Genomic DNA, 72,089 nt, shown 5'->3' on the forward strand with positions numbered 1-72,089 from the left:
TGCATCCCAGATATCCGGGTCAACAAGCTCTTCCGGGTCGGCTATTCTTTTGTAGGTACCCCCGGGGTACGACTCCATCGGCTCGGGGCTTCCATACGTAACCGCAGCAATAGACACCTGGTTACACTGTCCTTATTAAATGAGGTACCATTCTGTTAGTAGTCAAAATGGATACATGGAGTGAGACAGTGGTCATTGAAGGTGCTCTGAAATTTCTGGCATCCTGTCTCTGGTTTAAAAATAAATCCTTCACCTGGGACTTTGAATTGTTGTCAATCTCATTTGGGTGAGGGTAAAAATATGGGGTTTCACGGTCAAAAAAAGCCTGCTTGATGTGGGCTAGCCAAGGAATCAGATCCATGTTATCCTGGATTAGGCATTCCTCAGTACCAATCAGAAAAGCTTGGCCTCTGGTGTATGCCCTATCTTTATCCATAAAGATAATGCTGCGATTCTCACTGAATCTTCCAAGAGCCCTAGTTTTAAGTCAACAGTATAACTCATGGTGCTCTTGGAGATTTCTAAAATTATGCACATAAATTTGTTTTGTTTTGATTGCAGTTTTCCTGGGGCATATAGCCCTACACTTGTGGCCCATATATGCCAAAAGGGAGACATTTGCTTTTATATAATGATATATTTTCCTTGATGGACTTGTGGCCTAATTTATTTGCAAATAGAAAAATGGAATCAATTCCCCTGCAAAATGTTGTGCTGTTTGAGTCAGTAACTTTTCCCATTTTAGGTTGGATTCAAATATAATGCCAAGGTGGTCAAAATTCTGTATCTTCAATATAACAGTCCCGCCAATATGGTATTCTGCTGAACTAAAATCACATCATGAGCATAAAGTAAAACTGATACTGGGCGGCTCCCTATCTTGCGTAAATCCTTTCCTTTTGGCACCCTGCACTGAGACCAGGTCATTGATATAGAAAATAAATAAAAATGGTGCTAAAATGCATCCCTGCCTGACCCCTCGATTGGTTCTAATGAACGGGGTACATTTACCATCTTGGCAATACTGAATTTAAGTGACTGTGCCCCTGTAGGAATTTGAGAACATCTAACAGGGAGTCATCAATGCCCACCCCTCCCATCAAGTCCCTTAATTTAATTCTATGCGCCATATCAAAAGCACTGGAGAGGCCCATGAATGCCATGTGAAGAGAACCTCTACTGGCTTTGACGTATTCCCTGGCTAGTAAAATAAGGTTCAAAGATTTTTCTACCATTCCTAAACCTGGGAGGAAACCATACTGCATGTTTGAAAAAAAGTTATTTCATTCTGCCAAATCTTCCAATTTTCGAAGAATAACCTTGCCTAGGATTTTTACATACGAGTCCGAGAGCGAAACTTGCCAGTAACAGGTTGGAAGATTTATGTCCCCTTTTAAAAAATTGGGACAATAGTAGATTTGCTTTATGAGCGTGGTAACTCCCCCTTGATAGACATTTGAAATGCATTAGTTAATAATGATGCCCAAAACTCTGGATTTGGTTTGAAAATATCAGTTGAGACACCATCTAGGCCTGATGCTTTGTCTGCGTGGCATCTAAAAATGGCTTTAGATATGTAATTATTTATGGGTTCTCTCAAAATAGGTGCTCTATTTAAATTAAAATTTAGTGGACCTTTTAAATTCACTTGGGAGTGGGGGTTATTCTCTTTGCTTAAATTTTTAGAAAAATGAAGCACCCTTTGGTCATCAGGGATATGACGTTCTGTTCTGGGATTATTGTGGCTGAAAAAAAGGATGGTTAGCAATTTTTCAGATGGCCCCATTATCTTAGAACATTGAGACGGCTTCTAGATCTTCCTAAGCCCTCCTTACTTATCTCTTCACTCGGCCAGAGTCATTTTATATAAAAGTCTAGCTGCTCTAATATCCTTGATACTTCATGGAGTGGTGTTAGTTACAAGGTTGAGGTTATTTAAAGCAGCTGTACAAGTGGGACTGAACCATTACTGGGTGGGAGATTTCTTGCTGAACGGTTTAAGAATCGCATAAGGACATCGTTCTGCAGATGTCTTCAAAGGTCTTTAACATTTCTTGTGGATTTGCCTCCTCAGAGAGACAACAATTTATCTCCTCTTTATTCCTAGCAATTAGTTCATTAAAAAAGTTGGTGGTATCTTTATTATCTCATTTAGCCTGTGATCCCTTATTTGGAAAATATTGTAAATCTTTACTACTTCCTGTCTTTTTGTTCTTTAATACATGACATTCAAGGCTTCCTACTACAGGGTTATGATCACTAACCCTGGACGATAAAATGTGAAAGTCAATCACAAATGGTGCAAGATCTGATGATAACAAAATAAGATCACTGTCACTTTCCCTGCTTTTACCAATAAAGGTAGGAGGGTATGCCACTCCATTTTAAAGACTTCTGTTCTAAAATGTAGATTGTTTTTGATAATGATTTAATTTAGTGCCTTGCTCTGTGGTGTATGTAATAAATGTGTCATATTCCCTCCTTGCTGATCAGTGACTCCACCGACGTGAACTCCCCCCTTCTCAGGGGACACCTAGAAATATTAAAATTGCTCGCCGAGATTATAACTACTTGATCAAAACTTTTTTGGACATGACCTAAGATAAGAAAATCCAAATCTTCTATGATAGTGACAGGTTGTATAGTGAAAAAGTAAAATAAAAATTATTTGGCAAAATATCATAGAAGTCTAACAAAGACAATTTCAAGATCTGGAAGCAGGCAGTACATATTATTTCCTCATCTTTGGTATTGGAGTATTTAAGCAAAATCATTTCAACAAGACCCCACTTCACTCTGTTTTATGTAGAAGGTGATCTTGGAGTACAAAATTATTGAAATCCATCTATTTGAAAATGTTCTGTGACCCAAGTCTCTTAGCAACATAACATGTCAAAGTTAGATATTCTCCAACCAGTCCTCATTAGTCAGCTTCTGGTGAATACCCACAATGTTCATGAAAGGAAATGAAGGCCCTTCTCCTCCTTAGTGGCTATGCAAATAGGGTCTGATGTCAACATTTCACTCTGTCTGTTGTTATGTTGAAGTACAGGGATATAGGATGGTAGAGTTTGAGTCCAGGCTAATTGGGAAACCAATCCCACCGCCTTTGCAACCATGCGGTCAGAGCCTTCATTCACCATCTCCCTCCAACAGTTATTACTTTTGGGTGTGGGAGAAAGGGTTTTTGGGATTTGGATCTGATAAAGTAATCAGTCACTTTATGTCTGACAGCCTAAATAAAGGTGTAATGCGATTTTGTATGGTGACAGAAACAACAGGCTGTTTGACTAGTTTTGGACCAGAACTAGACTTGGTAATTCCCTTGCCTAAGGAGATTGACAAAGAGGGAGGTTGATAATAGAACCTCCAAAGGAGGGCACACATTCTATCTTGTTGGGTAGTTATGTAATCTAAACAATGTACAAAAGAACATAACAGCCTGTGATTTTGAAAACTGGCCACTATGCAGTCTCCCCTTAATGATTTGGATAAATATCTTATACATTCCACTCTCCAGGCCAATAGTTCATCAACGACCAAGTAATTTGGCCAGCCCATATTTTTCTTACACCAGTGGGTGTCTTTAAATCTCAGGTCCTGCGCAACTTCATGAGTCTCTTCTCCAAGTGTAGGAACCCACGCTAACACTATAATGTATGGGGTACATTCTGGGGGGAGCTGTAAATGATGTGAACAGCCCTTGGATCTAGGTGTATTTAACTGGCAACTCAAGAGATAATGAGGGTGAGTGCTGCCCAATGTATGGTTGTGCGATAAGTGGGTTGTTGTTGCTGATGAAGGGGGCTGAAGAAGAAAGGGAGATTTATATATGGTTATCAGGCAAAGGGGCTACATTTATGACATTTGATTCAGACTGATTTTGAAGCTGGGGCTGTAAAAGCTTATGTTGGTTCTCCATCAAGGCTTGAACTTTATTACCCAAAGCTTTGATTTGGTCTGAGACATCTTGTTAAAAATCCTTCACTAGTGCCTCCATACTGCTGAAAAAGGGTTTGCAGAGCTTCGTTAGCTCCACCTTAAAATCAGGCTTTTCCTGTGCAATGGTATTCCTTGCTGGAGAATCAGGTTTCGGCCTTTTGCATCCCTTGACAATGTTAGTTAGGTCCATGGCACTCGGTTTAGGCACAGACGTTCCTGGGTTTTCCCATCCCTCTCTTCAATTTTGAAGGTGGCTGCTTGTGTTCACTCAGCTGATAAACGTAGGGCTTACTAAGATAGTATTGACAGTTTGCTCATAGGAGATACAAGGATTATTAATATTAGCCATGCCATTCAAAGAACATTTTCCCCGGGCCATCGTCAAGACCCTTATGCCAATGTGAGGCTTCCCAGGTGGTACCTTAGTAGAAGGAGGAGAAATTAAAGCTTTTGGTAGATTTGCAGGGACTTTAATCAATCTTTGTACTACATCAATACAATCCTCCACCAGCTACAGCTCAGTATTGATAGCATTCATTGCTGGAGACAAATTGGAGGATATTAAAGGAGTGAAAACGGTTCCCTTGCCCTTGTCTCCTTCATTGTTGTGCTAAGTGGGCCTCTTCTTCCCCATTTCTAAATGTACCAAATAGAAGGATTTGAGGGGAAGCTATCTTGATCAATAAAAGTTAAAATTAATCCTACCTCAGTCAGCCAGTTCAAGGATTTCACACAAGCATGCTGTCTGTCCCAGGTGCATGGGGTGCCACGCCCTGCCTCATCTGGCTGGAAACAGGCGCAGATGGTCCAACTCTTGGCCCGGTCTTCACCCAGGCACAATCCCAGGCATGTCCCACGATGCAGGAAGTGGTATGGTTTTTTATAACGCATGTCAGTGCTTTACTGCTCCTTAATGCCTCCAGTGATGCTGGGACTTTAAGTCCTGGCCCCCTGGAGTCCTGTTTGAGCATCCCTGGGTCAGCAAAATAAGAAACAGCTATAGTGCAGGGAAGGGTTATATGATACATCCTACCTGCTCCCAAAAAAGCAGAGATATTGCAGGTTGTCGCGATACAGTTCTGAAAACACAAAAACCTGTTCACGTGCATACAGTTAGCACCAGTAGTTTGCAGACAGCTAGGACCAAACTTTATTGTGGATTCATTGAATGAATAAAAATAATAACAGAAGCAGTTTTTAAAAAGCAACATAGAAAGCTCCCAAAATGCAAACTAACATGTCCTGGGGCTGACCGTTATAGGCTCAGCCCTCCAAGAAAATGACTCTAAGGGTCGTAATGTTTATTGGGAGCACTACATTCGATTCAAACTCATTCCCTGATAATTATGTAAAATATGAGGTGGCTGATTTCATTGTTTAAAAAGTGTAAGTGATTATAAATGATGAGATAACTGTAAGCACTGCATTGTTCTGTATTCCCCAAAGAGGAACAACTGCTAGTTGAAATCATACACATTATAGATTTTATATAAGCTAGCAACAATAACCAACAAGTCACAGGTTGCTTGCCTATCATTAATCTACTAGTGAAGCTCTAAAGTTGCCCAGATAACCATCTTCCATAAAACTAGTTTTGGCCTTATCTTGCCTTTCTTCCTTTAAACAACACACTGTTATACGTATCTATACAATTATTACCATGCAGAAAGTCGGATTTGCCCCAATTTGCCTTGGATTGAGAGCCTTCAATGTAATCATTAGGTCACAACCACTATTCTCCTAAAAAACCCTCTGAAGTGCAAGATGCAAACCCAAGCCTCAGCAGCAGCTGACATAGAAATGCAGAGCCCATGACTGCCAAGCCAGAATTAATTGTTCAGTCCCACACTTGTGACAATAGACAGAATGTCAAGCCATCATGGCATGCATAAAAACAGCATTCCAGCTGGACATGACCAGAAATAAACAGTGATATTCTACTGCTTTTCTTCACATGCCCATGCAAAAATGGAGAGGGCTACCTCTGCAAATCATGGACACTAGGATGCCTTACTGATGAGACAGGGCCATTAGATCGAGCAAGGGGGTGAACAGAAGGGGCTCAATAGCATAGTGCAGCTGACACCCCTTAAAAAATTAAATAAAAAAGAGGAATCACAGGGTAAATGCTTGCCTTGTTGCTGTTGTCTTTTATGTTGAGGCTTTGAATAATTTGCAGTTGTTAAATCTGTCAGCCTTAGGGTGGACTTCCCCCAAACGTTTTGCCTTCTCCTATATTTTGGCTTATCTCATTTTTGCTGGCCATAGGACTTGGTGCACTTTACTGCTGCCTACCACTGCGAAAGTGCATATGCTCCCTCCTTAAAGCATGGTAACATTGGCTTATCCCCAATTGACATATTTAATTTATTTTAAGTCCCTAGTAAAGCAGCACTACCTGTCCCCAAGGCCTGTAAATTACATGCAACTAGTGGTCCTGCAGCACTGATTGTGCAACCCACTCAAGTAGCTCTTTAAACATGTCTCAGGCCAGCCATTGCAGCCTGTGTGTGCAGTTAAAAGACGAGGGCCTACGCCAAGGATGAGGTGATGGGCTGTGATGTGACGCAAGTCTTTGCAGTATTTCTGAATCATGCAGCAGTGGTGATGCATCAGTTCTGCTCGGGATTGCGCCGTGCAGCAGATGCAATGCATCAGTCCTGCTGGCTCCCCAGAGGCTGGCACAGCACTTTAGGCCCAGGGTCCAGGGCTGGACTGAAACCACTTGGCAGGGTATATTCACAGATGGCAGAGTCCACATGCAAGTAAAAGGTTGTTGGAATCCTATTGTGTCCCTGAGGCTTCAGATCAGGAGGCGTGCCAACTAGCCCTTAGAGTTACTCTAGGGTTCTGGGTTTAAGGGATGTAGTTTTATTCCTTCTCATCCAGGCAAGAAGGCAGCAGGTCAGCAAAGCAAGACAGTAAAACAGCAAAGCAGGAGTCCAGCAGAGTAGCAGTCCATCAGAGTGGCAGTCCTTGTAGCACAACTGCAGTCCTTCTTTCCGGCTTAGTATCCATAGGTTCCGAAGTGTACTGAAGTGGTGGTGTCATCCTAAGGCTGTCAGGTCTAGCACGTGTACTGCAGTTGTAAAGTGCCAGAGTCTTAAATCAAGTAAAAGTGAGGTCAGAAAAATAGAGAAGGTAGGCAAAAGTTGGGAGACTGTCAGGTTTATCTCAGGCAACATGCCTTATGGTGCACAGAGGTTCAAACATCAATGTACAACAAGGAGCTTCAAGCACTAGCAGCCAGTAAGCAGTGCATTGTGCCCTGCTCTCTGGGCTTATCCAGGGCCTACACTAGGGGTGACTTTTATGTAAAAAAAGGGAAGGTTTGGGCCCGGAAAAAGGGTTATTTTGCCAGATCAATGTGGCAGTGTAGCCTGCACATACTGGCTCTGCAGTGGCAGGCCAGAGAATCCTTGAGGGAATTAAGGGCCTTCTGACAGGCCACTGTCCAGATCACTAATCTAGACTGCTTCTTCAAAGTCACTTTGGTTAAGGGGGTAACAATGGTGCCATAACCCTTAACAAACTTTCTGTAGTAGATTGTGAGGCCTAGGAAGGCTCTCATTTCTCTTTGGGCTTTAGGTGGTTTCCAGGCCATAATAGTTTTGATCTTGGCCTGGAGGGGCTGTACCCTTCCCCTAACTACCATGTGTCTCAAATACTCCACGGAACCCTGCCCAAACTGACCCTTACTGGCCTCGTGGAGGTGGTGTAGATGTTCCTTACAGCTGAAACTATAGACAGCAATGTGATCAAGGTAGGTGGCACAAAAGGCCTCCGTAATTCTGAGGTGGTGCCCCTTGGGGCAGTCTTTGGTACCAACACAACAGGGCCGGACAAGGGACTTTTGAAAGGCTCAATCACTCCTAATGCTAACATAATAGAAAATCCTCCTTAATGCTGGATATCACCTTGTCTGACAACCTGTAAATGTTTTCTCTTTAAAGGTGGACTGTTTCCAGTGTCAATATCATGGACTCACAGATGAGTGAGTCCAGGGGTGGGTGAGAACAGGGAGGCAAACTGTTCAAGCAACTGGTAACCGTCACCCTGCTGTTCTGGCATCAGGGTGGTAGAAAGGGTTGACACCCTCCACTGACTCATCATGTTCCTCTGCAGAGAGGAGATCACTGAGAGTTTCACTCTTGTCTTCCACTCCCACATTTGTTATGACCAGTATGCTCACTTCAGACCCCTCGAAGTGAGGCTTAGGTCGGTTTCCATTGAGCACCCTTAGGGAGTTCTTAGGAGTCTGGAGGTCCACCAGGTAGGTGCCTGCCCCTTGTTCCGGAAGGGGTGCATCTGGTTGCGAAGTGCCAGCATGTAGCTCACTACATCTTGGGGAGGTACCTAGGAGCTTGCTCCTACCCTTCCTTGACAAGGCTTAGAGTTCTCCTAACAGGATTACCATAGATGAGTTTGAAGGGACTAAACCCTTTCCCTTTCTGTATCACCTCCCTGTAGGCAAAGAGAAGGCATGGCAAGAGGGTGTCCCACTTATGCCCCATGAGTTCAGGTAAACCCAAAGTCTTGCCCTTCAAGGTCTTGCTGAATCTCTCCACAAGACCATTGGTTTGGAGGTGAGATTGTGTAGTGAACTTGTAGTTTACACTACACTCATCCCACATAGACTTCATGTACGCAGACATGAAGTTACTGCTTTTGTCAGATACTACGTCCTTGGGGAATCCAACACTGATAAAGATCCCCATCCACCATGGGTGCAGCCAGTGACTTCAGAGGGATTGCCTCAGGGTTGTGGGTGGCATGGTCCACCACGACCAGGGGAAACCTGTTGTCTAAGTCTGTCTTTGAGTCCAAAGGTCCAATGATGTTGATGCAACCCTTTCAAAGGGGGTTATCCAGGGCCCACATTAAGTGTGACTTATATGTTTATTAAGGGAAGCTTTGGGCCTGACAAAATTGTAATTTTGCCAGGTCGACATGGCAATGTAAGCTGAATAGCCATGCTTAGAGGGTTACTTAAGTAGGTGGTGCAATGAGTGATGCAGGCCCACTAGTAGCATGCATTTAATGTACAAGGCCTGGGGACATGTTGTACACTTTAATAGGGACTTACAAGTAAATTAAATGTGCCAATTGGAGATGAGCCAAAATCACTATGTTTAGGGGAGAAAGCACACACACGTTAGCACTGGTTAGCAGTGGTAAAGTGCACAGAGCCCTAAAGCCAGCAAAAACGAGGTCAGAAGAATGGAGGAGGTAGGCAACAGTTGTGGGGCTGTCCGGTCTAACACAGGCAACAGGCATTATGGTGCACAGAGGTTCACACATCAATGCATGAACAAGTAGCTTCAAGCAGTGGCAGCTGGTAAGCAGTACCTGGCAGCAACAAGCCCAGGATGAAGCCATGTAACTGGGATGCACAAGACTAATCACAGGTGTGTGCAATTCTGTTCTTTCACACATCCTGGTGGAGAGAATCCAGTGCGGAAAAGCAGCTGGTCTAGTGTCACTGAAAGCATTGTATAGTAGATGTCATGTCTTTGTGAAATTGTTGAAGTGAATTATGGGGTCTGAAGTCCTTGAAAGTAAATGTGGATTTCCAGACTTTGTGTGAGTTCTGGTGGAGATTAACAGGCTGCTTACATTGACCCTCAGATTGTGGTGTAATTGAATTATAACATCTCAATGCACTTTGGAAGATATATAAAAGTAGAACTAAATGTCCTTTCTGTCTCATCTCTGGATTTGCTTATCTTTGCATAAATTCATGGAATATGTGTGAAAGATATAAAAAGCAATGTCCGGTAGATCTCATATTTTATTTGTCAGTTGCAATATTTTACACTCACACTAACATTTATATATAAATACAGCACATATACAAAGAGTTGTTAGGACAATAGACCAGTCTAAGAAATGTCACTTGCCAATGGTGAATTCCTTGCTGACCCAGTTAATCTTTTGTGGGGTCTGAAGCCTGTTGGAGAGTTCTGAGCCACTATACTGTCTTTAAAATGATGTTCCCTTCTCCACCAGGACAGGCTTTATTCATATGTGACAGGTTTGACACTTTGACAGGTCAGTAGCCTAATGTTGATATTTGCCAAACATTAATAACCAGGGCACCGTAATTTGACTAAAGGCGCACAGTGTCACCCTAGTGAGATCATATCTAAACATAAGTTATGTGTGTAAGATTATCCATTTTTTAAGATTGAGAGGTTCACATGAAATGCTTTTATTCCACTAGTTGTTATTGAGGGCTTAACTATACCTCTGATCTTGAGGAAAAACAGCTGTTTATAGATTTCAGAATAGTTTTCCTGTTGACAATTTGCTTCTCATATCTTGAGTAGAAGATATGTGGTTAGAAGAGTACGTTCCCACTCTGCATTTGTCCTCTGTGAAGTTTTCTGAACATAATGGATACATGATTCACAGAGGGCTGTGTGAATGCTGACATACGAGGGCTTGCAGAATTTCTTTGAAGTAACTTGAAAATGGTCTTATCTGAAAGAGAGAACCTTAGCAACTTGGCTTGGACAGAATATGGTCATTGAAATTGTTGTCTTCATTAGGCAATATTAAAGGCATATGTTTAGATCACTGAATGGTAAAATGGAGAGCTGAGCCTATTAGGACTAGGCTAGAGGCAACTCCTCATTGGCATCACTGGCATATAGGCATGCAATTTCACACATATTGATGAATCTCCAAACCTCTGAACCAGCTTAAGAGAGACAAGAAACAAAATATCTGCTTTACCTGCTGAGTCTGATTCTAACATATGTAGGAATATCTTTTTGGAAGGATTTTATACCAGATCTAAGAAAGATAACCTCAAGTTGTCTTGGCCAGCAGGCTCTGCGGTCCACTCCTAAATCCTACTCTTGAACCTGCTGTCGGACCATGTAAATGCCTAGAATCTGAAGCATGCTCCAGATGAGAATGTAGTCACCTGAAAATAATTCATGTTGTTTTCCATGTTCTAAATGAAGATTAAACTGGGTCAATTTGGACTATAAACACTAGCCTCATACAGGCAGTGAACTGGATTCTTTTTGTCACTGTCTTACTGAGCAGGGGAGTGACGTTACTCTGCTATTACAGAGAAGCCGCCCCTGCATACTGATTGTGTGTCATGTATGAGGTGGAGCACAATTAGTATGGCCCCTGTGTGGCTGTTGTTGGTGCATGGGATACTAGGGACACTTGAATCATCTTGAACAGCACGTACACTCAGACTATCCACTATTCACCCACCAGTGGTGGGGGACTCACCCTCTAGAGTGTGTGACTGGCTCCACCAATAAATGGCAGAGCCATAGTTTCAAACCCCAGCTCCGTCTTTCAGAGATTAGTGCGCCCCATCACAGGTGTTTAGTTCTCACCTATGCTATACATTTCCACAATTGGTCATGTTGTCTCTGATCTTACCAAACCTACATAACTGAGAGCTTACCACTGCACAGACAGGGACAGTGAAATCAATATATAGGAGCAAGCCTAGTGGGGTTTACACACTGAAATACAATTAGTTAAGTGATGAATACGACATGAGAAATGTTTTTGTTCCTACAATACTTGCCTAACAGTGAACATTACACACTGTTCTCATGACTGCATTTTTAACAAGCCAAAGGCTAAGAATATGAGCAGGCGAAAGGTATGATTGGTGGAGTTTCAGCTGTCTCAAGAATGTACCTTATCATTAAAACTGATGCATGCGTGTACTCTTGCCAGATTAATACATTTGCACAATCTGTCAAAAAGACAGCTTAGTGTCTAGTTATCTATGATTAATGTCTCACAATCCTATTTTGTCTGTCTGAAGCAGTTATTTTTCCATGAAGTAGAAAAATTGATTTAGTTATCAATAATAGCATAAATAAGAAAGAAAACATACATTTTAGATACAGTATAGAGGTATTTACCAAACTAAAGTTGCACAAGACTATCAAAACAGTACGCAATTTAGCCCAAAAAATCCTCTCACTCCCCACAAAAAATAAGTAGAATGAACACATAGTAAGCACAACAGGGGCAGCTACCACCAATCAAGGGTGGTGGGATGAGGGGGAGGACTGTCAGAGGGGTTAAGAGGGGTTTAAGAATAATGAAAAAAAACCTTACCTTTCTGGAGCTCCTGCTGCCAGCCCCTTCCATGACGCTCCTCTCGTCCAAGCTCCAAGGCACAAAGCCCAGGCTCCCAATCCAGACGCTGCTCTCAGGCTAACACAAGCATGAGAGCAGCACCTGGATTGGCTTGAGCAGGCTGGTTTAAAGGCCGCTCAGGCACAGGAAGCTTGTGCCATTTCTCCAACTCAGCTGTGTAGCACAGCTGGGATGGAGAAATGTAAGTGCACATGTCATGTTGGCTGCCTTAAGATGGCCGGCCAAACCAACAGCCGCACTTACAAGTGCCCACCATTCCTCCTCCCTGCCATGGCTCTGCCCCTCCCTTAACTCCCATGGCTCTGTCAGGCAGTGACATATTTGTTGGTGTCTGACTGAGCGGGGGGGTGATGCTCCTCCTCTATTACAGAGGAGCCACCCCAGAAGCACAAACACAGTACCAATCTCTTTATAGGTTGAATCAATATTAGTCATAATACAATCACCAATTCAAGTTATTTCAGGTGTGCTTACATTTATATAATGTACTTTACATTTTTCAAATTATTTCTTAAAAGGAGCTCAGTGTGCTAATAAGAGTAAAGAATTTAGGTGATTTGGCAGACATTTTAGGGGGACCAGACATAGATTTGCCCATACATTTTCAGCATCTGTCCTCGTACAATACACTGCAATACAATACTTTCTGTCCAAGTAAATGTACATACATTCCACATGTCTCAGTTTTCAGAGGGGGGTGACTAAACAGACAAGGAGGCAAATTTTCATGTGCTTCAGTGCAGGATTAATTAGCCACTTTTTGTAAGAAATTGGGGTATTGGTTGAAGGGGTGGAAGACCCCAGTCAGGCAACAACCACACTCCTTGTCATGGTGAATGATGATTGTTAGTAAAGTAATCTGGTAGCTTAGCAAAAAAGCAGTCAGGCATAACTTAGAGGCAATGTGTAAAGTATTTATACAGCACACAAAATGTAACAAAATAAAAACACAACACAAGAAATCTCCCAAACCAATTTATTAAAAGTGTTCAATAAATAATGGAAGTGACACTGAAATGAATTTAAAAAAATCAGTAGAACTGGAGTTATGAAATTTTGAACATTTTAGTGCAAAATAGCTCCAAAAAGATCAAAGCATGTCTGATCTCATGGGACCAGGGCTTAATTAAAAAGTAAGGTCGACCGCGTCTGAGCAGGAGTTGTCATTGTTAGGGAGCCACTACACAGAATAGCAGTGAACATTTATACCTTTGAACTTTGTCACATTTTTGGAAGTTGAAAATCTACATTGAGATGAAGCTGCAGGCTCAGTGAGGTCAGATATGCTCATTAACAGGTCCTGCTGAGCAGGATTTACTACTGTTTAAGAAAGTAGCGGTGGCTACAACGGAGTAAGGCAGACTGGCAAAGCAACTTGGGCAGATGAGCGAGCAGCTTGGTCCCAGTCGTCTGTCACTTCTCAGGCCACTTTCCAAGTTCCATTTCCTTAGGGTTAGGAAGGAGCATCACCTTTAACACCACAACTCGGGGTCCATGGCTTGGGGTGCACCATTTGGGGGATTAGGAGACACTCCACCAGAGGCGATATGCAGGTTTCAAGGCCCTGGAACATGATATTTCCACGTAGCTCACAGCCAACAAGCCCTTGGAGACACTCTGGTAGTCTTGGGTTCAAGCAGCAAGACAGACCTCAAACAGTGCAGTTCTTTGGGGGGAAATCAAGCCCCAGGCAGTAGGGCAGTCCTCTGGTCACAGCAGGACAGTCCTCTGGGGTATAAAGCAGGCCTCAAGCAGCAGGGCAGTCCTCTGGGAGTCCAAGGAAGTCCTTCAGAAGTCTTTCACAGGTCTAGAGGGGTACCAAAGAAGGGTTAAGAAGGGTTCAGAAAGACCAATATTTATACCTGATGCCAGCCTTTGAACTGATAAAACCTTCTAGGACTACCCCACATCTGGTTTTGGAAAGTTGCTTCCTTGCCCTGCCAAGGCTCTAACGAGTCTAGGGTGACAACAGGGTAGTGTCATTTCTTTTGTGTCTGTGCTGGAGGTAGCCCTTTGAATGTAAGCGGGGCAGGCAACATCATCTTTTCTGGCCACTCCATAGGATGGCCCATCCTGCCTAGTCCCCTTTTCTCTCACTGTCTAGAGGAAATACACAAAGCCCAGCAAAAAAGTAATAGATTAAGGGGGTGATTCTAACATTGGCGGGCGGCGGAGGCCGCCCGCCAATGTTCCCCCGTCAAAATACCGCTCCGCGGTTGCAAGACCGCTGAGGGTATTTTGAGATTTGCCCTGGGCTGGCGGGCGGCCGCCAAAAGGCCGCCCACCAGCCCAGGGCAAATCTACCTTCCCACGAGGACGCCGGCTCAGAATTGAGCCGGCGTAGTGGGAAGGTGCGACGGGTGCGGTTGCACCCGTCGCGTATTTCAGTGTCTGCAGACACTGAAATACTTTGTGGGGCCCTCTTATGGGGGCCCCTGCAGTGCCCATGCCATTGGCATGGGCACTGCAGGGGCCCCCAGGGGCCCCGCGGCACCCCCTACTGCCATCCTGTTCCTGGCGGGAGACCCGCCAGGAACAGGATGGCGGTAGGGGGTGTCAGAATCCCCATGGCGGCGGAGCGCGCTCCGCCGCCATGGAGGATTCTGTAGGGCAGTGGTAAACCGGCGGGAGACAGCCGGTTTACCCATTCTGGCCGCGGCTGAACCGCCACGGTCAGAATGCCCTTGGGAGCACCGCCAGCCTGTTGGCGGTGCTCCCGTGGTCGGTGACCCTGGCGGTCACCAGTCGCCATGGTCAGAATGACCCCCTAAATGTTTGAATTAATCTGAGCCACTGATAATTACTTGGGGATGCATCCCAGTCCATCATTATTTTGCACACCATGGCTGTCATTGCAACATTGGCGGTAAAAGCCGCTTACCGTCGTGCAGGAGACCGCCAACACACCGCAGCGGCCGCGGAAATCCGCCACAGCTATTATGACCCACATTTCAGAGTCCGCCAAAAGTCAGACACCCACACAAGTCCGCCACACCAAAGGTCAGTGATAAACTGACGAAAACAAAACCTCCACCGTCACGCCAACAGAAATACGCCCACACTATCACGACACACGAATCCACGCGGCAGTCTTTCAACCGCGGTATTCCATTGGCGGTACACACCACCGCGCTCAAAATACACACACTCTTACAAAACACAACAACATTGGACAATTCAAAATACACACACCTGATACATATACACACACCACTCCCACACACCCAATACAATGTAAAACACACACCCACATCACCCACAAACCACCACGACAAAAAATTCTGAAAGAAGGACAGAGAGAGACACCACCAGCAATAACAACAGCATCCACAGGCACACAACACCATCACCCAAACAATTTTCACGCACCTCACACAACACACCACTACATATCATTACACTTATCACCACACACTCCACCCCACACATCACCTACACCACCCCATGGTACGGCAAAGACACCCCAGGTTCTCGGAGGAGGAGCTCAGGGTCATGGTGGAGGAAATCATACGGGTAGAGTCACAGCTATTCAGATCACAGGTGCAGCACACCTCAATTGCAAGGAAGATGGAGCAATGGCGAAGAATAGTGGACAGGGTGAACGCAGTGGGACAGCACCCAAGAAATCGGGAGGACATCAGGAAGAGGTGAAATGACCTACGGGAGAAGGTGCGTTCCGTGGTCTCAATACACCACCTGGCGGTTCAGCGGACTGGCAGCGGACCCCCATCTCCTCCCCCACAACTAACAACATGGGAGGAGCAGGTCTTGGCGATTCTGCATCCTGAGGGCCTCGCAGGAGTAGGTGGAGGAATGGACTCTGGTAAGTCAAAGCTTTACTATTACATCCCCCACCCTACCTGCATGCTATCACATACCCCCACCCTCACCCCCAGCACCCCAACTCCTCACATATGTCCCAACATCACAAACCACCCATCCCAACACCAAGCCCTGCATGCAACAACAAAGCATAGACACCCATCACCAAAGCATGCCCATTGCACATACCCATACAACCCCCTAAACCATCATCACACAAGCTCCCACACAGGAATTCAAGCACTGGGGTACACGGTCACCCACCCATTGCACACCATTACACACACAGATTTAATAAATATCCTTTTATACCCCTGCAGGACCCCTACCCAACGTCACTGGACAGGAGGGTCCACACATGTCCACACCACCAACAGAAGAGGCCCACAGTGATAACAGCACCTCTGTCCAACTGGATCTAGATGACCAGCCCGGACCATCGGCGACCTCTGTATAGTCGGTTCCCCTCACACAGGCACAGGCCACCACAGACCTTCCCCCCTCTGGAAACACCAGCACAGCACCCACCCAGCTGGCCCATACCTCCGTCCCCAGGACACGTCAATCAGCAATGTGTCCACCACTACAGGGAACCCAGGCTAACCCACCACCCCAACAACAACAGGGACCTGGGGGCAGTGGCAGTGGGCACACGGTCCAGGGGACGGAGGCCCAGGAACACAGGGGAACTGGGAGGGCTGCTGTGCGACAGGGGGCGGACAGGCCAAGGGAACCCACTCTCCAAGAGGCCCTCTCCTCCATCATGGGAGCCTACCACCACTCCCAGGAGACGATGGCAACGGTACTGGCCAAGTTTCAGGAGACCCAGCACATGCAGGAGGAACAGTATATGGCCTTCAAGGAAGAACTCAGAACCATCAGCTCCACCCTGGGCACCATCGTAGGGGTGCTGAAGGAACTACTCAACACCAGGAGGGACACTGTGGCACTACAAGGGGCCCCTGACACTAGCATGGACGATGAACTGCCCACCACCTCCGCCGGCGCTAGTGGACAGAACGCCCCTCCACAGGACCACCACACCAGCACCCCACCCCCTGCAGAGGGAGAACCACCCCGCAAACGGTCCCTGAAATCCAGGACAAAGACAGAGCACGATGCCAAGACCCCCGCCAAGAAATGAGACCACCCTGATTGTCATCCTACTGTCCCACTTTGTCACCCTGTCCATAATTAAACTGCCCCAGCTCCACTTCCTATACCCATATGGGCAATGCACCTGTGAGACTAATAGACTGGACTCTGCCATGGATACTCCTCCGCCATCACCCCTCACCATTTCTCTACCCCCTCCAATATTGAGCATTTAAATAAACACACCTAAAGCACAAAACGATCTGGAGTCTGTCTGTGATTTCAAAATAGTGTATTAGCAATTACAGTGCTAAAATGTTTTTAAAATAGTAATCTCAACATACCTATGTCACACAGCTCTAGTCCATGAGGAATCTAAGCAGTTGTCACACAGTGGGACCCACATCTGTGAAATCGTAAGGGAAAGTGACAACTCAATGACCATACACTGGGTGAAAATGACAGACAGGAGAGAGGTAGTAGTGTTAAAGTACATGTAGTAGGCAGGTTTGTATTCCTACCTGTGTCTCACTGGAAATATTGCAGGATCACTGAGTCCCTGTTGTGCATGTCTTCTTTCTCTCCTTCCTCCTCATCACTGTCCACAGGCTGCACAGCTGCCACAACAGCGCCATCTGGACCATCCTCCTTCAGAAAAGGCACCTGTCGTCGCAAAGCCAAGTTGTGAAGCATACAGCAGGCCACGATGATCTGGCACACCTTCTTTGGTGAGTAGAATAGGGATCCACCTGTCATATGGAGTCACCTGAATCTGGCCTTCAGGAGGCCGAAGGTCCGCTCGATCACCCTCCTAGTTCGCCCATGGGCCTCATTGTAGCGTTCCTCTGCCCTTGTCCTGGGATTCCTCACTGGGGTCAGTAGCTAGGTTGGGGTAACCAGAGTCACCTGCAAATGGCGAGGGACAACTGTTAGACCCACACTAACCTGTAGGGATAACCCCAGACCCAGACAACCATTCCCACCTAATAGCCACACACTGTGCCTCTGGAGTTGACCCATCAAATAAGGGATGCTGTTATTCCGCCGGATGTAGGCGTCATGCACTGAGCCAGGGAACATGGCATTCACATGGGAGATGTACTGGTCTGCCAAACATACCATCTGTACATTCATAGAATGATAACTCTTCCGGTTTCTGTACACCTGTTCACTCCTGTGGGGGGGAACCAAAGCCACATGGGTCCCATCAATGGCACCTATGATGTTGGGGATATGTCCCAGGGCATAGAAATCACTGTAGGCAAAGACTCCACCTGAGGGAAAACAATTCAGAAGGGCAGAAAACACTCTGGACAATACGTTGGAAAACATAGGCTGGGACATCCCTGATGCCATGGCCACAGTTGTTTGAAATGAGCCACTTGCAAGGAAATTAAGTACTGACAGCACCTGCACTTGAGGGGGATTCCTGTGGGATGGCGGATTTCTGACATCAGGTCTGGCTCCAACTGGGTACACAGTTCCTGGATTGTGGCACGGTCAAGCCTGTAGGTGATAATCAAATGTCACTCCTCCATTGTCGACAGGTCCACCAATGGTCGGTACACCGGAGGATGTCGCCATCTCCTCACATGTCCCAGTGGACGGTGCCTATGAAGGACAACAGCGAGCACAGAGTCAACCAACTCTGAGGTACGTACCCACTGTTTACACAGAACACCATCCATACACAAAAGGTGGCCTGTATGTGTGTTGAGTCTAGGCCTAGGTCTGTGGGACGCAGTTGAAAATGAAGCCATGTGGGCCCCTGAAATGGCGGCTGCCTGACCTCTAAAGTGGGTCAATGGGATGTGAGGTAACTGCGCTGGCGTTGTACACCGTCGCAGTAGGCGGTCGAAGACCGCGGCGCAATGCTGCATTGGTTAACATTGGACACTATGGGTCCCAGGAGCCAATGACTATGTACTCCGGCGGTGACTGTACACACCGCCACGGACGTGACCGCCATTTTCTATCTGTTTAATCACTCGATACCTGATCTTCGACAGGAGAGGACGTACACTGCAAGTGCTGCTGTGACCTCGGTCTGGAAGAGACAATGGCTTGTGCGTCTGGGGAAAGGGCCCCTGCCTTCACATCGGAGGAGTTGGAGAAACTCGTGGGCGGGGTCCTCACCCAGTACCAGCTACTCTACGGTCCTCCAGACAAACAGGTAAGTACACAGGGAGCATGTTGTATGGGCTATGCCTGTGTGGAGAGGGCTGGATGTAAGAAGGAAGGGGACAGCATGCTGCGTGCATGAAAGACGGTGAATGCATGTGCCACATGGCAATGGTAGGGATGGGGGCCAATCACTTTGACGGTGCAGTTGGTAATGACTTCTCTTTTTCCCCTATACATTTCATGAGGTCAGCGCCCACCAGAAGAAAGATATTTGGCGTGCCATCGCCAAGGACGTCCAGACCCTGGGGGTCTACCACAGATGGAGCACCCACTGCCGGAAAAGATGGGAGGACATTCGCCGCTGGAGCAAGAAGACGGCAAAGGCTCAGCTGGGGATTGCCTCCCAACGTGGGAGGGGTGCCCGTTGCACCATGACCCCCCTGATGTTCAGGATCCTGGCGGTGTCCTACCCGGAGTTGGATGGGCGCTTGTGGGCATCACAGCAGACACAAGGGGTGAGCACACTCTCATTCTGCTGATTTTGCGTGCAGTGGAGGTGTCTGGGGGGGGGAGGAGGGCTGTTGGTTTCCCTAGGCCAGGGCGAGTTCCGTAGGCAAGGCCCCTCCGTAAGGCAGGCCTTGTGGCACCCCACCCCACCTCTGTAGAGTGCCAAGTACAGCTATTCATGCCCCTGTGTCATCTATGTGTGCAGATGTCGTCCATAGCTCTTGTAGGCCATTTCCCAGGAATTGAACAGTGGAGCCCAACAGCACGGCGTAGTGCAGGGGGCTTCTGTGTCTGTCGTGTCCGCCAACGGTACCTGTAATCCATGCGCTCAACATGTCTTTCATCTGTTCCCCCCCCCTTTTTGTGGTCTCCCTGTTCTTGTGTGCATTAGCATCATCAGGCAGATGAGCAGTGGCACCGGAGCACAAGGGAGCTGCATCCCACATGGCCATGGAGGGCGACACTATGGAGTCTGAATTCACCTGTGGGTCGGAGGTCGAGGGGAGCTCCACGGCGGGGACAAGAGCTGAGACCAGCTACACGGACTCGTCCTCCGATTGTTGCTCCCTTGTGGTGATGTCAACATCTGTGCCCCCCGCATCTACAGGTACAGCCGCCACCCCCCCTACCAGCACCGCCCTCCCAGCAGCCCCTCAGGCTTTGCCCTGTGCCCGCTCACCCAGGAGGGTGGGCATCACCTTCGCCCCAGGCACCTCAGGCCCTGCCCCAGTCACCCCTGCTGCCCTAAGTGAGGAGGCCATTGACCTCCTCAGGTCCCTCACTGTTGGGAAGTCTACCATTTTGAATGCCATCCAGGGTGTAGAAAGGCAGTTGCAACAAACCAATGCATTCCTGGGGGCATTCATTCTGGTCAGGCGGCCCATCACCAAGCTTTTCAGACTCTGGCCTCAGCACTGATGGCAGCCATTGTCCCCGTCTCTAACCCCCCCCCTCCAACTTCCTCCACCCCGACTCAATCCCCTGTACCTCTGCCTATCCCAAGCACACCATCAGACCAGCCTGCACACACCTCAACACACAAGGGAAGCTCAGGCAAACGTAAGCACCACACATCCCACAGGCACTCACGCAAGCAACACACACATGCAGACACACCAACATCCACTGCCTCCACTGTGTTCCCCTCCTCATCGTCTCCCTCCTCCCTCCCAGTCTCGTCTACACTCACACCTGCATGCACTACCTCTACAGCCACTACGTCCCTCACCAGCACATCCACCAGCACACCCCGCTCACGTGCAGTCACCACCCCCACTACCATTCACACGTCCCCTGTGTAAACGCCCAGTGTGTCTGTGACGCTCCCTCCCAAGATACACAAAGGCAGGTACACACCCACCCAACAGCCATCCACATCACGACAGCCTCCAGCGCATACACCTTCACCCAAAGTCACCAAACGTACAACTCCTACTACCACCACCCCATCTCATAGATCCCGAAGTAGCACCTCAGCCACAACATCTCCGGGACCAGTGGTGCCTGTTGTCACCGGTATGTGGAGTGCACCGGCCACCAGGACAGCCAGTGTGGCACGGAGCCACAGCACAGACAGTCCCCCACCTCTGAAGCATCAGAAGTTTGCCAGTTCCAGGCGGGAGAGGGGGAAGACTCCAGCCACCAAAGCCGCTCCCAGTGATCTCGTTGGGAGTGTGGAGTCAGCTGTGACACCTTCCAAGGTGGGGAAGGGCCACAAGAAACCCGGCAAGTCTGGGAAGAGCAGCACGGTGGAGAAGACCGCCATTATCCCCGCTGCCCAGGAGGCCACCGCCAGCCCAGCTGCCCTGGAGGCCACCGCCAGCCCCAGCCCAGCTGCCCAGGAGGCCACCGCCAGCCCAGCTGCCCTGGAGGCCACCGCCAGCCCCAGCCCAGCTTCCCAGGAGGCCACCGCCAGCCCCAGCCCAGCTGCCCAGGAGGCCACCGCCAGCCCCAGCCCAGCTGCCCAGCAGGCCACCGCCAGCCCCAGCCCCGCTGGGCCATGAAGGACCGCCAGCAAAAGGCCCGCTGGGCCATGAAGGACCGCCAGCACAAGCCCCACTGGGCCATGAAGGACCGCCAGCAAAAGGCCCGCTGGGCCATGAAGGACCGCCAGCACAAGCCCCGCTGGGCCATGAAGGACCACCAGCACAAGTCCCACTGGGCCATGAAGGACCGCCAGCAAGAGGCCCGCTGAGCCATGAAGGACCGCCAGCACAAGCCCCGCTGGGCCATGAAGGACCGCCAGCACAAGCCCCGCTGGGCCATGAAGGACCGCCAGCAGCTGAGACCCTGCAATGTAGACCGCCATCTGAAGCACCGCTGAACAGGGCACCACCATCTGAGGCACCGCTGAACAGGGCACTGCCATCTCAAGCACCGCTGCACAGGGCACCGCCATCTCAAGCACTGCTGCACAGGGCACCGCCATCTCAAGCACTGCTAGCCCATGAGCAGCAGGGGCACTGACGCAACTGGGTCCGTCACGGGGTGAGTGATGCACTCTGCGCACCAGTCCCCCTCCAGAACCAGTGGAGACTGTCATCCACTTGAGAGACTGTGGCTTTTCACTCCCCAGGATTGAACAGTGGGCAAGCCACCCATTGTAGAGACTTGTGAGACTGTGGCTTTGCACTCCCCAGGATATGGCAGTTGGCAAGCCACCCACTGTAGAGACTTGAGAGACTGTGGCTTTGCACTCCCCAGGATTGAACAGTGGGCAAACCACCCACTGTAGAGGCTTGAGAGACTGTGGCTTTGCACTCCCCAGGATATGGCAGTGGACAAGCCACCCACTGTAGAGACTTGTGAGACTGTGGCTTTGCACTCCCCAGGATATGGCAGTGGGCAAGCCACCCACTGTAGAGACTTGAGAGACTGTGGCTTTGCACTCCCCAGGATTGAACAGTGGGCATGTGGCCCCCTAGTGGATTTGGCGCTGTGCACTCAAGCGGCTGAGGTGCCCCCCCTTTCCCTCCCCCTGAGGTGCCTGTTGTCTTGCTGTCTGATACCCCTGCAGTGTTCTCTCCGTCATGGTCGGGGATCTTGTGTGGGCCTCGCCCATACCGTGTGGTCCCAGTGTTCCACGGACTTTCTTTGTGCAGTACCTGGACTATTATGCCTGGTATTTATTTTGTACATTGTGTATATATATATTTCTGCCTACTTGTTTTTAATATATTCCGATGGTTACACTCATTTTCTTTGGTCTTTGCATTCTTCCAGGGGGGTTTGGGGGTGTAACTTTGATGTATTGATATGCATTAGTGTGTGTGTTGTGGTGGGTGAGGGTGGGGGTGTTGCGTGTGTGTGTCCCTGTTTTTTGCCTCCCCCCTCCCCTGTGTCGTACGTGCTGTACTCACTGTGGTCTTTGCCGCCGGCATTCGTGCTCCTGGTAGAGGAGCAGGAAGACTATTGTAGGGAGAATTTGGAGTTCCGGTTCCATGGTGTCCTCGTTCCTCGTGGAGTGTGTAGAGGTGAGCGTTTTCCCTTCGAAATTCCTGTTTCCGCTGTGTTTTTATCCGCGGTGAATCCGCCCCGGAAAAGGTGGCGGATTGGCCTGTCATAATAGTGTGGGCGGTACATTGTTTTCCGCCTGTCTGTTGGCGGTGACCGCCGCGCTGTTTGTTTGTACCACCGTGGCGATCTGAGTGTTAATGTGGCTGTCTTTGTTTGCGGTTTCCGCCACGGTTGTAATTGCAATTTTTTTACCGCCGCTTTAACACTGTCCGCCAGGGTTGTAATGACCACCCATGTCACCTCAGTTTGGACCCAGCCATATGCAAATCAGTCTTGACCAGCCTCGGATTAGCAAGACGGGCAACCGGGCACCAGCCGATGGGCCTGTGCCTGAGGCCAGTTAATGGGCCGGATTTATGGTCTATTAAGCAGTGCAACCTTCTTTGGCCCTCTCGTACGCCACCAAGTGCACAACGTGAAAGGCTGTTATAATAGCTTTTATGTATATATCTATATATAAAGTGAACCTGTCTCCATGCAAATGAAGTCAGGGCAGCCGGCTAATTGTCAGAGGCAGAATGACAATGAGGCTGCTGCATGTCACAACATGCACCCTCCGACTCTCTCCAGGTGTGACAGAGTTCCTGATGGGAATCAGTTGTCACCTGCTTTGCAGAGGACTGGGGCAGGGGAGAGGTCCGGAGAGTTGTGTGGTGGGGGTTGGTGAGAGTCAGAGGGAACTCTGCATTGCTTTTTGTCCCCTCCCTTCCATGGAACAAGGTGGGATAAATTAGTCTCTGCTGTTCCTCTTTGCTTGCCCCTATCCATTCCTTCAGTCAACAGGGAGAGGTTGCGGCCTTAGCGGACCTTGAAACTGGGAAACGAGGTTTAAGTCCCAGCATCAGCTCAGCATCCTGTGGTCCTGGGCAAATCACATAATTCACCTGAACCTCCAAAGAAATTAATCTGACCTTCGATAATGTAATCTGTTTCTCTTGTAAAGCTCTCCAGCACTCCTGTGTCAAGTTTATGCTAAGTACAACTGCATGTGTGTGAGGAAAGTGACACTATGTATATTTATTTTTGCATTTACACACTAGTATCATTCCATTTGTTGGAACTTAGCGCATGATGCTTCCTGCAAGTAAAACAAAAATAACGATACGCCTTTCGCCAGTCTCTGAATACTACAGGTCTTCTCTTAAGTAGTGTAAAAGTACTGTGCATATCTAAAAAGCCATGGATGAATGTAAAAGGCCTATGGATGAAGAGGGATCTCAGGGGATCTTAGGGTGAGAAATATTCCAAGGGTACCCAAGAGAATAATGTTGAATAATTTTGTTTCCAGTCTTGACAAACGTTACTGGCCCTATAAGGTTTAAAATACTTTTAGCACTGCAAATGTTTACCAACATTAGGTCCATGCTCCTAACTAAACAGTGTTTTGCAATCTTTGAGTGTGAGCGACTTTTTTTTGACTGCCCAAGCCCAATTATGGCCCCAATCCAACCCTGGTCTTGACCCTGCTCCAGTTCAGGCAGTCAAGCCCAAACTGCCAAGCCAGGTCCTCCCTGAACTGGAATGCAACCCAGTACAGGTTTTGCCATAATTATGGCTCATCAGTCGGGTACAGCTTGGATTAGGATGCGGCCCGACTGATTGGCAGTGGCTGAGATTAGTTCAAGCATTCCATCCATCACCTTGCTGTTGTTGCAGTTGATGCATTAAGGTGACATGTATGCCCAGACATGGGTCCCGTGCTCACTGTGCCAATGGAATGAAGCTGTAGCTGTCTCATGAGCCCTTAATAAGATGAAATCAATTCTAGGTTGCTTGTATTCCGGTTTAGGGAGGACTTGGCTTGGCAGTTAGGGCTGAATTGTTCACATATGCAGCAGGGTCAAGGCTGATTTATATATTACTGGGTTAAAGCTGAGGTGGCATGGTGGGTGAACAAGATGGATTGTGATGCCACCCTGAGCAATTTCCAGTGGCTAAGATTAATTCAAGCGTTCCATCCATCACCTTGTTTTTGTACTTAAGCTTTTAAAAGTGGCATTTTTCAGAATTGTGATTTAAAACCTGACTTCACCTTTAGATAGGATTTTAAATTACCAATCATTTGAATTCAAAAATGACATTTCTACCTGTACAGTTCAATGGTTAGCACATATTAAATGTAATTAAGTGACCCAAAGGTAGACCTTACAATAGTGAAAAGCAAATTTAGGAGTTTTTTTACTACCAGGAGATGTAAAACTTAAACCCACATGTCTTACATTTTAAATTCAATGCACCCTGCCATATGTGCTGCATAGGACCTACATTCAGGATGACCTATATGTATAATAAAAAGGAAGATTTAGGCGTGGAAATGGTTTATTTTGCCAGGTCAGATTGGCAGTTTGCAACTGCACTGCAGGCTGCAATGGCATGTTTTAAAGGGCCACTGTAATGAGTGGCACAATGAGTGCTGCAGGCCCACTAGTAGCAGTTAATTTACTGTTGTGGGTACGTGTAGTACTATATACTAGGGTCTTAAACGTACATTTAATAATGTGCTAATCAGATGTAAGCCAATGTTAATATGCTTTAGGGAGAGAACACCAGTACTTTAACAGTGGTTAGTAGGGGTAAAGTGCACAGTCTCAATGCCAACAAAAATAAATTTCGGGAATGCAGGAAAACAAGTTCAGAGAAGATCATATATAAATATAGGGGTAATACTGTATGCTAAAGTTGCACTTAATTACCTTTGGTACCTCGTTATCTGTGTTAGCTAATTTGGTGAGCACGGCCAATTAAGGCATTCTGTGATCTGCGGTGGATGCAAAATTGTAGTCCTACTACTAGGTCTCTGAAATGTTCCGATTTTGTTTTCACAAACTGGTTACCATAATAGATTGCTGATTGTGCCTTCTATCATGTTTGATATAAGAACAGAAGCTGCTAAAGTTGTTACAATATACCTATATTTACTAGTCTAGTTCGCCATATTTAAAATCTGCAACCACACAGACAGTCTGTAAAATGTCCTATATATTGAACAACCCGATTTGTTGCCATAATTAATTCAGTCATTTTATTTTTATACCAGTAATATAAATTAATTTATTTGCCCTTTTTTAATTTGCCTTTTCTGTGTGCAGCTTAAGACATTACTTTTTAAACTTCCCATTATCCCTTAGTAAGGCTGGGTTGACAACGTCACTCGGTAACCCCATCAAGTTTTTCTAACAGCTACACTGGCGTGGTGACTAACAAGACTTGAAAATCACTGCTCTAGAGCATATTTTAGAGTACTACAATTTTTCGACTGCTCAATATTTTGTTAATTTTAATGGTAGTAAATGAACAACTGGCGAACATTTCCAAATAATGACCTACTGAAAAATATATTATAAATGACAGTAGATGCATGTATTCTGTTCTTCCCAGTAAGTGGATTTAAACTTATCACAGCTGTTCTTGCAACATTGCTTGTCTTCAAGCAAATAGGTTGTCTGGAGTCTATTAAGAACACTTTAGCTTCATTGTTGTAGCATAATGGAAACGCATCATTCCTTCTCTTATCACCTCCTCGTCCCATTTCTCGTCTCAGTCCTTAAATTACATGTGTCTAACTCACCAGTCAGGTACCCTGTTTGTTACCTATGAGATCTGACAGCCTTAGGATGGTCCTAGCCCCAGCTTTCTGCCTACTTCCTGCATTTTCTGTCCTTGTTTTTGCTGGTATTACAACCGCTAACCAGTGCCAAAGTGCTTGTGCTCGCTCCACTAAACATGTTGACATTGGATTATCTACTACTGGCATATTTAATTTACTTATAAGTCCCTAGCAAAATGTGCTACATGTTCCCAGGGCCTTTAAATCAAATGCTACTTGTGGGCCTTTCTTATGCTGTATGGCGGTTATACAATTTTATTATTCGTGGTTTTCTTTGCTTGGGCTTGTAGGTTGAAGTCCCCTTGTGCGTTGCTACGGAGTCTATTTTTGCAACCTGTTGTAAGTAGCGGGATGTAGTTATTTTGGATAGGAGCCTGACACAGTGTATTATATGGTGCACATTTTCTACGTTTTTGAGGTACTTTTTGAACTTTCTTTGTCATATAAGTGGTGGCCTATACTAGTATCCACACCTGTGTTTTTGTTATTTTCTTGGGTTCAATGGGTGGTACAAGTGGTACAATTTGGCTGATTGCATGTACTGTTTTGTAATTAATTTACCTAATGTGTAGGAATTATTTTACAACATGACTCCTGATGATGGTCTGACAGACCTCTGACTGCCACCACAGACCGAAACGTCAACGTAACCTTCTCAATTGCAAGCTGAATTGAAAGACCATGATATTGCTTGAACTGAGACTGAAAACCAGGCAGTTATTGTGCAGTACTGTGTTAAGAGGAGGATTATAACCCCTTCCTGGATTTTCTGTTGGGATACAATTGTGTGATCTCGGGGGGTTATATTCAGTGTTGTTGCCTAGGGGGTGGACATTAGTTGTACATTTTTTGAACTTCCTGAATCCTATTAACATATTGGATTTGAACAGTATGGAGTTGTGTTATTCATTAATTGAAGACTGGATCTTATGTACACAAGTTTTATCTAAACAATTCCTCTAGGAGCATTTTTAAGTGAGACTTGTGGGCCTGTGGCACCGATTGTGCCACTCACGTAGAAGCCCTCTAACCATGTCTCAGGCCTCCCACTGCAGAGCCTTTGTATGCAGTTTTCCACTGCCATATAGACCTGGCAAACTAACCCTTTTGCAAGGCAAAAACCTTCCCTTTTTCTACATATGTCACCCCTAAGGTATACCCTGAACAACCCAGAGAGCAGGGTGCAGAGAATTTAAAAGGCAGGCCATGTACTTTTAAATTGTACATGTCATTGTAGCGAAAACTTCCCAAAGTAATTTTTCAATTCAGCAAGGTCTATCTCTTCCATAGGATAACATTGGGACACCTGTATTCCACCTTATAAGTGTAATTCACAATATGTAAGAGATAAACTTTTCAAGTTTGGTGTCTCTGGAACCACAATTTAAAATCACAAATTATGTAGAAGTTGAATTTTAAATTGTAATTCGGAAACTGGCACATTTAGAAAGTTGGAATTTTCTGATTTTAGCCAGTTGGTGCATGCTGCTTGTCTTTGATCAGTTGTCTGGGGTGAGTGGCATCTGGGCTTTGTGAAAGCCACACACAATGGGAGCTTAGGTGTGACTTGATGGGCCATCCTGGGAGGATGGGCGGGAGGAGCTTGGCCTTGACCTGCCAAGGCTGTGTCCTGTCCCCACCCTGGGCTGCATAAGCCCCTGTTGTGAGTCTGGAGCCAGGGTAGGAGGGGCAGGTCTTGTATACACTTCAAAGGCCTATCTTTGAAGTCTCTTTCATTTCAAAGGCCCAACTGCGCATAAGTACCAGACCTCTGACAAAACAAACTCAATGCACTTCTCGACCTGTGAAGACTGCCAGGAAGAAGAACTACTGAGCTGCTAAAAGACTGAAACTTTGCAGGACTGCTACTTTGCTGGACTCCTGCCTTGCTGTGCTGCCTTGCTGCCTTCTCTTCCTCTGCCTGGGTAAGAAGTATTGAACCTGCATCAATTGAATCCAGAGTGACTCCAAGGGCTATCTGGCTGGCCTCCTGATCTGAGGTCTCAGGGACATAAAAGACTTCCAACGACCATGCTCCTGCACCTGGACTCTACCATCCAGGAGCCTGTCCTACCAGTGCTGCCAACCCAGTCCTGGGCCCTTGAAAGTGGGATGAAGGGGTTTGCTGCAGCGGAACTGATGGATCCTCTTCTGCCGGAGCAGAACTGCCACATTGCCACTGCTGTGTGGATCAGAAACGGTGCATCACAATTACTGCGTGAGACAGACATGCATTGTTGCATCTTGGGACCAGTGCATCGCCCTTGTGCAATGCTTTCCCAGCACTAGTTTCTTGGATCCCTCATCAACAGCAGCCTCAACGACAAAGCTACAGCTTTGCATCGCAGCCTTTGCGCTCATCAGAAGTGACACATCGCCAAAGTCCCAGGCAAAAAGTTCAGACATTACTTCATGGCTTTACCTGGAGCATTTTGAGGTCTGGCCCCATCTGAGTATGCTTAATGAGAAGACTCTGAATGGTTTTGATGGCATTCTGCCAATGCAGTGTGCCCATATCCCAGTAAATCTGTAAGGAAATATTTTTTTCCTGAGTACCCATCATTTTTTGCTTTAGACATGATTTGTACTGCCCTCTGCAGCAGCTGTAGACTCATAAACAGGCACTGTCACATGTTATGTTGAACAAATTAGAAATTTGTATTTCTAGATTGCAGTGCCTGTCACTCCAGTAAGACAGCTGTGGTGTCCTGGCCTTCTTTACTGTTGCACTGTACCAGAATGTCATTGTCATAATATTGTTCACTTAATAATAGAAAACCTACACCCAATGGGACAATGTTTTACTAAATGATATTTAGGATACAATATTTATGTCAGGCAATATTTCTGTATACAATATTCTAGCTGCAACTAGCTACAGAGCATACAGATATGGGAAATAGGAGTGAAAGACATTTTGGGGGTCATTACGACCCTGGCGGAAGGCGGAGACGTGGCGGTAAGACCGCCAACAGGCTGGCGGCCTTTTTTTGGGAATTATGACCATGGGGGTTACCGCCATGGTCATCCGCCGCTTCTCCGTTCCACCCGCCAGGGCGAAGGCGACCGCTGGGCTGGAGACCGGGGTCTCCAGCCCAGCGGTCGTCACTATACCGCTGGCGGTATTTTGACCCGGCTGACCGCCATGGATTTCATGCAGTTTGGAACCGCCACGAAATCCATGGCGGTAAGCACTATCAGTGCCAGGGAATTCCTTCCCTGGCACTGATAGGGGTCTCCCCCACCCCCCACCTCCACCCCGAACCCCTCCCCTACACCCCCCACCACCTCTGCCACACCCCAAAGGTGGCAGGACCCCCCTCCCCACCCCGATCCCCAACATCACATCACTCATACACACATGACACGCACGCAGGCACCACCAACACACATACACACACACACCGACATACATGCCAACATCCACACACAGTCATACACGCACCCCCATTTTCAAACATACACGCACACAACCATATAGACATACCTGCAGTCATACACGCACTCATTCCCAATCTCACAACACCACCGCAAGCATACACGCACTCACACACCCCCACTACATACACACACGCACACCCCCATGCACCCACACAACACACAACATCCACCCACCCCCCTCTCCTTACGGCCGATCGACTTACATGGTCCGTCGATCCTCCGGGAGGGGACGGGATCCATGGGGGCTGCTCCGCCGACACCACACCGTCAACAGAACACCGCCACGCCGAATCACAGGACGTGATTCGGTGGGCAGTATTCTGTTGATGTGGCAGTGGAGGTGGAGCAACCTCCACTTCCCCGCCGCCCGCCAATATGGCTGTTGGCGGCTGTCCGTCCAAAAAAGGACGGAGAGCTGCCAACAGTCATAATACGCAGAGCGGCAAACCGCCACCACTGGCGGTCTTCCGCATGGCGGTCCCTTGGCGGTCTTGGCAAAAGACCGCCGAGGTCAAAATGACCCCCTTTGTCTTACTAACACACAATACACAGCATTTGAAGAACTCTGAAAAACGGAGTCAAGGACTCACCGTTTTGATTTTGGATTCCAGGGACGCCTTTATTTCTGGGAAATCTTGGTGTCACAAAGCATGTGTTAAGAATAAGAAAGGCAAAGGTTTGTTGCAAGATGCTACAAATGAGTGTGTGGGAATTGTAAATGTATTTAGAACTTTCTAAGATTCACCCTTAGTTCCCGATTGGTTAACCTGTAAAATGCCCTTCCTAATCCACTCAAAGAAAATACTCTAACTGGATATGTAGAGGATAGAAGATATGCATACCAGATTCAGTCACAAACTCTGGTCTTCCAATTAGAATTTTATGTCTCCTGTTCTCTTTTGAGATTTTGCATTCCCGCATTTTGCTCCAGGATTGGTGGCACCAGCGTCCTTTTGCCCCACAAGGATGACCTAAGGAAGTTAAAGTATTAATGAGACAAGCCAGTTACTTTCTTCTGGACAAAGTTTAAGAAGTCAGTCTTGAGGGTAGCATTGCTACCAGAATTTATGACAATACTTCAGAGTTCAAAAAGGCAATTCCTGAAGGAATGAGATAACATGTTAAGCTCCCCTACGAGGGATAAAATGTCAAAAGAGTCAGCGGTTCGGTGGGAAGCTTGAGACAATTCCACCACCGCTTCACATCATAGAAATCTTCTGGAGCCCTTTCGATGTTTTGGCTTGACAGCTCAGCTGTCACCAGACAATTATGTGAGCTACTCAAGAGAAGGGCTTTGCTCTTCCCACATATTAGGGAGCAAAGAGTACATGTTTTGATTGGGCAGAAGTTGTGTCCACAAAAAGGTGCTTGTTCGTCATGCAGCTGTGATCATTTTGTTTCTTCATGTAGCTGCCCAAGCTTGTACTTTCAGGGGCACGTACATGACATTGTAAAGGTACAAAAGTGTCTTAGATAATTAGAAAATGTATTTTGTTTTTCTCTGCCAGCAGCACAGATGTGAAGAAGGCAGTCATTACCCAACATGGATTTTTAGTTCTGGCTTGACAGTGTATCCATCACTTGACCATTTCATGTACACCAATATTATTGTACAATTTTTTGCTTCCTCACAAATACTTATCCATTCCAACACTATCTATTTGAAATGCTTCAAATGACCAGACAACATTCCTTTAAAGCCAGACCTATTGCATTGCCACTGCTTGTTTGAGCTGTAGCTTGCTGGTTCGGCTGACTATAGATCTTCAAGGTTAACTATTTTAGCTGTACCAACCATCGTCTTCAGTTCAACCATGTTCTCTTATGGATCAGTCAGAGAGGTTGCCTAGGTCCTGGTTAAATGCATGGAAGACACTTTACAATTTTCACAGTTTTGTTGCAATTTCTTTGGTATAATACTGAACGTTTTTTTCTGAAGCTTTCCTGTGGGTGAGTTTTTTCATTAAAATATTTGACCCCAGTGTCAGGTTTTCTTTATTTATGGCACACTTAAGTTAGTGAGAAAATGTAGGTTCTTTATATATCAATGGTTTAACTTGTTGTTTCACATAAGTGATGTGTATTTTCGATGAGGAAGGTCTTGCTGCTTGTGCCAAGCTTCAAGGGCTCAACCAGGGATTCCTCCAAAAAGGCTGAATATTTTCAAAAGTCAAACTTTTTGGCTTTGTGGGAGTTCATCATTGCTCACTTTGAGAATGTGTTGATGTCTTTCACTATAGTCTAATACCATGATTCCATTCTTGGCCACGTCTTGAACCCTGGCACTAAACTCATAAGCAAATTATGTGAGCAATGTTCACCGGCAAAGAACTGGAGAAAAAAGCTGTGTATCCACATTAAAAGGTGGATCACTCACCTACTTAGGTCACTTGAATACTGTGTGGACTGAGACTACTAGCAGGTAATACTAGGACTATATACAGCAGCAAAGGTTATGAATGATGTCTGTTACAACTTTTGTTTCAGGGACCAAAGAAATAAACAGATGTCGTCACAAGGTTGCTTTAAGTCACTGAAGCAGAAAAAGGCCAGTGGCCATGCCCAATGGGAAACTATTGGTGCAGTGCCCAGATGCATGGGTGTCCCAGAGCCCAAGAATCACGGTTGCACAGATGACGTTCACACTGTTCATCAATACGAAAATGACAGTCCACGTTGTGCAGCAACTTGAGGTAGTTTGAAAAGATATCTTTTCATGACCACGGGCCACGTATAGAGTTGCATCACAGGATGTCTGTCAAAAAATGGTGCATGCCACATCTCTTGTATTATTAGTGCGTTGGTGTGAGTAGCAGTCTGAATGCAAAGGAAAGGACATTTGCCACCTTTTAATAGATGTCTCATCCCATTACATTTGAAATAGGGGTCTTAGTGCTTGCTTTTTTAGATGCATTTTTGCTTAACTTACCAACATGATCAGAGGAAAACGCTGATTTTCAAAAATGCACCAACTGGACTCTCCTTTTTGCAGGTAAATGTAGAAGCAAAGATCTATCCTTGCTTTCTTTGCATACCAGAGGAGGGTCTATGGCCCTTGGTCTTTTGTAGCTCAGTCTTTTCTCGTCTCATTGATTGCTGCCAGAATATTTAAAGATCATTAAGGATCCAGACCGAAACCCCAAATCCTATGAGGAAGAAAGATATAACACATATTAATCCACAATATGGATGTATCTGGATCCTAATTTACACCGACCCAGAAATGTAAACCATCCATAGACATACGGGTGTCTGAAAAGTTGTTTTTAGTGTCACTTCCATCCTAATATTCCCATGCAGACATCAATCAGGGAGCTGCCAGCAAATTAAGAAACTAGTAGTTTTATCAGTGGACACCCTTGTCTCAGGCCTGCCATTGCAAGGCCTGTGTGTGCAGTTTCACTGCCAATTCAACTTGGCATTTAAAAGTACTTGCCAAGCCTAAAACTCCCCATTTTCTACATATAAGACAACCCTAAGGTATGCCCCGGGTAACCCATAGGGCAACATGCTGTGTAGGCAAAAGGCAGGACATGTACCTATGTAGTTTACATGTCCTGGTAGTGTAAAACTCCCTAATTTGTTTTTACACTGCTGTGAGGCCTGCTCCCTTCATGGGCTAACATTAGGGCTGTCCTCATATATTTTTTGAGTGGTAGCTGCTGATCTTAAAGGAGTAGGAAAGTCATATTTAGTATGGCCAGAATGGTGATATAAAATCCTGCTGACTGGTGAAGTTGGATTTAATATCGCTATTTTAGAAATGTCACTTTTAGAAAGTGAGCATTTCTCTGCACTTACATCTTTTTGTGCCTTACAATCCACTTCTGGCTGGGTTTAGTTGACAGCTCTTTGTGCATTCACTCAGACACACCCCAAACACAGGATACTCAGCCTCACTTGCATACATCCGCATTTTGAATGGGTCTTCCTGGGCTGGGAGGGTGGAGGGCCCGCTCTCACACAAAGGACTGCCACACCCCTTACTGGGACCCTGGCAGACAGGATTGAACTGAAAGGGAACCTGGTGCACTTCTAAGCCACTCTTTGAAGTCTCCCCCACTTCAAAAGCACATTTGGATATATAAACAAGGCCTCTGCCCCTTCCAACTCAGACACTGCCTGAAGAAGAAACTTGTAACCAGAGCCTGCATCCTGTCGAGAAGAACTGCCTGGCTGCTCACTTCCCCTCAAGTTTAGTACTGGAATTTCCTTCCTCCCTGCTATGGTCCGAGGATATCTGGAGTCACAAAAGGCTAGTGTGAAGTTCTTTGTGTGCTGATGCAGCTCCTTTGAAGTACAAATGTGGTAGCTGACAACTCTACTCCTTCCATCAAGTCTGAATGGTCAATTCTCCAAACATCCAGTCCTCCTGTGTGATACTGTCTAGGAGGAATACACAAAGGCCAACTGCCAACTAATCCTAGCCATGTGACCCAGGACACAGGATGCAGTCACCAAATAATTAGGATAAGAAAATGCCTAAATCCAACTTTACCATAAAAAGAGTTTTAGATTACAGTTCATTCAAGACCAAACATAAGATTTCTATATGTTCACATAGGTTAACACTTAATAAATATAAGAAGATAACTCAATGTTCTCATATGGGAGAGGTAGACTTCAAAATGGTGAAAAAAAAAGTTGAGAGTTTTTCAGTATCAGGACATGTAAAACAAACATATATTTCCAATTTTTTAAATACAATGCACCCTGCCCTATGGGCTATTTAGAGTCTTCCCCTGTGGTGACATATATTATTAGAAAGGGAGGTCTAGGCCTGGAAAAAAGTTTTATTTTGCCATGGGAACTTGGAAGTTTAAAACTGCACTCATTCTGCAATGGCAGACCTGAGATATGTTTTAAAATTCTGTTTAAGTGGGTCACATATCATCGTCGTCATCATTGCTATAACAAACACAGTTTAAATAAGGTGAATTAACCAATTTTGGGCAGCTAGACAATTAATTCAAAAGAAAAAATGGAAGGTATTACAAATCCCTCAACTCAATGACTGCAAGACACTCTAGGACCACACAAGAAACCTTTATGATCAATATTAACATGATCATGATTGTAAAGGATTATGTCTAATGTCTTTCTATAGCTAAGAGATGATCACTCAATACTCAGGGTAAAGTAGATTTTGATCCGAGTTATCAAAGAAGATACATCCTAACTTGGTTGCTAATATAAAACTATTTTTTCCAACAAGATAACATGATCGTCTCTAAAGTATGTGAGAGTCATCATTCTGTACTAATTTGTTAATTTACCTTACATTTACGTGGGTTTGGTTTACAATAATCGGTTGGACAGGACAACATTTCCAGTGACTTAATCAAATGATAAAAGTATAAGTAGTACCATATATCAGAATTTCAATCTCCTATAAACAATCTATAGCCCATTCAGCATGCATATTGCAATTCAAAATAACCTAATGATAAAATGGATGGGTTCCAGAATAGCCACAGATAAAATATGAAGATAACATGTGGAAAAAAACTCATTGGTTAGAGTAACACTAGATGATTTATATTCTTTCCAGGTTTGTCACTAATCTGCAGTGTTCTATCCTGAATAATCCATGAGTTCAACATGCTGTGAAGGCAGGAATTCTGGATGTGGCGTTCAAAAAGAATGATCTTATTTGTTTTCAGGAGACTTGTTTCACAAGCAGCCCTTGATAGAAGGTTTGGTGACTATTTAATTACATGTTACTGAGAATTATATTGGTTGCCCCTCCAGTGGTTTGTTCACTGTAATATTGACTAATGTAGGTGAATTGCAGCTAAAACTGACACCCAGTGTCCTTGTATCTTAGCGCATAAAGGAACTTGTGCTACACGCAGCATACATTAGGATTTTAATCTTGATCAATGTATATACTGTTAACAGCTGTTGATAGGCAATGGCCCGTGATTTACAATCCATCTGCCATCAATTTATTATTGTAATGTTGCTGTGGCAGGAGGCCATAATCTTCAGCTAACACACATCATTCATTGTTCTGAACAAGAGAAGATTTTACTTTTATACCGGGTACCAACAGCTGTTACCCTACATGTTACTATCACTGTAAGCTAATGAGAACAATTTAATCTGTTTACATCTTTTGAATTCAACTGTTTAAAAGTTTGGCTTCAATCCAACACTCTAGCAGTAAAACTTTGGGGATCAACTGATCCAAATAACTATATCTTTGTTCAAGTCTGGAATATCCTGATCGCCTCACAGCAGATTGGAAGGAAAGCAACAACATGTAAAACTATTTCAGTTTCAAAGTTATATAGAGAGAATCACTGACTGTGTGACAGTTAAATGGTATAATTATGTGATAAAGTAAGTGGTAGCCTGTCTAAGAATCAAGAGGAAAAAATATGACCACCAACCTTATATTCCTCAGAATAAAAAATCTGATAAGAGAAGCTAGTTTGACAAAGACATGTGTTCTGCTTCAGACTGAGAGGAAACACAGTGAAAGAAATGCAAAGAATGCAGCACTCCTAGTCTGAGTAATTAATTTATTAAGGCACTTCCCAGGTTTCATACACAGAAAGAATAATGTAACACATGTGCCATTCTAAAAATAATCACAGCTGTAGAATAATAATGATCACAGAAACAAGGAAAATACAATACTTCAACAATTGATAAATATATATATATATATATATATATATATACACACATATTCATGCATGCATAACTCAAAGCTAAAAATAATAATTAAAAATGCATCACCATGGGGCTTGACACCGACATCATCCCTTTGTGGGCCAACTTCAGGTTGTGGAACCCAGACAACTGAAAAGAGGGTGAATGCCCGCAATGGAGTTATTTCCTGAGCAATGCGTCCCTTCTCAGATGAGTCCCTTCTTCGCAGCCATCAAGTTTCCCCCACCTTATATACTGTAAAAAAATTAAGAGGAAGGTTCTAGAAACACCCCTCCCAAACTTACAAGTTGTTGTTCAAATGCTCGCCGTACCAAGTCAGTGTGGAAAGAACACTCTAGAGACTGGCAGATCCCAAGATGCACTTACAAGACCGAGCCATACCCTGCGTAACCATAGACATTCTCTTCCTTTTACATCCTTATCTCTCTTACTCCCCCATGTTATGTTCCCATCCTTGGTGAGAAAGAGCAAAAACACCTTCACAAACTGTGTGCAGAAAAATACCTGTGCCACTAAAGTGACAGCATTTGAAGCTAAGCTAAGCACAAAATGGAGTCTGTGGTCAAGATGGAGCCTATAGTTAAAGACAGATAGCATAACAACCTGTCACAAAACTAAAAGAAGTTTAAGAAAAATGAAAGTACAACTAATGAAAGAGAAATACACACAAACATCTGAGAAATATAAATTGCTTCAATCACAATGTAAAAATCTAGTATCTGAAAATAAATACAAGTTCTTTACCAAATTTTGTGCTTTAATTGCAGATGTACACTAAGGTCCATATTTATACTTATTTAGCGTCGCATTTGTGTCATTTTCTTTTACGCAAAAGTGGCGCAAACTTGCAAAATACAATTGTATTTTGCAAGTTTGCGCCCTTTTTGCGTCAAAAAACGGTGGAAACGCAGCGCTAAAAAGGTATAAATATGGGCCTAAATATCCACAACAAATGGTAGCAATGATGGACCAGCAGGTCAATCCAATGCTAAGAAGGGTGTGATAGGAAAAACTAGGATATTCCAGCTAAACATGCCCCACCAAAGGAAATTATTTGTATGATGTATAAGGCTTGATTCTAACAAATCCACATACTTTCTTATTTGTTTGTTGAAACCTCTCACACCTTATTGGTGTCACGCTTTACTATCAGGTCTCATCATCTTGTCCTCTAAAACAAGGATGGGTTCAAACATATTCCAGGGAGCACTTTGAATATTCTTCTACTGGAGTCTTAGAATAAAAATACCTCATTACTCCTAGGTATCCCTTCATTCATGGTTTTCCTGGTATGATTAAAAAAAACAGAGGAAGGGGGTGCCTGTGGCGATAATGATCCTATACCATACAGAAAAGTTGACATGTTTCAGCTCTAAAGTACATTTATTAGTCAAGAGTTTGGCCTCTGCTTTATGGTTTAGTTTTGAGCAATTATGGCCCTCATTCTGACCTAGGCGGGCGGCGGAGGCCGCCCGCCAAAGTCCCGCCGTCAGGTTACCGTTCCGCGGTCGAAAGACCGCGGCGGTAATTCTGACTTTCCCGCTGGGCTGGCGGGCGGTCGCCTTCAGACCGCCAGCCAGCCCAGCGGGAAAGAGGCTTCCACGATGAAGCCGGCTCGGAATCGAGCCGGCGGAGTGGAAGCTGTGCGACGGGTGCAGTTGCACCCGTCGCGTATTTCACTGTCTGCGCAGCAGACAGTGAAATACATGTAGGGGCCCTCTTACGGGGGCCCCTGCAATGCCCATGCCAGTGGCATGGGCACTGCAGGGGCCCCCAGGGGCCCCGCGACCCCCCCTACCGCCATCCGGATCTCGGCGGTCCGACCGCCGGGATCTGGATGGCGGTAGGGGGGGTCGGAATCCCCGCGGCGGTGCAGCAAGCTGCGCCGCCGCGGAGGATTCAATGGGGCCGCGGTACACTGGCGGGACCCCGCCAGTGGTGCCGGTCCGACCGCGGCTTTACCGCCGCGGTCGGAATCCCCATTGGAGCACCGCCGGCCTGTCGGCGGTGCTCCCGCGGTCCTCCGCCCTGGCGGTCAAAGACCGCCAGGGTCAGAATGACCACCTATGTCTGTTGTTTAGGAAAAGCCCTATGGGTAGATTTTCTTTTAAAGATTTAAAGACTTGGGATGTGTTCTTTCAAAATTGAGGAGGCTGTTCTTGTCTGTTGGTTTTGTGTAATACTTGTTTTAAGGTTACCTTTGACTGGAGTAATTTCTATAACTAGAAAGGGCATCTGATTGGGATCAATGTTCATAGTAAAGTTTAAGAAGGTATTGCAAGATTTCAACCAGCACAGGAATGCATGGGCACTCTCTATGTTATCAAGCCAGACCTCTAAGACATTGTCGATGTAACTATGTTAGACAAATAATTGCATTATGAATGAGTTGCTTTTCCATTCTATTTTTAAAAATGGTGGACATGCAAACATGCAAGCGTTCATGTGTAGGTTGGCAATGATGGGGAGGCTTTCTTCCTGTGGTATACTTGTATATACTGCCTGCAGGTCCTGTGTCAGGAGTAGATTATTTTCAGGTTCAAAATCAATTTCTGAAAGTATGTTCATCAGAGTGCTTGGTGTCTTTCATATAAGACTACATTTTAATTATTAGTAGATGGAGTTACCAATCTACAAATTCTGGCTAAAGTTCAGGAATAGACCCTATGCCAGAGACATTTGTTCTTCCTGGTTCTGGGACATGTTTCTTGTAGATCGTAGGCAGTATATAGAAATATGGGGCCTTATTTACAAAAAATGATGCAACACTGCTGCAGGTCAGTGTTGCATCAAAAGTTTTAATGCTGTGTAACAACAAATCCTAACCCCATGCTTTTGCTATATTTACAAAATGGTGCTACATGGTGTTAGGATTGGGGCAGAATCAAAAAAAATATGCTAGCCTGTGTGCCTCATCGTAAACCAAAATGTGGGTCATCCTCTCCATCTGGAAAATCTGCTGCATGTGGAAGCGGACCTTCCGTACCACAGCTTCTGTGCCTCCTTCCCGAAGTCCAGGATTACACGCCCTCCATGGCCACCATATTAGGAGGTAGCAGGTGACCAGCCATATAAAGCCCTCCAACTCTCCCAATATTTGCTGACAGCAGGCTGTCAGGTAATGGGGTGGTGGAGTTATAGTCTCCAGTGCAGGCAAGTGTTGTGATAGCATGTACACACATGAAGGGCTATGTGAATGGGGCACTTTGCTCATGCTCCCCCCATCAAGAGGCCTGGCATCAGGGGACTCATTGCCACTTTGCCTCTGGAGATTGACTCTGCACCTGGCATCACATATTACATACAGCAGACTGTCACAACTTTCCTGCCCTATTATCCACTAAGGACGTATAGTTAGTTTAAATTTGGAGCTGTTTTTGTGCTGTGCTGCATCAAATTAAATGACACAGCAGTTTTACAAACTCCTTACATGCTCTATTATCTACTAGGGACTTACAGGAGTCTTTCATTGGCAGTTGTACTTGTACCCATTCTGCATATGCCTTTTATTCAGAATAGTTGCCCGAGGCCTGTTTAGCAGACCCAGGCTACAGTCAGGGTCAATCATCAACTTTTTCAGTAAGTCAAATTTGGTTGTGTTTGCAAACAGGATGACAGGGCAGGTAATTTTACTACACACTGGTTGTTACGATATGTGTTATCTTGCAGAGTAAAACGTTTTCCTGTAATCACACTCTTCTGACAATGTGTGAATTATTCATGCATGAACTACACACATGACTAGTATATGCTACCACAGCATTGTTGCTGCTATTGTTCCAGCTTATGCTTGCACCACATCTCCACTATACTCATTGTCCCATTCTTCATGATCCTCATTATCATTGGGCCATGGAAGATTATGCCCTGCACATCTGCTTTGCACTTTGCATCAGACTAGTATTGTTTTAGTTGCTCTTGGTGACAAGTAGGCTAATTGGCCTCAAACTTTTCTTGACTCCCAAAGTAATACTTGTGTACTGGAAGTCCCTTCCACAAAGGAGCAGGTCATGTTTGGGACATGATTATGTCTCTTCTGATTATACATATGGGTGTGCCTGTGAGGAGAACTCACACACAGCTGCAGTCTATGGTGGTCATTATGACCTCGGCGGTCTTTTGCCAAGACCGCCGAGGGACAGCCGTGCTGTGGTGGTTTGCCACTAAGCGTATTATGACCGTTGGCAGCTCTCTGTCCTTTTTCGGACGGAGAGCCGCCAACAGCCATACTGGCGGGCGGCGGGGAAGTGGAGGTTGCTCCACCTCCACCGCCACGTCAACAGAACACCGCCCACCGAATCACGTCCTGTGGTTCGGCGTGGCGGTGTTCTGTTGACGGTGTGGTGTAGCCGGAGCAGCCCCCATGGATCCCGTACCCTCCCGGGGGTGGGGGAGACCCCTATCAGTGCCAGGGAAGGAATTCCCTGGCACTGATAGTGCTTACCGCCATGGATTTCATGGCGGTTCCAAACCGCATGAAATCCATGGCGGTCAGCCGGGTCAAAATACCGCCGGGGGTATAGTGACGACCGCCGGGCTGAAGACCCTGGTCTCCAGCCCGGCGGTCGTCTCCGCCCTGGCAGGCGGAACGGAGAAGCGGCGGATGCCCATGGCGGTCATAATTCCAAAAAAAAGACCGAAAGCCTGTTGGCGGTCTTACCGCCGCTTCTCCGCCTTCCGCCAGGGTTGTAATGACCCCCTCTATTCTTTGGCAAGTGCACAGTGAATGGGGTGGATTGAGGAGATTGTAATTACAGCTAATGGTCCCACATACGCTGTCAAGTCATTCTGTATTCTGATGTATTCAGACATATTGGCACACGCATGGGACATGCTATGCCATTGATTGGATTCCGTGCAAAATTATCACAAATTTGTCAGACACTGTGCTTCACATACGGATGAACTGTCATCTGTGATTTACTTACTATTTCCCATACATGTGAATGCAAAAGATGTGGATGTTGTGAGTTGTCACAAGTGACTTGACTCTTTTACCCATTGAGTTGACACATATCTCACACTGATCCGCTGTTGCATTTTATGTCTACTATTTACATACCTTGCAATCCAGTTTGGCCCTAATGCATCAAATGATGATTTGTATCTATCCATTTTCCTTTAGTACTGACAATTCATTGTCGGATATGAGTATTTTCAGTCCTGACACAAATATTGTGCAGTATTGCACAGCCCAATATAATCTTGCAGACCAAGGAGGAGGAATACAGGAGTCTCCAACACGAAACATCCATGCAGCAAAGCCAGCAATTGAGTAGACCAACACTGGCTCAACAATGTTTCTCTTATGAATGTGCACCTGATTGTAAGCCTTTTGTGCTTCAGTTTGTGGGTTTCCAAACGGTGTCATGACCCAGGGTTGGATGCCATATCTTTGGTCAGTTGAAGAGTAAAACAAAAAGCAAGAACGTCTTTGGTTTAGATTACTGTATTTGCATACGTCCTGTCCATCTGTGTTATGTCTAATGGGTTTTTCATGCACTTCTCCAAATTCTGACCACATAATGTTGGTCATGCCAATATACTGCAGTTTGCAGGGGCCTGTTCACTGTTTGGTATGTCAAAAGCAGTGCATGGGCAGATACATCATACAATTCAACTTCCTGACCTGTCATATTTCTGCAGCAGATTTAGATTGTGGCTGATTCCCATTGCTCATGTCCACTCAATGTTTATGTCCACATTACGTGTGGTGAGTCATAATGTGGATGTTATTTTATTTTGGTAGGTACAGCCTCGGTTATTGGTGGCATGCCAGACATGGATGATACAAACATATGCATACGTACATTCTCATCCCCAGATGTTGGTGTTGCCATACATTACATATGTCCATGCCTTTGATTGTCCTGCATTGTCCATGACAGTTGACATGATGCCATCCACACAGTATACACTCAAACATCCCAGCTGAGTGACATGATGTGATAACTGCCCTTTCCCAATCCATGGTTGCATGTCACAGTGAGGGAACGTTGTGGACATCTGTGATGGCATTGTGCCCAATTTGCACACAGAATTCATGTATCCTCGTCATCTGCAGTCCAGCTACACAACTTTCTGCAATGTGCTACATCTCCAAAAAGGGGAACTGGTATACAATACGTGAGGCCTCCTGCAGATTTGGGGTCCATACATTTAGACGTATGAACAAGTTGGCTAGCAAGTACACATTCACAATTGCATCAGGGGTTGTAGTTGGTCTCAGGATAGAATTTGTGTATATGGGCCACCGACCAGCCAGGGCTACTGCCTCAGAAGCATGGTAAGTGATGTCTGTGGGTAGCGTTACACTTCACACAGGTAAGATGGGAGTTATTTTACATCCCATTGTACATTTGTACAGTTACATGTCAACTGCCCATGGGCCATGTTTTGTCATCGGCACCTAGGGCCTTATTTACAGGCCCCATGACACAAAACGGTGCAGCAAGTGCCTTGCTGTGCTGCCATGTGCCACCGGGAAAGAGCAGAAATGTATTATAGCTACATAATATGGTACCTTTCTGTCCTTTCTCCCTACAGTGGCACACAAATTGCTACCATGCAGCAATGCAGGATGCCTTGCACCATGGTGCATGGGTACCTGAATTGTGTCAATGATTGTTTTTGTGCAGAAAGCGGCACTTTCCTGGCCAAAAATAATCATAAGAGGTGTTTCCCTCTTTCTGTGTGTGCTGCAGAATGCAGCACACATAGTAAGAGGATGATACAGGGAGGAATCAATATATTTCTCCCTGTTGTATCACTCTTGGTCCACCCCTGAGTTGTCGTAAGAATCTGCTGCATTCCCAGCCTTGTAAATCTTTGAATGCATCAGCTACCTTCAACTACCATGGATGTTACATGGGAACACCCTGAGCAACAGCAATAAAAATGCCCCTTTCACATAGTGTTATGCATGAAAGCTGTCCATATTTACAAGGTCATAAAAAGCCAATCAAGGTGGCTCCGCATGGCCTTGTAAATATGAACTAGCATACTGTGCCACTGGAGCGTGAGTAAAATGTTGCTCCGGGGTTGCACTGTGCCAGCAGGGCATAGTATTTGAGGCCCCTAGTCCCTGATGTGTGAGCCATGACACATCTCATGGTCCATGTGTGTTGCATGTGCCCACCCCCCAGTGTACATGGTACACCTCCCTTACACACAGAGATGTAGGGCAGATTTCCTGGCTGACATGCATGGTTGTGTCCCATTACATCATGCAACGTGCAAAACTGGGTGGGATATGTTCACCCTTATGTCAGGGTGTTTTGCATTACATATGTGCACTGGAGCATTGTGCATATATGTGTAAGAGGCCTCATCCTGCAGTCCCTATCTGTGCAGACAGACAGTTATCCATGTATTTAGTCCCCCATATTTATTTGTTTATGTTTGTTAATGTGTCAGTTAAATACTTGCGGTTTGCTTACCTACAAGCAGGCCATTTCAATGTTGTTCATTCAAGAATCTCTGATTAAAGATGGACTGTCGGAAGATGTAGGCATCATGTACACTGCCTGTATATTTGGCCACCACATTCAGAATTAACCCGCGATGGCCAACAATGGCCTGCACATTCACTGAGTGGGTATGTTTCTGGTTCCTGAATAAGTGTTCAGTTGCAGCAGGAGGAACGAGTTGCACATGTTTGCAGTCCGTAGCACCCAGAAAATGCAGAAATACAGCAATGGTGTAGAATCCTTGTTTTATTTCCTGCTGCAGTTGCTGAGTGTTACAGAAGAGGATGTGGTGGAGTGTGAGGCAGAAGATGGGATCCAGGAGAGAGGGAAGGAATGCTGAGAAGGATGGCTGTGACACTCCTCCCACTGTGCTGCAGTGGTTAGGAAGGAGCCTGGTGCATGCATATGTAGTACGGCCAGGAGCTTGGTCAGTGGTGGTATGCTAGTGACCCTGTCGACCATAGCCTGCAGTCTGGGTGCAATGAGGTGGAACAATTGGATGATAGACTCCCTCCGTAGTCGGTAGAAGGTGATGACCTATTCCTCCCTGAGGGCAATCAGGGATGTCCGCTGGTGGTAGATGCGCTCCTTTCTCCTGCACTGTCTCTGTGGTGCGGGTGGTGGTGTGGGTGATGGTGATTGTGTTGGTGATAGTGGGGGTTGTGGTGGTCTTGAGTAAATCCATGTCATCCTCCAGGTTGCCAGAGTGTTTTGTGTGTGCTCTCCTTATGTACCTGTACCTGTACAAAAGAGTCATTTTAATGCCTGGTCTGACCAAGTGTTAAAATGTTGAAGCTAGTTAGAATTTGCATGACTTTTCCTAAACAGCGTAATTTTTTAAGAGGGAATAACTGCATAATATTGTCAGTATCAGACACAGTATGATCTGAAGCTATTGAAAACTGATGCTTTGGCTGAAAAAGTGACGCTAGAAGCCTCTTGCATCACTTTTTAAATTTGGAGCTGTTTTTGTGCCGCACTGCATCAAATTAAATGACACATCAGTTTTACAAACTCGTTACAAATAAGCCCCCTGGTGTCTTAGGGTTGATAGTGATCAAAAATTCACATTTGTGTGTGATCCACCCATTTTCTCTAGTAGTGGCTATAAGGATTTTGATCATCTTCCTTAACAAGAGTTTTGGATCTGAGGTTAGGTTTTATAGTTTCTTTCTTCCCTTAGTATGGTCACACATGCCTTTTGGTAATTTTCGTTTGTCTGAATCAAAATGTCATCACCTTTGTCTGACTCTTTTCTGACACAGTTTATTCTGATCGTCAGGAATTCCACGCCTGCCCAGTGAGGGTTTGGTAATTGACTCTTTTGGGATCTAATCTGCCAATATTGTAAATGATTGCCTTATTAAAAACAATGGCCCCCATTATGACCCTGGTGGTCACGTTTGAGGTCGGACCGCCACCAAAGTAGCGGTCCAACTGTGGCAGAGCCCCCACGGTCGGACCGCCGAACCCGCCAGGTTGCCACCAGAGGACAGCCTGGTGGTCTCGGCAGTTGAAATCTTCCAGTGCAGCGCTGCAGCAGCGCTGCCCTGGGGATTACAATTCCCGATTCCGCCAGCCTTTGCATGGCAGTAGCCCCGCCATGCGAAGGCTGGCTGAAAGGGTGTGCCGGGGCCCCATGGAGACCCCTGCACTGCCCATGCACTTGGCTTGGGCAGTGCAGGGGCCCCCATGGACAGCCCTGTTGCGCTTTCCACTGCCCGAATTACAGGCAGTGGAAGGTGCGACAGGTGCTGCTGCACCCGCCACACCACCACATTGGCAACGGCTCCATTAGGAGCCGTCGCCAATAATAAGGCCCTGGTCACCGCAGGGACCTTGGGCGGAAACGCAGTTTCTGCCCGCCGGCCCTAGAGTGAACTCTTTATAGTGCTGGTGATGTTCCGGCACCAGCCAAACTCGTAGTGAGGGCCAATGACTTTAGATGGGACAGATGCAGCTAGTGGAGTAAAAAAATATTTTCTTTTTAGTTCCGTGTATCCAACTTCACGGTCTCTCTGACGGAGGTCCTATAAAAATGTGTTCAGTCTTATTTTATAAAACAACTCTGCCATTTCACATTGTAACTTGAATTTATCTGTGTAGTTAGTGGGGACAAAACTTAAGCCTCTATTCAGTACTGTGGGCTGACCACTAGGTTGATGTCCCGCTTGTCCCTGGTTGTGGTTTTAATGTTGTGGTCCTCATTCTCACCCTGTCTGAGTCTGGTTAGCCCCATTGGACTTTCCTGTCTCCTCATTTCCTTCTCCAACCACCTTTCCCTAAAAAAAGGGTGGTTGCATTGAAAGAAAGGGGGGGCAGGTGAGCACATAGATGGTGTAGGGCCATATGAGTTGGGCCAGAAGTACTTATCATGAGGGGGTGTGGTTTGGAAGTACTGGTTACTTTGTTTCCCACCTCTGCGATTGTAAGATGTATTCTTTCCACTACTGTTTGAACCATCACTTGACCAACTATCCAAATCTGAATCAGACTACATACCTTTCTGTGTTATAGATGATTGTTGGTTTTCCACACAGTCATCCCTGATGTAGGGACAACCTTTCTCATGGGAGAATTTTTTGACATATGTATATAATTTTGAAATCTTACTTTGGGTGAGAAATTTCTTATAGTCATTTAGTTCTTTATTAGCTTCCTCCAAATTGTGGAAGCTGCTAATTTTGATCTATTTATTCATGGTGTTTCTGGTATGATTAAAAAATAAAGGAAGGGTGAGTCTATGGAGATAATTATCCTACACAGAAAACAACATGTTTCAGTCCTAAAGTGTAATGGCCAAAGGGCCCTGGGCTATAACTGGGACTGATTTAGCTACATGCCACAGAATAATGTCATTTAGAGATATCAGTTAACCGAACACTATTCTGTCAGGACAAATACTCAACACATGATAGAAATAAAATGCAAAGGCCAGAGTTGCACTTTCCCCACAAAGTTCTTATCCTGGGTCCTTCAAGAGATAAAATAACAATGGACTAGAGTTGGTTTCGAGCTTTGTAAGCACTTCAGTGGTGCACTGCCGTAAGCACTTCAATCAGTGACAAAAACAGCACTTTTAAGTTAAAAAGCTCGCTGTAAATCTTTGTGGAAGAAATCAAACAACACAAAACCTTCACAGACATAACATGCAAACGTGTTTCCTGTCATGCATAACCACTATTCTGTGAAACATGGAGGATGCAGTATCATGCACATACAATAATCACAAGCAAGTAACCTACCATGGCTTGTCAGGATAATATGCTACATGGGGGAAGTGGGGGACATGTCCCTGTGGTCACAGACTATATTGGTTATTTCAGGAGACACATAGAGGAGAAAAAGATAAGGAGGAATAATAGACAACCAGTACTCGTACCTACCATCATTCCTCTATCTAAGAATGTCATAGTATTACTGGATGGAGGTTAACTGAGTCCATGGTGTGTCATCGTTAAGGCCCTCATTACGACCCTGGGTGATAAAGTGGTAGTAATACCACCAACAGGATTGCGTTAAGTACCGCCAAATTATGACCATGGAGATGATAACTCCCATAGACAGCCAATGTACCACACCAACTGCCATGGCGGAAACAACAGCCACCACGGCGGTAGCCGCCAACAGCCAGGTGGAAGACAAAGTACTGCCCACCATATTTTGACCCAGCAAACCGCCACCTTTTCCGGGGTGGTACCAACAGCAATAAAAGCCTGGCAGGAACAGCTCAGAAGTGAAAGGACTCACCAATGGAGACACAGGGAAGAACCACACCACCATGGAACCCAAACTGCATGTTTTCCAGATGATCTTCTACGTTATGCTCCACCTGGAACACCAACGCCAATGAAGACGACGACGGTGAGTACAGCTGCCTACCACACAAGGGGGGGTGGGAGTCAAACAAGTGACACACACAAGCACAACACACACCCTCCTCACACACTCCATGCACACAACGATCTGCACACAAAAATAAATGTGTCCCTGAAAAACGGCAGAATAATGCAAGGACAACAGGAATTGACTAAAGTGATTGTAATCAGATCAACATCAAAATTAATAATTTGATTTGTCAATGAAACAGATGTGTACACATGTACACAAAGGGACACTGCCCAGTCCAATGTTCAACGGGCCCACATGGCCACAGGGCACAGTTTGAGGCCCACCTCGAGCCCTGACCACATCCAGATGGTACACTGCAGGGCATCAGTTTGCAAATAGGCAGGCACCTCAGGGAGGGGGGCACGTCAGTTGGATACGGGAACAAGCCCACTGGTTCTGGAGGGGGCAATATGCCCATTGCTTTGTCCTGGGGAGTGCAAGGCCACAGTCTCTGGAGTGGGTGACTTGCCCACTGGTTCTGGAGAGGGCAGCCTGCACAGTAGCCCCTGGAGGGTAGACTACATGGTGTCTGCCGGCGGTGATGGCTGCACAGTGGTAGTGGTTGGAGGAGGCTCCTGGGCAGCCCCTGCACTCACTGATGGCTGCATGTTGGTGGTTGTTGGAGGAGAGTCCTGGGCAGCCCCTGCACTCACTGATGGCTGTTCATCCACAGCTGGCAGTGGGGGACGCGTGATAGCTGATGGTGGTGGTGGCAGTGCTTAATCTGTGCTTGTTGTTTCTGGTGCTGAGCACCGGCACTTATTTTTGAGGGCCTGTGCTTATTCTTCTGCCTCAATCATTTGGTGGGAGCAAAAGACACATATGGGAAAGACGGAGGAAAGGAAAAACGAAAAAGTGTCACAAAGGGAGAAAGCAGAAAGCTGCAAGAGTGAGCAGAAGGGACAGGAAGTGGCTTTATATGGATTGAAGAGGCCCGAGCTGGCTTCAGGATTACGCTGCCTCAGTATTCTGTGTTCCCACTTTTATTTGCAGCAGCTGTGTGTTTAAGAGGAGGGCTTTGGGCACCAGCACATTTTTATTTACAAATTAAGCACTGGGTGGCGGTGTTTGCCTGACAGCTTCCGCTGGCGTAGAGTGCCTCATCTCCTCCTGTTCATGGGTCGGGATCCCTTACCCTTCCTGGCAGGGGTGGATGGGCTCTTCCCCTCTCTGCCTGGTGGTGCAGGCTCCTTCCCCTTCTTTATAGCTGGTGCTGGCTTTTTCCCTTTCGTCACATCTGGTGCTGGCTCCTTCCCCTTCCTCACAGCTGGTGCATGCCCCTTCCCCTCCCTCACATCTGCTACAGGACTCTTCTCTTTCATCCCTGGTGGTGCTGACTCCTTCCTCTTCAGTGTCATAGGTCTGGTATCCTTACCAGCATGAGTAGGTAGTGCTACTACTGTCCCCGTGGACTGTTTGGCTGAGGTGCTTGGCTGTGTCCTTGGAACCCTGCCCATATGTGCGGGACGGGGAGGTCAAGTTGGGCAAGGAAAAGCTTTTTAGGTATGATGGGGCGGGAGGAGGGAGGAGTAAAGGCAGTGGAGGATCAGGGAGTGGTTGGTGGTGGTGTATATCTGCTGGACTTCGGTGCATGTGCATGGGCTGTTGCTGATGTGAGGTGGATGGCTGTTAGGTGTCTGAATGCTTGCGTTTGTGTCCTTTAGGAGGGGGGACAGACAGGGTGGGAGAACACACAGGAGACGAGTGCATGGATGTTGTGGAGGTGTCTGCCAGTGTGGTGTGGGTTCTGTTTGGTGTGGTGATGCTGATAGTGGATGTAGATGTAGTGCATGCAGGTGTGACTGTGGACGTAACTGCGAGGGAGGTGGAGGAGGAGGAAGTGGAGACAGTTGAGGCTGTGGATGTTGTAGTGTCTGCAAAGATATGATGTTTGTGTGAGTGCATGTGGGATGAAGTGTGGTGCTTGTGTTTGCCTGTTCCACTCTTGTGTGTTGCCTTGTGTGCATGTTCATTTGTCTGTGTGCTTGGGATGGGTTGGGGTTGAGGAGAATGGGACTGAGAAGTGGAAGTTGGAGGGGGGATGGTAGAAACAAGGACAATGGCTGCCATCAGAGAGGGGGCAAAGGCCTGAATCGATCGCTGTTGGGCTGCCAAACCACTGTGAATGCCCTACAGGAATGCATTGCATTGCATTGCTGCATCTGGGATGCCAGCCCCTGGATGGCATTCATAATGGTTGACTGCCCTACAGAGATGGATCTCAGGAGGTCAATGGCCTCCTCACTGAGGGCAGCAGGGCTCACTGGGGCAGGGTCTGATGTGCCTGGGGTGAAAGAGATGCCCACCCTCCTGGGTGAGCGGGCACGGGAAACTCGCTGAGGGGCTACTGGGAGGGTGGTGCTAGTACAGGGGTGGTGGCTGTACCTGCAGCTGGGGTGGTCACAGAGGTGTCCCCCACCACCAGGGAGCTCCCAATCGGAGTAGGTATCAGAGTCTGTGCTGTCCTCTACAGTCTCCGCAGTGGTGCTCCTGTTGCCCTCTGTCCCACTTGTTTCCTCGGCGTCGGTGGACTCCGCCTCCAGGGTCCTGTGGGAAGCAGGTCCCTCTGTTGCCGGTGCCTCTGCTCCTCCGCCAGATGATGCTAATGCACACAAGGACAGGATGACAAAACAAGAAAGGGAGGGAGAGAGACAAAGGATATACTGGGTCAATGACAGCACCAACACCACCGCGGGCGTACACAGCACCCTCACACACAGGTAACAGATCTACGCACTATGCATTGCACCACCAGTGAAATGGCTAGTCACCAAGGCATGAGCAGGAGCACACACTGCCAACTGCAGCACACCTGGGACCCACGCAGCCTGCCTAGAAGTGAATACTAACAAGCTAGCTTACCTGTATTTGCCATGCAACCATTACCATTCTGAGGACCTATGCTGCTATGTCTAGTCTTGCCTTAGGGGCACCCACTAACACATAACCACTACCCAGATATCACCCCACCAGCCATCAGTTGTAATGATACTCACTGTACTCACCCACTTGTGCTTGCTGTGATTCCCTCAAGCACCCATCCAGCTCAGGGTAGGCCACCACCAGTAGGCAGGCCATCAGGGGGGTCAGGGTTTGATAGACACCCCTTCCTCGTTGGGAGGCCATCCCCAGCTGGGCCTTCGTGGTCTTCTGTGCCCAGCGTCTCAGGTCCTCCCACCGTTTCCAACAGTGGGTGCTCTGCCTTCCATAGACCCCCAGGGTCCTCACGTCCTTGGCGATGGCACGCCATAATCCCTTCCTTTGATGGGTGCTGTCCTGCAGAGGTGAGACATCCAGGAGAACTCCATTAAACAAACAGTCCAGCCTGTCACACACGTGGCCCACCATATCCGATCCCATCACCATTGCAACACACATAGGCCAGCTCACAACATGTACACCACCAACAGACAATCCCCCCGCCCCCCACCCACCCTTACACGATGTCTTCACACACATCTCCATGCATTCATGCCACATGCATCGTGCTCACAGTGTACTCACCTGTTGGTCTGGAGGCCCATACAGCAGTCCATACTGGGGTTGGACCCCATCCACCATTCCCTCCTACTCCTCCGAAGTGAAGGTTGGGCCCTTTCCCTGGATACACGGGCCATGGTAGGTTCCAGACACAGGTCACAGCAGTACATGCAGTGTAGGTCTTCTCCTGTGGAAGGTCAGGAAACAAGTGAGGATTGAGATAGAAAATGGCAGCCACGTCCGCAATGGTGTACACCGTCACTGCCGGCGTAGATCCCCATTGGCCACTGCACCCCTTAGGGCCCAAAATAATCCAATGAGGAATTACACAGCGTTTCACGACTGCCTATCACCACCGTGCACAACGTCGGTGGAATTACCTCACTTCCACCTGTCCCTCCACCCAGGAAAGGCAGTCGCCATTTCAGGGGGGGTGAACAGGCCTATCGATAATTTCCGTGTCACAGGATAAATCTGCACATACTTTTAAATTACACTGTCCCAAAACCTGATTGCATGATGCGGACTGCTGTTGTTGTATAGTTGTTCAAATTGTGAAAGCCTACTCCCTCTTGTGTCCCTTAGATTCCTACCACTGCGGATGAATAGGAGATGGAGACATACCCCTGTGTACAGACCCCTGGTGGACCTAGCTACACTGGAGGACAGGCACATAATACTCACCTATAGACTGGACAGGGCCACAATCACAGATCTGTGTGCCCAGTTGGAGCCTGACCGGATCTCAGCTATCCATCATCCGACTGGGATCCCTCCTCTTTTGCAGGTTCTATCAGTGCTCCATTTCCTCACAACAGGTTCTTTCCAAGTGACAGTGGGCTTGGCAGCAGGAATGTCACAGCCACTGTTCTCAATCGTGCTGGCAAGAGTCTTGTCCCCCCTAGGTAAAACACATGCGCAGCTACATTGCTTTCCCCCATGTGGAAGATTTGGCCACTGTGAAGACCGGATTTTATGCAATGGGACATATCCCAAATATTATTGGGGCGACTGATGGTACACATATTGCATTTGTCCCCCCGGCAGAATGAACAGATGTTCAGGAATCCACTCCATGAATGTGCAGATGGTGTGCCTGGTGGACCAATACATCTCTCACGTCAATGCTAAATATCCAGGGTCGGTGCATGATGCTTTTGTCCTGAGAAATTGCAGCATCCCAAATGTGATGTCCCAACTACAGAGACACATGGTGCGGCTTATAGGTGAGCCTTGGCCCCCACCCAGTGTATGTTGGTCTATGCCTCTGCTGTTAGCCAGATAGTGTGTGGCAAAATGTTGTCTCTCAATACTTGCAGGTGACTCTGGCTAACCAAACCTATTGTGGCTGCTGACCACTGTGAGGAATGCCAGGACAAGGGCTGAAGAACGTTATAATGAGGCACATGGGCAAACCAGAAGGATAATTGAGAGGACCTTCGGCCTCCTGAAGACCAGGTTCAGGTGCCTCCAACTGACAGGTGGATCCCTGTGCTCCTCATCCGAGAAGGTCTGCCAGATAGTAGTGGCATGCTGTATGTTCCACAACCCGGCCATCAGGCGCCATGTACCTTTTCTGCAGGAGGAGGAGACTGGAGATGCCCCTGTGGCAGCAGTGGACCCTGAGGACAGTAAGGATGAGGAGGCAGAGGATGAGAATGTGGACAAAAGAACATTAGTGATCCGTCAGTACTTCCAATGACACACAGGTCAGACAGTGCAACTTCACATTTCAATGACTGTTGGCGTATTCTGTGTGACATTGGCATGCTGGCATTTCCCACTTGTTTCCTCTACTTACTGTCACCTACGGATTATCATTTTACAGATGTTGGTGATATGACAACAATGTCGTGATGTGATCACAACAGCCTGAAACAGGTCATTCATTCTCTGCTCTCACTATGTACAGTTCATTTGCAAAGGATGTAGCTGTTTCAATCAATACAAATTTGCAATACATGAAATACTAGTAGTCGAGTTTTATCCAAGGGTGTTTATTGTAGTGCTAAGAAAATGAGGGTAAAGTGCAATGGAATGGGGTGATAATAGAGGAAAGTCCAGGGTATTGTCCCAGTCTGCTAGTACCACAGGCACAGTGTTCAAGGGGACGCAGGAAGGGAAGCACTGGCAGTTCAAGGTGGACAAGGTGACTGAGTGGGACACAAGGGGGACAATCAGGAGAGTCTCATTTCCTGGCGGTGGCCTTGGAAAGTGTCTCTGGCTTCTGTCTGGGTTGCAGGGAATGTTTGTGAGGTGGTTCACTTTCTGCAGGGGGAGGGGTGCTGGTGGCGTGTGGGTCCTGAGGCGGGCCTCATGGCCACTAGTGGCAGCGGAAGTGCAGGGCTGTTCAGTTGACTGGCTAGTGGTAGGGGCCCGCTGGTGTGCTGTTGCCTCCCTCATGATGTTGGCCAGGTCTGCTAGCACCCATGCAATGGAGATCAGGGTGGTGTTAATGGCCTGCAAGTCCTCCCTGATCCCCTGATACTGTCCCTCCTGCAGCCGCCCGTTATCCTGCACGTTGTCAAGGATCTGGCCCATCATGTCCTGGGAATTTTGGTAGGCTCCCAGGATCTTGGAGAGTGCCTCCTGGAGAATCAGTTCCCTTTTCCTGTCCTCCCCCTGGTGCACAGCAGTCCTCCCAGTGTCCCTGTTGGCCTGTGCACCTGTCCCCTGAATGGTGTGTCCACTGCCACTGACCCCAGATCCCTGATTGTCTTGTGGGCGAGGTGTGGCCTGGGGTCCCTGTACAGGTGGGCAATCTGCTGATTGCCGTGTCCAGGGGACAGAGGTGTGGGTACCCTGGGTGGGTGCTGTGGTGTTGGTTCCTGATTGGGGGGGCTCTATGGTGGTCTGTGAGTGGGCTTGGGTGACCAGCTGTCCAATGGTCCCTGATGGGCCAGGTAGGTCCTCCAGATCCAGAAGTCCCCAGAGTTACTGTCATCACTGGGGGCCTCTTCTGTTGGCATTTGTTCTTCCGTAGCTATGGTTGGTGTTGCCCTGCCGGCTTTTGCTTGTGTATGGCGATGTATTGTGGTTATGTTAGTTTCCCTATGCTGTACATGCTTTAGTGATGGGTGTCCATGCAGGGCTGGGAGGGCTGCCCATGCATTGGTACGGCATGCAGGGCTGGGGTATTGTAGTTAGTCATACGTGTAGGTGCAGTGTGTAGGATGGTGTGGAGTGATGGGAGTGATGGTATGCAGGTATTGGGGGTGATAAGTTGTAAATGTTGACTTACCAGTGTCCAGTCCTCCGGCTACTCAAGCAAGTCCCTCAGGATGCAGTATTGCCAGTACCTGCTCCTCCCATGCTGTGAGCTGTAGGGGAGGAGGTGTGGGTCCACCGCCAGTCCTCTGTATGGCTAGCTGGTGCCTTGCTGCTATGGAACGTACCTTCCCCCGTAGGTCGTTCCACCTCTTCCTGATGTCATCCCTTGTTCTTGGGTGCTGTCCCATGGCGTTGACCCTGTCCATGATTCTCCACCATAGCTCCATCTTCCTTGCAATGGAAATCTGCTGCACCTATGCTCCAAAGAGCTGTGGCTCTACCCTGACAATTTCCTCCACCATGACCCTTAACTCCTCCTCAGTGAAACGGGGGGGCCTTTGGGGTGCCATGGGTGTTCTGTGATGTGTGTTGGTGTTGAGGGTGTGGTGGGTGATGTGGTGGGGTGTGTGATGTGGAGTCCGTGAGGGGTGTATGGCTGTTTGTGGTGTGTGTGTCTAGTTGTCTCTGTGCTCTTCTTCTCAGTATCCTGGCAGTAATTGTTGTTTGTAAAGGGTTGTGGGTAATGTGGGTGGGTGTTTTATAGTGGTGAGGGTGAGTGGATGTGGTGTGTGTATGAGTGTCAGGCGAGTGGATTTGGTATTGACCAATGTGGTGTTGTATGTGGGTGTCTATTCTGAGCATGGCGGTATCTACCGCCACAGGTTTACCACCGGTGATTCGTGGGTCATAATGTGATGGGCGTTGTTTTGTTGGTGTAACGGTATGGTTTGTGGAACAGCCAGTTTATCACTGACCTTTGGTCTGGCGGATTTGTGTATGTGGCTGAATTCTGTCGGATTGGTATGTGTGTATCATAATATGGTGAACGGATATCCACCACCTCAGCGGTAAATTAATGGCCGTCAGCTTGGGGTTAAACGGGATTTACCGCCAGGGTCATAATGAGGGCCTAAATGTCGTCAGGTGGGTATGTAATCTATGTACCCAGCATTGTTCTTTATCCAATTATACTTTAGTCATGCCAGGGCTTTTATTCAATTTTCTCTATGACCGTCCATTTTCAGAATGGTTCCTTTCAAGGAATTGTGCTGTTAAACATGTAGTAGCGCACTGGCAGCGGATGTTGCTACGATGTTCGTACATATGGATTTTACCTTTCTTAGCTGTCATGCCTATATACATTTTGTTCCAAGGGCATTTAATGCTGTACACTGCATTAATTGAATTACAATTGGTGTGGCTCTTCCATTCCCAAGGTTTCTTTAGGCCCAGCTCATTTGTTTCTCATGGAGTCATAAATCTGCAGACTAAACACGCTCTGCAAGGAAAGTGCCTTATTTCTCTCAGAAGATTCTAAGGAGTCCATTGCTCCTGACTAGTCTGCTTTGGTCTGGTATGGAACAGTAGGTCCCTTAGACTACTATTCCTTTTAAAGGACAACAAGGGTTTCGCGAAGTGCAGTGACCAAGGTGAACTGCCCCACGGGTAGAATTTATTTAAAAGACTGGGAATGCACGCCTTCAAAATCCAAGAGGCTGTCCTTGTCTGTTGGTTTTCTGTTCATACTTCTTTTTTGTTTTACATCTAATGCAGTCATTGTTACATCTAGAAAGGGCATCTGATTGGGATTGGGATTGATAGACAGTATCTACCTGTAGGGCAGTTCCTCCAGGTCTGACGGAATTGCTCAGAACTGAGTGATTATAAAGCAGAAACCACACTCTTGACAAACAAGCTTGCTGAGCACAATTACACAAGGAAGATCACTGAAAAAACGATTTGAAGAGCAGGTAACAATCATAGTCCCTATTGAAAGACAAGGAAAAATCAACTAACATGTGAAATACATGCATGAGTACATATAGAAATGTTTCTAATGCAGTAAAACTATAATTACAAAGCACTGGTGAATTTTGACCAGTAATATGCACTATGCCAATGGATAGCCATAGGCTCCGCCTTTATTTTTTAATCATACCAGAAACACCACTGTTTCAATTCAGTTTATTTACTTAGGTTTTGGAACGCGACCGAGGTTCACATAAAAACAATGCAACCATGAAGCATCATCAGTAAAACAATATACACACAAAATCAAATGAATGTCTTCAAATGAAAAAACAAAACTCCAATAACTACGGGCATATTTAAGAAAGGTGGCGCAGCGCACAGTCCAGCGCCACTTTTCTTGTGCCCTTTAGCGCCTCTCTACCGCCACCATGTGTGTGTCGGATTTAAAATACGGCACACAACAGCGCAGGGTAGGAGGCAATAGCGTCATTTTTTTACGCTATTAATGTACACTGCAGGAGTAGCACCAAAAGTTTGACGCTACTCTTGCAGAGTACATAGGGCCCATTGTATTAAATAGCATGCCCCCTTTTAATGCCTGCTCTTAGCAGGCGTTAAAAGTGCTGAAAAAAATTACGCAGAGAAATGTGTTCGGTTTCTTTGCTCCATTTTGCATAACGTAGCACAAAGGGGGATGCAAAGTGGCACAATGCCTCCAATGCGCCACTTTGTAAATATGGTGCAGCATTTTTGTCCTTCTAAAGTCACATTAGCGTAAACAAGTGATACTAATGTGGCATTAGAATGGTGCTAGGGGCTCATAAATATGCCCAGACATTTGTAAAAAAAAAAGTTGTTGTTACCGTTCAATCATTAATGTCCATAAAGTGCTCAACCTTACTATTTGCAAATAAGCAAAAACAAAATATAGTACTCAATATAAAAATAAAAAAACTGAATAGTGCAAATGCTCAAAACAGCCTAATTAAGACACCACAAACACCACAAATAAAGGTATGCCTAGGTGTTTCATGTATTCTTATTGTAAAACTCCAGTAGGAGAATATCCAAAGAGCTCTCTGGAATATGGTCAAGCCCATCCTGGTTTTTAAGGACCAGGATGAGACCTGAAGATGAAGCATGACACCACTGGGTGTGTGAGAGTCTAAGAAACAAATTAAATACTGTTCGTAATTGTGGGTCAAAACTTATACTTTGCATAATAGGATACAATTTGGTGGGATAGATAGACCCTAAAGACAATAGGAAATGTTGCCAACAAGTATTTCTAGCTGCATTTATTTGTCAACTATCACTCTCCTACATAATTTCAGAGGCTGCCTGGATTGATTATTTAGGTGAAGTGTATGCATTGCAAGTGCAGTTTTCACCCCTCAAAATTATATTAGTGCTTATTTCATGGTTATTTTGTTTTGAAAATCAAGAAAAATCTTTTATTTTTTAAACCTAGCAAGAGCAGCTAGATCTGATGATCTTCCAGCAATTAACATTAAAACCAACAAACGTTCGTGGGCAGAAAGCTTCTCCCTCTTTGCTGAGTGACATAAGAGGATGTTTTCTCCAAAGCTCGAAAGGTATGGAAATTCAATCATACACAAAAAAGATAATTTAGCCCTTTGCTAAAGTTATCAACTAACTAGATTGATCAATAGTATGGTAAAGGTATGTGGCAAATTATATTTCCAGCTTTGAAAGAGTTAAGTGTTGTCCATAATGTATTCCCTGTAGAACAAAGTGGTTTTAGAGGTGGTCTTTAGATGCATGATCACTGTTTTAGTGTGTGAGTAATCGTATCTAAAACTATTGAGCAAGTGGGAAATCTTTTCTTTTGTTTTGTGGGTTTTAAGGCTGCATTTAGTTTAGAGCACAAACAGATATTAGAGCAAAATAAATTTCTATTGCTTCCTCATAAGATATTGTAAATTCTAAGAAAACTACAATTCTCAGACTGGTTACAGGTTGAGGTGCTCATGGGACCTTGACACAGTTGAGGTTCTTTAACAATAAACGTAGATGAAACAAAGTAATTGCACTTGTCTTAAAACCCAGTAAGCTCTCATGGTTTGCAGAGGAGTCAAAAGCATAGAGGGTGGAATGTTATATGTATTTGAGAATGACCTTCCATATATCCTTAAATGTGGTAATGCACCTTGACCACTCTGCAATTTGGGCTTTACCCACCATTTGAGGCTTGTGCAAATTTAAATAAAATTAAGATGGTTTCACAATGGCCCCACTTATCAATGCCTTTCCATCTTAAGGTACCCTTCCTGCAAGTAATATACAGAGATGAGCTGGTAACATTAGATCCTACAACCAATTGGACTGGATTGTGAACTGCCTCTAGAAAGGTATATTGTCACTCCCTTTTCCTTCCATGGTGCAAGCTGTTAGGCTAAAATTGAGATTGCCTGCAAGTCAAGATACAATGGCCATGTCTACCCTGAGATATTTTCACATCGTTATTCGTCTGATCAAAATAAATGGTCAGTTTTAGGATATGGTGGTTTTGTTATTGAAAAACAAGAACTAATGAACTACTCACTTTGAGAGTTTCCTCCCAGGGTATGGAGGTGATTTTTCATTTTTCTTTTTGAGACTGTCAGATTTTTCCTGGTGGAGTTGGGTGAAAAAAATACATCAGCTCATCCACTCCTAAGTCAAGCAGTCTGATGTCCTTACTCTGCCAGTCTGTACACTCTGATCCCACTGGAGTAAACTTTCTGGTCACTGAGGCACAGGGGCACCTCCATCAGAAAAATGATGCTCTGCTGGACTCATATTCGAGCAGCAGACCGTGGGGGTGATTCCAACCCTGGCGGTCGGTGATAAAGCGGCGGCCAACCCGCCAACAGGCAGGCGGTAAAAAAAAAAGAATTCTGACCCTGGCGGGAACCGCCAACACAGCCCGCCACTTTAACACTCCGACCGCCACGGCGGGACAGACAAACAGCGCGGCGGTCACCGCCAACAGGCAGGCGGCAGACAATGTACCGCTCACCCTATCACAACTCACCAATCCGCCACCTTTTCCGGGGCGGGAGCCCCGCCGATAAAAACACGGCGGAAACATACTACGAACGGGAAAACGCTTACCTCTACACACTCCACGAGGACGGAGGACAGCATGGAACCCGAATTGAACATCCTACCAGCTATTGTCTACCTGTTCATCTACCACGAGTACGAACGCCGGCGCAGACGACAACGGTGAGTACTGCACCTACGACACAGGGGAGGGGGGAGGAGAAAAGGTTACGGGCACACACATACGCGACACACCCACCCCCCCCAAACTATCTACACACCAATGCAGAGCAACAACTCAGAGTGACACCCCCCAAACCCCCCGGAAAAATGCAAAGACATAATTAAAATGATAATTAAAATTTATGTATAAAATAGGTTCATTGAAGTCATGGAAAATTATCTACATGAAATATAAAAAAAAAAAATGAACAGTGCGAAATCTATATACATAGGCAATAAGTCCTGCTCATTTTGTCAAAGTTCCACAGTCCGTGGGCCAATGTCCACAAACACATGGGCAAAGCCCACACAGGAGACCAGATTCCGTTGGAGAGAACACTGCTGGGGCATCAGATGAGAAAACTACAGGCACCTCAGGGGGAAGGGAAGGGGGGGCACCTCAGCCACATGAGTCCACGACGCCAGATCCACGAGGGGCCTCCATGCCCACTGTACCATCCTGGGGAGTGCAAAGCCACAGTCTCTCAAGTCTCTACAGTGGGTGGATTGCCCACTGTGCCATCCTGGGGAGTGCAAAGCCACAGTCTCTCAAGTCTCTACAGTGGGAGTGTTGCCCACTGTGCCATCCTGGGGAGTGCAAAGCCACAGTCTCTCAAGTCTCTACAGTGGGAGGGTTGCCCACTGTGCCATCCTGGGGAGTGCAAAGCCACAGTCTCTCAAGTCTCTACAGTGGGAGGGTTGCCCACTGTGCCATCCTGGGGAGTGCAAAGCCACAGTCTCTCAAGTCTCTACAGTGGGAGGGTTGGCCACTGTGCCATCCTGGGGAGTGCAAAGCCACAGTCCATCAGATGGATAACCGACTCCACTGGTATTGGAGGAGGCAGGGTGCCCAGAGTGCAGCATGAACACCAGCTCGACACAGAACAGGCACTGTCAATGGCCCAGCGGTGCTTGACAGGAAGGGCCCAGCGGAGCGGTGCTTGACAGGAAGGGCCCAACGGAGCGGTGCTTGACAGGAAGGGCCAAGCGGAGCGATGCTTGAGACGGCGGTGCCCAGCGGAGCGGTGCTTGACAGGAAGGGCCCAGCGGAGCGGTGCTTGACAGGAAGGGCCCAGCGGAGCGGTGCTTGACAGGAAGGACCCAGCGGAGCGGTGCTTGAGACGGCGGGGCCCAGCGGAGCAGTGCTTGACAGGAAGGGCCCAGCGGAGCGGTGCTTGACAGGAAGGGCCCAGCGCAGCGGTGCTTGAGACAGCGGGGCCCAGCGGAGCGGTGCTTGACAGGAAGGGCCCAGCGGAGCGGTGCTTGACAGGAAGGGCCCAGCGGAGCGGTGCTTGAGACGGCGGGGCCCAGCGGAGCGGTGCTTGACAGTAAGGGCCCAGCGGAGCGGTGCTTGACAGGAAGGGCCCAGCGGAGCGGTGCTTGAGACGGCAGGGCCCAGCGGAGTGGTGCTTGAGACGGCGGTGCCCAGCGGAGCGGTGCTTGACAGGAAGGGCCCAGCAGAGCGGTGCTTGAGACGGCGGGGCCCAGCGGAGCGGTGCTTGAGATGAAGGGCCCAGCGGAGCGGTGCTTGACAGGAAGGGCCCAGCGGAGCGGTGCTTGATAGGAAGGGCCCAGCGAGCAGTGCTCTTCACGGCGGGGCCCTTTTCAGCGGTGCCTGTCTTGGCGGGGCCCTGTTCAGCGGTGCTCTTCACGGCGGGGCCCTGTTCAGCGGTGCTCTTCACGGCGGGGCCCTGTTCAGCGGTGCTCTTCACGGCGGGGCCCTTTTCAGCGGTGTCTGTCTTGGCGGGGCCCTGTTCAGCAGTGCTCTTCACGGCGGGACCCTGTTCAGCGGTGCTCTTCACGGCGGGGCCCTTTTCAGCGGTGCCTGTCTTGGCGGGCCCTGTTCAGCGGTGCTCTTCACGGCGGGGCCCTGTTCAGCGGTGCTCTTCACGGCGGGGCCCTGTTCAGCTGTGCTCTTCACGGCGGGGCCCTGTTCAGCGGTGCTCTTCACAGCGGGGCCCTTTTCAGCGGTGCCTGTCTTGGCGGGGCCCTGTTCAGCGGTGCTCTTCATGGCGGGGCCCTGTTCAGCGGTGCTCTTCACGGCGGGGCCCTTTTCAGCGGTGCCAGTCTTTGCGGGGCCCTGTTCAGCTGTGCTCTTCACGGCGGGGCCCTGTTCAGCGGTGCTCTTCACGGCGGGGCCCTGTACAGCGGTGCTTGTCCTGTCTTTCAAGGGAGCCAGACCTGGCCAGGACTCCCCGCTTAGTCGCCCTCCGACCGTGCGGTTGCTGGCCCCTCCTGTGATGGAGTCCTGGGCCCGTGGGTGTCCTCCGTCACACCCGGTATGGGGCTGGTGGGGCCCTCCTGGTCCGCGCGCCTGCTGGCTGACTTCTCCGCCCTGCTGCCCTTGCCCTCCTTCGATGAGGCTCTCTGGCCCTTGCCTCCCCTTGATGTTGTGGCAGGTGACGGGCCACGACTTTGCTCCTTGGTGGCAGCCGTGTCAGCCTTCTCGCGGGCCCTTTGTTTTTCGGGTTCTCTTCCCAGGGGGTGGGCTGGCTGTCCCCTTGCTGCTGGCCGATGTATCTGCACTAGGAAAAGATGGACTCAAATACCCGTGCACAATGGTCGCCCTCGATGCAGGGCTGGTGGTGGCTGAGGTGCTCTTAGGACTCTTACCAGATGGAGGGGGTGGGTAAGTGGTTGGAAAGAGGTCAAGGTTGGAAAGGAAAATCAATTTGGAAAGACAGGGACGGGTAGGTGTAGTGGTTATGGGAGTGGAGGAAGAGGATGTGGTTGTAGGAGAGTCAGGTGTGCTGTCTTTGGGTGCAGGTGCTTGTGACGTAGGCTGTCGTGAGGTGGATGGCTGTTGGGTGGGTGGCTGCCTGCGTTTGTGTGTTTTGGAAGAGGGGGTGACAGACACACTGGGAGAGGACACAGGGGACGTGTAAATGGCAGTGGGGGTGGTGACTGCACGTGTGCGGACTGTACTGGAGGGTGTGCTGGTGATGGAAGTACTGGCTGATGGTGGTGTGCATGCAGGTGTGAGTGGAGACGTCACAGGGAGGGAGGAGGGAGACGAGGAGGAGGGGGACACAGAGGTGGTAGTGACTGTTGCCATGTCTGCATCTGGATGTTGCTTGGGTGAATGCTTGTGGGATCTGTGGTGCTTATGTCTGGATGAGCTGCCCTTGGGTGTTGAGGTGTGTGCAGGCTGGTCAGATGGTGTGGATGGGATAGGCTGAGGAACAGGAGACTGGGACTGGGTGGAGGCAGTTAGAAGAGGGAGGCTGGAAACAGGGACAATGGCTGCCGTCAGTGCTGAGGCCAGAGCATTGAACGATCGTTGATGGGCAGCCTGACCCGAATGAATGCCCTCCAGGTATGCATTGCACCTCCCTTTCTACACCCTGGATGGCATTCAAGAGGGTAGACTGCCCAACAATGAGTGTCCTCAGGAGGTCAATGACCTCCTCACTGAGGGCAGCAGGGGAAACTGGGGCAGGGCCTGAGGTGCCTGGGGCAAAGGAGATGCCCGCCTTCCTGGGCGAGCGGGCACGGAGCGAAGGCTGAGGGGCTGCTGGGAGGACGGGGCTGGTGCGCTGGGTGGCGGCTGTACCTGTTGTGGCGGTGGGCACGGATGTTGCCGCCACCGCAAGGGAGCTCCCTTCCGAGGACGTGTCGGTGTCGCTGACGTCTCCACGGGTCCCCGTTGTGGAGCTCCCCTCGCCCTCCGTATCACTGGTGAACTCGGTGTCTGTAGCATGGCCCACCGGGGCCATGTGAGTTGCAGCTCCCTTGTGCTCCGATGCCAATTCTCCTCCGCCTGATGATGCTAATGCACACATGCACAAGAAGATAAAGAAAAAGGGTGGGGGGAGAAATAAAGACAGGTTGAGTGCATGCATTGTCAACACCGTTGTCGGAGACGACAGACACAGGAGCCTCCTGCACTACGCCACGCAATCGGGGTACACTACTCAGTACTTGTGACTAGGCCTACAGGTCTATGGACAACAAATGCACACATGGGTGATGCTGGACCATGGATAGCTGTACTTGGCACCCTACAGAGGTGGCGGCCGGGGGCACAGGGCCATGCCTAAAGGAGGGGACAAGCCTACAGAAAGCGCCCTGGCCTAAAGTCACCCACAGCCCTCCTCCCCAACCCAGACACCTCCACTGCACGCAAAGATAGCAGAATGTGCTGATACTCACCCCCTTGTGTCTGCCGTGATGTCCTCACGCGCCCATCCAAATCGGGGTAGGCCACCGCCAGGATCCGGGACATCAGGGGGGTCAAGGTACGACTGGCACCCCTCCTACGTTGGGAGGCCATCCCCAGCAGAGACTCGGCGGTCTTCCTGGTCCCGCGGCGGATGTCCTCCCACCTCTTTCGGCAGTGGGTGCCCCGTCTGTTGTGGACCCCCAGGGCCCGGACGTCCTTGGCGATGGCACGCCAAATGTCGACTTTCTGATGGGCGCTGACCTATTTGACATGTACAGGGTGGGAAAGGAAATATCATCACTTTTCTGCATGTTAGATGTGAGTGGCCCCCCCTCCCCAACCTTGCCATGTGGCACATGCTCTCATCTGTCGTGCGTTGCACTCCTCATTCGCTCCCCTCCCCACCATCTTACATACACCCCACTCAACACAGGCATAGCCCATTCAACGTGCACCCAGTGTACTTACCTGTTGGTCTGGAGGACCGTAGAGTAGCACATACTGGGGGAGGACCCCATCCACAAGTTTCTCCAACTCTTCAGAAGTGAAGGCAGGGGCCCTTTCCCCAGTTGCAGCAGCCATTGTCTCTTCCAGACCGAGGTCACAGCAGCACTTGCAGTATAGGTCCTCTCCTGTGGATGATCAGGTCTCGAGTGATTAAGCAGCTAGAAAATGGCGGTCACGCCCGCGGCAGTGTGTACCGCCGCGGTGCGTACAGCGACCGCCGGCGCACATCGTCATTGGCTCCTGATACCCATAGGGTTCAATGTTAACCAATGCGGCTTCGCACCGCGCTCTTCGACCGCCTACTGCCACGGTGTGCCACGCCAGAGCATTGACCTCACATCCCACTGTCACACTTCACAGGTCAGGCAGCCGCCATTTCAAGGGCCCACATGGCTTAATTTCTACTGCGTCACACAGGCCTAGGCCTTGCATTGCCACTCATACAAGCCTTTCACTGCATTGCGATTCAATTACTGTGCAAGCTGTGTGAACGAACCTGTGGGTTGCTTGACTCTGTACTCCATGTTGTCCTTCCTAGGCACCGTCCGCTGGGACTTGCGAGGAGAAGGATGAATCCTCCTGTGTACCGACCGCTGGTGGATCTGTCGACAATGGAAGAATGACATATTATACTTCGATACAGACTTGACAGAGCCACTATACATGAACTGTGTGCCCAGCTTGAGCCAGACCTGATGTCCCCCATCCGCCAACCCACAGGGATTCCCCCTCTGGTGCAGGTTCTGTCAGTACTCCATTTTTTGGCAAGTGGGTCTTTTCAGACAACAGTGGCCATGTCATCAGGGATGTCTCAGCCTATGTTTTCTAAGGTTTTGTCAGGAGTGTTGTCTGCCCTGATGAAATACATGCGGAGCTACATTGTTTTCCCTGAGGAGGATGATTTGGCTACAGTGAAGGGTGATTTCTATGCCCTTGGACATATCCCAAACATCATTGGTGCCATTGATGGGACCCATGTGGCTTTGGTACCCCCCAAAGGCAGTGAGCAGGTGTACAGAAATAGAAAAAGTTATCATTCGATGAATGTCCAGGTGGTCTGTTTGGCAGACCAGTACATCTCCCATGTAAATGCCAAGTTCCCTTGGTCAGTGCATGACGCGTATGTCATGCGAAATAGCAGCATCCCCTATGTGATGGAACAGCTACAGAGACACCGTGTGTGGTTATTAGGTGACTCTGGTTACCCCAACCTCTCCTGGCTACTGACCCCAGTGAGGAATCCCCGGACCAGGGCAGAGGAACGGTACAATGAGGCCCATGGGCGAACTAGGAGGATAATAGAAAGGACCTTTGGGGTCCTGAAGGCCAGGTTTAGGTGCCTGCATATGAAAGGTGGATCCCTAATGTACTCACCAAAGAAGGTGTGCCATTGCATCGTGGCCTGCTGTATGCTTCACAATCTTGCATTGCGACGCCAAGTGCCTTTCCTGCAGGAGGATGGTCCAGATGGTGGTGTTGTAGCAGCTGTGGAGCCTGTGGAGAGTGAAGAGGAGGAAGACGACGGGGACGACACGGACAACAGGGACACAGTTATACAACAGTATTTTCAGTAGCACACAGGTAAGATTCACCCACGCCATTTTACATTTACTTCAGGCCTCCTGCGTCTCTACTTTCTGTGTTCCCCCCCATTTCCTTTTAACTGAATTGTGACTTTCCATTCACTTTTCAGAGCTGTTTGACCAACTGCGTGACTTCTGCTTTGTTTGCCCATGGACTACACCTTGTTGTCATTGGTATGTTGTCATCACAATGTCACAGAACATAATAGCACCGTTATGTGTGATACATAATAGTAAAATATAAGCAGACTCCTGTTATTGTAAGTGCAATAAGTGATTTATTTCAAGTGCTACATATAGGTACATGATAGTAAAACGGTGATGGGTGGGGGTGGAGTAATGTCCATGGCAGAGTCCAGTTCTCAGTCTCACAGGTGCATTGTCCATATGCCTATGGAAGGATGGAGCAGGGGCAGTTAAAGGTTGGACAGGGTGACAATGTGGGACAGTGGGATGACATCAGGGGGTATCTTATGCTGGCGGGGGTCTTGCAATCCTACTCTGTCTTCTTGTGTGATCTCAGGTTCCGCTTGCGGGGTGGTTGTTCTTCAGCAGGAGGTGGGGTTCTGGTGGCCTGTCGTTGTGTGGGGGCCTCCTGTCCACTAGCGCCAGCGGAGGTGGTAGGCTGTTCGTGGTCCAGGCTAGTGACGGGGGCCCTTTGGGGTGCCACATGGTCCCGCAATGTGGTGACTATCTGGTTAAGGGCCAGGACTATGGTCCCCATTGCGGAACCGATGTTCCTCAGTTCCTCTCTGAACCCCATGTACCGTTCCTCCTGCTGTGCCTGGATCTCCTGGAACCTGGTCAGTACTGTCGCCATCGTCTCCTGGGAGTGGTGGTATGCTCCCATGATGGTGGTGAGGGCCTCTTGGAGAGTGGGTTCCCTGGGCCTGTCCCCCCCGTCGCACAGCAGCCCTCCCAGTTCCCCTGTTTCCCTGGGCCTCTGTCCCCTGGACGGTGTGCCCACTACCACTGCCCCCAGGTCCCTGTTGTTGTTGGGGTGGTGGGTCAACCTTGGTGCCCTGTAGTGGCGGACACACCGCTGATTGACGTGTCCTGGAGACAGAGGCATGGGCCCGCTGGGTTGGAGCTGTGCTGGTGTTCCCAGAGGGGGTTAGGTCTGGTGTAGCCTGTGGCTGTGTGTGGGGAACCGACTGTCCAGAGGTCCCCGATGGTCCGAGCTGGTCATCTGGGTCCAGGTCGACAGAGCTGCTGTCATCGCTGGGGGCCTCTTCTGGGGGTGGGATGGACATCTCTGTACCCTCCGTGGCGGTGTGGTGGCGTTTGGGTCCTGCAGGGGTATAAGGGTATGGTTATTGGATCTGTGTGTGGCATTTCGTGTGATGGATGGGTGTCCGTGTACCCAAGTGCAGGCATTCCCGTGTGGGGGCTTTTGTGAGGGTGGCTTGTGGGGGTGATGTGTGTGTGCAGTGGGCATGCTTTGGTGATGGGTGTCCATGCTTTGTGGTCGCATGCAGGTCTAGGTGTTGGGATGGGTGGGTTGTGATGGTGGGACATTTGCAAGGAGTTGGTGTGATGGGGGTGGGGGTGAGGGTGGGGGTATGTGCTGGCATGCAGGTGGGGTGGGGGTGGGAAGTAGTAGTTAAGATTTGACTTACCAGAGTCCATTCCTCCGCGTACTCCTGCGAGGCCCTCACGATGCACGATGTGCAAAACTTCCTCCTCCCATGCTGTGAATTCTGGGGGAGTAGGTGGGGGTCCGCCGCCAGTCTTCTGCACTGCAATGTTGTGCCTTGATACCATGGAACGCACCTTCCCCCGTAGGTCGTTCCATCTCTTCCTGATGTTGTCCCGATTGCGTGGATGCTGTCCCACCGCGTTGACCCTGTCGACTATCCTTTGCCATAGCTCCATCTTCCTAGCAATTGTGGTGTGCTGCACCTGTGCCCCGAATAGCTGGGGCTCTACATGTACTATTTCCTCCACCATGACCCTGAGTTCTGCGTCAGAGAACCTGGGGTGTCTTTGGGGTGCCATGGGGTGGTGTGGATGAGGTGAGGGAAGTTGTATGTGTTGTGGAGTGTGATGTGTGTGCTGGTGTATGGTGTTTTGTGCGTTGTAATTGTGTGGGTGATTTTGTGATTAGCCTCTGTGTGATGGTCTACTCTAAGCTGTGCAGTCTCTCTCTGTCCTTGATTCACAATTGTGGTAGTAAGGGTTTGTGGGTGATGTGGGTGTGTGTTTTATATTGGATTGGGTGTGTGGGAGTGGTGTGTGTATGTGTATCAGGTGTGTGTATTTCAAATTGTCCAATGTGGTAGTGTTTTGTAAGGGTGTGTGTATTTTGAGCGTGGCGGTGTGTACCGCCAGTGGAATACCGCGGTTGAAAGACCGCCGCGTGGATTCGTGGGTCGTAATGGCATGGGCGTATTTCTGTTGGCGTGGCGGTGGAGGTTTGGTCATCGCCATTTTTTTGCTGACCTTTGGTGTGGCGGACTTTTGTGGATGTCGGGTTTTTGGCAGTTTGCCAGTTGCGGGTCAGAATGACTGTGGCGGTTTACCGCGGCCACGGTGGTGTTATGGCGGTCTTCTGACCGGCGGTAAGCGCCTTTTACCGCCGAGGTCAGAATGACCCCCCAAGTGTTCGATGAACTGGGTACTTCTCCATGTTTGTGGCAAAGTACCAGGTCTACCAAACGGCCGTAAAATCAGCGACTGTTGTTTGAAAGAAAAAATCTATAATGACCGCCACTAGTCTCAAACACCCTGAAATCAAATAAGGTCAATAAGGAGTCTCTATCTGCAGGAGATAGACAACTGACTTGCTCCCCTAAATAAAGCAAACAGTCTGTTTCTTTGGTTAGCCCTTCATGGCATGAGCTTAATGAAGGCCTTTATATATCTGCACTATCAGATGCTGAAAGGAAGCAAGGGATATTTACCTTTCTTAGAGGCCTAAGGGCTACACGTACGAAGCTTTGCAATAGCAAATTCCTTTTTGCAATTTCCTTCAATTTGCAATTAGGAAATTACTATTTTAAATGTTTGAAACTCTTCTGAGTTTCATTTGCAATATCCAGTGGGTTGCAAATAGACATACCTCATAAATACGGATGAGGCAGGTCGCATTTTTCGACCCATTAGGAATAGCAGCCATCACAGGGAGGGTGGCCTGCTGGGGTCAGCAGACCATGATGTCTGTGATTGCTTTTAAATAAAGCAATCTTGTTTTTTTTTTTTTAAACAGAGACCATTTTCATTAAAGGAAAATGGGATGTATTTAAAGTGAAAAAAATGAAACTTAGATTTTTCATTATTTAAGAGTTATTTGTTTCCCATTCTCAAAGGGGAATGTCTCCCTCGAGGACCACTTCCCATTTGTGAATAGGTTACCACTTCAAGGAGTCGGTAAAATATGAATGTTTCATGATAATAATTTGGTTGCAAAACGTTAACACAGCCCATCCAGATTCAGTTTTTGGAAGGGACATCCTGAACACGCCCCTTTGAAATACTGATTCGCAAACACAAAAAGTGATTCAGTAACATGTAACTGAATCACAATATGGCGGTCATTCTGACCCTGGCGGTCAAAGACCGCCAGGGCGGAGGACCGCGGGAGCACCGCCGACAGGCCGGCGGTGCTCCAATGGGGATTCCGACCGCGGCGGTAAAGCCGCGGTCGGACCGGCACCACTGGCGGGCTCCCGCCAGTGTACCGCCGCCCCATTGAATCCTCCACGGCGGCGCAGCTTGCTGCGCCGCCGAGGGGATTCCGACCCCCCCTACCGCCATCCAGATCCCGGCGGTCCGACCGCCGGGATCCGGATGGCGGTAGGGGGGGTCGCGGGGCCCCTGGGGGCCCCTGCAGTGCCCATGCCACTGGCATGGGCATTGCAGGGGCCCCCGTAAGAGGGCCCCTAAATGTATTTCACTGTCTGCTGCGCAGACAGTGAAATACGCGACGGGTGCAACTGCACCCGTCGCACAGCTTCCACTCCGCCGGCTCGATTCCGAGCCGGCTTCATCGTGGAAGCCTCTTTCCCGCTGGGCTGGCGGGCGGCCTGAAGGCGACCGCCCGCCAGCCCAGCGGGAAAGTCAGAATTACCGCCGCGGTCTTTCGACCGTGGAACGGTAAGCTGACGGCGGGAGCTGCGCCGCCGAGGGGATTCCGACCCCCCCTACCGCCATCCAGATCCCGGCGGTCCGACCGCCGGGATCCGGATGGCGGTAGGGGGGGTCGCGGGGCCCCTGGGGGCCCCTGCAGTGCCCATGCCACTGGCATGGGCATTGCAGGGGCCCCCGTAAGAGGGCCCCTAAATGTATTTCACTGTCTGCTGCGCAGACAGTGAAATACGCGACGGGTGCAACTGCACCCGTCGCACAGCTTCCACTCCGCCGGCTCGATTCCGAGCCGGCTTCATCGTGGAAGCCTCTTTCCCGCTGGGCTGGCGGGCGGCCTGAAGGCGACCGCCCGCCAGCCCAGCGGGAAAGTCAGAATTACCGCCGCGGTCTTTCGACCGTGGAACGGTAAGCTGACGGCGGGACTTTGGCGGGCGGCCTCCGCCGCCCGCCAAGGTCAGAATGAGGGCCTATGTGTCTTGTACATATCTAAAAGCATTTTTTAGGCCGGAATAGGCCTGATTGGGCCATTTCTGACCACAAAAATGGTTTGTACATATAGCACTAAATTCTTTTTATGCAATTCTGTCTGCAACTCTAAATTTAGGACCCCTTCCCATTTAAGAATGCTTTACCACTTCCTTCAAGGAGTCGGTACAATATGAATGTTTTCTGACCATAGGTCACTTACAATACATTAATACATCCCATTTAGATTCAGTATTTGGAAGGAACGCCCCAAACATTTCCCTTTTAAATACTGAATCGCAAACACAAATTGCTATTTGGTAACCTGTTGCTGAATCACAATATGTGTTTTGTACATGTTTAGAAGCATTTTTGTGGACAGTTTCTACCAGTCATTTACGTCTTACTGAATGTAGTATTCGTTAAACACAGGATCTGTCTGCACTTTTCTTTTGTGGAAGCACCCACTACTCACTGTTGGGAACCTATCCTGCTCTAAGTCAATCAGGACTGAGAAGAAGCACAACAACGAAAGCCAACCTCGAAGACAATGACAGTAGGTCTTAGAAAATTGGTTACTACTTCACCCAAGCCCTATCGTGATAAAAAGGGGGAGGGGTCACAGGGCTCGCAAAGTGAGGCACATAAGTAACCAAATAAGTAATTCACAGAAGAGGGAAGATGCACACATAGTTCCAACTTGCTCCTGACAACCCGTGTACCAGAACTAGACAGAATCTTCCAGAACAGATTAATTTGACAATGTTTATTCAATACAAAATACGATAAAAAGACATGAGGAGAATGTGAGGACTAGGAAGTTGAATTCTGCAAAGTGGTTAATAAACTGTGAGAGCTCCGTGGAATTTCACCAGTGGGCAGAATTGCTCAGTGCACCTGTTCAGGCTCCATTTTTCATATTCAAGAGCATGATGCACGTTCTTGAAATGAAAATATCATGCAAACAGCACCAGGCGTTTGCACAGGTATGGCCATTTTGTTTTCTCTGTCTCTTTGTGATGGTGCTGGGCCTAACTTTAATCCACCCTACATCTTTGCAATACCACGCTTTTTTATTTTCCTTTATTTCTTCATTGTGTGTCTTTGGGTATTTTACTTTTCTGTCATTTTCGGTGTGCTTTTTTCAATACTTTATTTTTTTTGCTTTTCCCTTTACCATTTTTCTTTTTCTTTCTTCCTTCCTTCTATTTCTTCCCCTTTCTTTTTTCCACCCAGAGCCATGGCAAAGCAGCGGTGGTGCGACTGCTAAC

The sequence above is a fragment of the Pleurodeles waltl genome, chromosome 12, assembly GCF_031143425.1.
Source record: "Pleurodeles waltl isolate 20211129_DDA chromosome 12, aPleWal1.hap1.20221129, whole genome shotgun sequence".
Taxonomy (NCBI): domain Eukaryota; kingdom Metazoa; phylum Chordata; class Amphibia; order Caudata; family Salamandridae; genus Pleurodeles; species Pleurodeles waltl.